Below are 65845 nucleotides of genomic sequence, written 5' to 3' on the forward strand. Positions count from 1 at the left end.
AAGGCCGAGCTACGCAGAGGATATTCAGTCACAGCGCTGCTGCTTCTATCCCTTCGTTTTTAATTTCTACCGTGGAATCACGTACTTATGAGACTGACCCGTGTTTTTTTTCCTTTCACAGGTGTACCAGGTGAAGTTCACATCAGTAATGTTTTCGAAGTGGCTCCTCAGATGTTTTCTGATATCATGGAGCAAAGACACTTGAAGAAGTGTGTCGAGTCTTGCATGACTTCCCAGCATGCTGACTGAAGATCTGGTCAAGACAAGGCCTTGAATAGCATAAAAGCCTCCAATGAATGTGTCTGTGCTCACTCTAAAAGCAAAATCATGTATGCTATTCTTTCTGATGCAAATGCAGGTAGAACAAAAAGCGACCTGAGTTTAGAACGGTTCCGTATCTTCATAAAATAGCCAGTTGGTTAGAGTATCAATGCAAGAGGCGAGGGATTGTGTTTAAAGCACTCTTACTTGAGGTTGGACTCCAGATAAAGAATGAGTTACTCTTGTTTCTGGGAATGGGCCCTATCCTGGTAATAGTGAAAATATTAATAAAGTTATGATCAAACATCTATCTCCAGTGTTTTACACAGCTTCTCTGTCACATATTTTCTCAGCAGAGTCCTGTATCTATTAAATATTAGTTAATTTGTTAGGTTTTTAGTGTTGTTTGAATTCCAACATCATCTGTGAGTCTTCAGAACCACTTTGCTGCCTTCAGTGTGGGAGTTGTGGACGGATAAAGCTCTGGGACTGAGCAGTGCTCTTTGGGTCCCACTTCCTTGTGCATCCTCGCCCCCCCCCCCTTACACTTCCACGCAATTTCTTTGTGTGTTGCTATTTGCTGTGTCCAGTGTTGCTTTGTCATGCTCAAGGCTTGTCCAATCTGTTCAGCTGCAGACCAGTTTGCCAAAGAGCTCTGTGTTCCAAGTTGGCATTTGGCAGCCTCGTTGTTCTCTGCAGCTGGAAATTGAGATGCAGGCTTGATGCTCGTTGATACTGCTTGCAAAGTAATGTTAGGTACAGCAAGTGTGAATTCTAGAACTCTCTGTAAAACCAAACACCCATTGCTGGATGTCCTGCTGAGCTGAAAGGCGACTCTTAAAATCGCTGCGCAGAGGTTGATAGGGAAGAAGGATTTAGCATCGACGCTGGGATTTGAGCTGCCATCTCACTTGATGTCAAGGGTAGTTGTGCTGTCTCAGACATCCAGGTTCATTGGTAAATAGGACAAGCACGCAGGTAGGAACTCAATGTCAGGCAAATAACTTCGTGCAGCACAGAAAAGGGGAAGGGCGACCTCCCCCCGATCTACTTTTTCTAATCATTACTGTTCATTACCATCAACTCCAGCAGTCAAGTGCTTACCTTGTCGTAGCCAACTAAAGGAGGAGCTGTTCAGAGATGGCGCTGATCCTACCAGGATTTTTTCATAAGCAAGAGTCCGGTAGTCTGACAAATGTTCGCCACAAAAATTAATTGTAATTCCTGATAGAAACTCCTGACCAGGGGCTTGTTTGCTACCATAAATGCTGTCCAGCGTCAGGATTGCTCCTTCCGGCAATGCACAAAGCTCCCTGCTGCAAGTCATGAGGCCTGATCTCTTTTTGTCCTGTGTCAAGGACATCTGGGACAAGACGAAGCGTCAGTTCTGACTGATGGAGAATGGAGGAACTGCTCTCCCTGTTTTCTTTTGACATGGTCTTGAGGTTCTTCCTGGACAAAGCAGCCATCACTGACTCACTTTCTCAAAACCACATTCTTTGCTGGATAAATCTGGTTTCATTTTCTGTGTCCATAGAGCTCTTGCTCTCCAGAAGGGCAGGGGTTCTCTGCAATACTTCAGTGGTTTTACAAAGTGTATTAAAAAGACACATTTGCTCCATGTAGACCATCTGGATCACAGTGTTTGTCCATGGGTGTCTCCCTTCCTCTGAGTATCTGACCCCATCTCAGATACATTCTCTGGCAACTTCAGATACATGCTTATTTCTAAGAAAACCACTTAACAGAACATACTGATTGTTACTCACACACTTAGTATGACTTCCAAGTCAGGTAACAAATTGGAACAAAATTTCAAGCTCTATTAGATACAGCTGAAATGTCACATTCTCCCATAGCCCGAGACATGGCTGCCGCTCACCTACAGCAAGACACATGATTTCAGCCCCTGGAAATACTATGGTGCTTAGAGTTATTATATAGGTTCAAGTTGACCTTTCTTCCCTGCTTTTCGCAGTTCTTTGCAGCTCCTAGGATAGTGAGGGTAACAGCTACCTCGTTGTAATATTGTGTGGGAATATGAAGAAGCACAGGATGCGTGTGTGACCTCTACTGACATTGCTTTCAAAGAAAAAAAAAAAAAAAGGTCATTCAGGTGTGGAGTCAACATTATGCTTGTAAGAGCCCAGAGGACCTCTAGCTCTAAGGCAACTCCTTTTTTCCTTTTTGCAGTTCCCTGGGAGGACGGTGACAAGACAGCAGCAATCTCAGATGTGTGTGGCAGGGTATGCATGGTGAAAAACAGCGAGGAGAGAAAGAAAGCTAACCAGAAGAAGCCTCAAGATGCCATTTTGTGTCTTATAAAATATAAATCCAACACTCGTGTTATTGCTACCTTGCCAGATTTTAGTCGAGCTGCCTGAAATATGTGACTACTGGGCATATGAGGGAAAGCAGCATAAACTGATATGACCTGACAATAGGTTAGTCAGGGGAGAAGACAGTCTCTTTTATTTACCCTTCCATATTCATTAGTAGGTTTTTTTGGTATCTTTTTTCTTAGCTGCTTTTTACTTCACTCACCCCAGTGTAAAGTCAGGCCAAGCTGTTAGACTCAAGTTACTAAATTACATTCTTGAAATCAGGAATATAAAATAAAATAAAATAAAAATAAAATTAAAAAAAAAAAAGCCATACTTCATGTTTGTGTTTTAGCAGGAGTTCCCTCATTGTCTACACGTTCGCAATAAAATGATCAATTTGCATGTTCCCTGTACTACCTTCCTTCAAGCTCTGATGAGAGTGGTGCGTGATTATCCATGTTACATTTCGATGGTAGATGGTGGTTAAGAAAGCAGGGGAAATGGATATAAAACACTTTTTTTTCCCTCCAAAATGCACACCAAAAGAATTTTCACTGTCTGTAAGAAATATATATATATATGTGCAGAAATAATTACTGAAACTAGAAAATGTTTAAGAGCAATTTCTTCATCAACATAGTGGTAAAGAATATCTGAAATAGCAGAAATACCTTACTTGGTCTTTAATAGGTTCCCAGTAACCGCTGTATGGGAGTAAAAGTTTCCTAATCTAGGAAGTGCATCATTATCACAAGGTATTGCTTCTTTACAAAAGTGTTTAAAGACTAGTAATTACAAAATGCTTTGGTTATAGAGCTTAGTCTTGTTCTATGTCACTGCTTGAGTCACACAATCACTTTTGTCTCTTGCCCTCTCATCCCCTTGGTCTGCTGGATTTTAAAAATCTGCGCTGCATCTGAAAGGCATAATGCTTGAATTCATCTAGCGCTCAAGTGGTAATTCACAGTCCCAAGGAACGTGTAGTTTTCAGGTACGTGGTGATTTCCATCACCGTACAGTATGTCAGCAGAAATCATAAATTTTCTCTGGAGCAGTAGAAATTGTTCCACATTTTAAAAGAATAAACAACATGCCAACAATTCCATCTAAACACAGAAAAGCATGAATTTGTATACATAACTGTAACTGTATCTTGAGCTGTTTCGTAAAATTCAGAGATCAGTTTTGCTGGGTGGATCCATAGCTTCTCCGTGGAAGGGCTGATGCTCTGCACCCCAGCTGGAAGAGATTTAGGTCTCTCTTACACTTGCTCAAGTCCTACCTGCGGAAGCAGCAACTTTTAGAACAGCTACCACTACCACTGTACCAGGTTTTTCATGCTCCGTAGCTCTCTGCTGTTATAATAACTGGCAATTTCTGCAAATAGTTGGAGAAATAAATAGTATTGAAAAACTAAACTCGTCTGGGAAGTGCTTCCTTTACTGTGCTTCTGCTAGTTGGCTCCCCCACCCCACCCTAGGAAATGTTGGCCATGTGTGTTGGCGTGTATTCCAGGCATGGGCTCGCTTTCATTTACGCCAGCAAATGTTTCAGAGGGCACATAGGTCGCTGTCAGAGCCCGCTCCCCCACCAAGAACTGGATTTGGCTGCCTGTGATGTTCCGCCTCCCCAAAAGTCACCTGTTTGACAGAAGATGATCACGGGGAAGTATCTCTGCTCTTCAGGAACAGTGTGAAGGAAGTGGGATCTTCTTGCGTCCATAACTATGCAGGAATTTAATGCAGTTTTCAAGAAGTTAATAATAAATATTGTGTTTATGTTGTCTTGTCTTCATTTTCAGATTCCCAGTTGTAGCTCCCCTGTAACTTTATATAGCTTGGTAAATGCTGTGAAGGAGGAAAAGAAGAAAAAAGCTTTGCTTTTCAATTGCTAGGTATTTAAATATATGTTGACTTAATATAAGATGCTAGGCTAATGTAGCCTGCTGGTTTTCTAGCGTGTAAGTAAAAAAATAAATAAATTAAGTAGCGCTTTTGAACAGCTCTGGAGTAAAGTTAATTTTGTGTGTGTGTAAATATTTGAAAGGAGCTGTTCATGTACCAGGCAAATGATGAATGGGTATCTTGTTTACTTTTGTAGATCCTGGAACAGAAAGCAATATTAGCCAAGATACGTTATTACCTGATACTTTTGTTTTTCTTCTAAAGCAGAGGATGTTACATGCTTTTACTGGATTTCATTTAGTGCTTTATTGACATTTTTTTTCCAGAAAGTATCTGAGAAATACTCACTTAAAAAGCCTCAACTGCTGTGTGTGTTGTTTTTTGCTAACATTCTCATGGATGTCTAAACAATAAAATCTCCAGGAACCAATCTCAAAAGCTATTTGATTGGCTGTGCTATCTGAGTCTTTGCTTTTTTACTACACCTGCTTGAGCAACTACTTTTAAAACCTGCTAATTTCCACAATTGATAGCAGATATTAAATCTTGCAGTCATGTACAGACAAACCTTCTGAAGGTGTAAATAGCAGAAAGCGCTTTGTGACATGATGTGTGTCTTGTTGGGAGTTACGGTGGTGGCTCAGAAGCTTCACCTTACACCTGTTAGACACAGACGGTGGCTGTTTTCCATCCTTGTTTTAGCACACATCAGGACTCCCTTAGAGCAACTCAGGCCTCAACAGAACTGAGAGCATCAGGAGAGCATGAGAAAGACAAATTGTTTCAGCTCTGAGCTCGAGGCTCACAAAACCGAAGGGTAACCCTGCCTTTGTGTATACATTTTCCCTTGCTTTCCCCACCTGCCACCTGCATTTCACTTGAGAACCTGTGAAACAGGAAATTGTTAGTTTAGGAACAGTTCAGAGAATTTCCCATCTTAAATTTTCTCAAGGTATGAGTTGGTTTCTGTTTGAATGTTTGCAGTCACGTGTATGTATAAATATACTCAGTACTGCTAAAGTCGGATTGTGAGCAGTTCTCTAGTCATTTCTTTTTCTTTGTCTGTAAATGAGCCCTGTGGTTGTTTGTTCTGGTGAAGAAGGTGTTTCTTTCCATGGGTATAAATTCCAGAAGGGAAAGCCAAGTGATCAGAAGGAAATTGCCATCGGTCTCAATGGGAGAGTAGACTCTGGGGAAAGAGGTAACAAAGGGCTGCTTCGCTAAGAAGGGACAATATTTTCAAAAACCTTCTTATGTTTAATTCAGTATTTTTTCTACACTTCATACAGGGCCATCAACATTTAGCGAGTAGCTTCCTAGTGTCAGTGAGAAGAAAGTCTTTCTTTAGTATTCTTCCCACAATTAAAAAAAATAAAATAAAATCACAGCTCTTATGCTCTTATGCTCTTATGGCATTCTTATGCTTATGTGTAAGCATCGCTTTACCACTTTACTACACCAGAGTCTCAACAGCTGCCTATATACCACAAAATACCGGTGCCATCAGCACTGTTTTAAAGACATCAAAGTTTTGAAAGTACATGGATATATTTCTTCTTTTCTTCTCATGGGTAGCCTATGTAAAAGTGGCAGGGGCATAATCCGAAGAAATTTGCATTATTCCTGCTTGTGTTGCATGTGTTCTCTGAACAAAAATGAGAATAAATATTTTATTACAAGATTCAAATATGGTTGTTGCCAATAATGTCATTGATTCCTTTTTTTAATAAGTGGTTGTGTTTGCTTTTATTACATACCCCTTTGATGCAGGCACAGCCGTCAGTGAATAATCCAATTGTAAAAACTAATGAAGAGTAATTTATTGGATTATTTCTAATGAATAATCCCACCTTGCGAAGGACCTGAAACTGCAAGTCAGAGAATACCAGCTAAAGAGACCTTCTGCTCAGCGCTTGGCAGGAGACGTTTTTAATGGAACGGCTCAGATAACCTTGTGAAGTTTGAAAGTTTATCAGAGCTCCTTTATCAGGAAATTGGGCCAGAAACTGTTTTCCTTGCAGATTCACTGTTACTCCTGGTTTCTGTCACCTCAGCCCATAATAAGGGAGATATCCTGCACTTTATTTGCTGTCTGTTTATAAAACCATGTTGGAAAGTGAGGCAATGTCATTGAAGTAACCTCAGTGCCAAAAAAAAAAAAAAAAAAAAAGCGATCAAAACTTCCAGAGGCGGGTGAAAGCCACTTTCAGACAACTTTTGTGATAATTATTCACATACAATGTTGCATAGCACGCTGAAAAATATTTAGGACTACCATTTTAATACAAAATCAAATGCCGTGGCAGACGGTACAGCAATTGTATTATTGTGTAGTATATCAAATTCAATTAAAACTTCTCTGGTTAATAAATCCTGCATTGTTGCTGGCTGCCACTGCTGTAAAGAATTCTGACATGCTTTTGTAAGGAGGTCCAGCCTCTTCATAGCACTGCCTCAGGAGCTGCTTGACTGATGCACAAAACAGTCAGGTGATTGCATCTTATCAGGCTGACTGGAGATCGCTATCAGAAGAGTAAAACACAAGTTAAAAATTACCAAAAAATAAAATAAAATAGAATCTCTAAAAGCTTATGAGCCATAAAAATGACCTACTACCAACTCCTTACTACCTCTAAACAATTGTTAATTTGGTTGCCAGTTTGTCAGATTGCTTGTTTAAGCCAGGAGAGTTGGACAAATTTCTATTGCTCTTTATCACGAGCTGTCTTTTGGTACTGTTCCTGCACTGATGTAGCAGCTGTTGCTGTGAATCAAAACCCACACACAAGCAGGAGTGGCTCTTTTTTCAAGATAACACTTTTGAGTGCTGTTACCTGCGCACACATCTCTTTCCTAATGAGGGATGGTCAAAAACGAGCACAATTCTGCACCGCTGGCAAGGCTGAAAAGGAAACAGCATCTACCAAATGATGCCGTTGGCAGATTATATAGGAAAATAAACCACACTGTTTTCAATTCTAAAGAAAACTCTTGCCTTTTTTTTTTCTTAAATTATTACATATTGTTTATATACTTTCCCAGTGTTGTGTTTTACAAATCATGTCATTATTTACAGAAAGTTTTAGGAAAGAACTTGTGTCTCCTAACATACATTAATTCTTAAATTCAGAACTGTTGAGATTATCTTATTGCACTAATCCCTTTTAAGACCAGCTTCGAAATGTTTCTATTATGCCTGTTCAAAAGCATAGGAGTCATAGCTAAGGTGTCAATTCTGCAAAGTGTTTAAATTAATGTTAAATATACAATAAGTACCATGAGGGCTAAAGGTTAAAAATTAAACTCTTAACTACTGTCTACTTCCTTTGAAGCCTTAATAAATGGGCTATGATTTCTGCTGTACATTAACATTCGGAAAGTTTTTCGCCATGAACATGTAATTGTTTGTATTAGAAGCTTAACTGTCGTATGTGAAATTAGAATCATGCCTATGGGTATTTCAAATGGAAGAATAATGCCAGCTAATGACTTCAGTGTAACTAGTAAAATTACATCAGGGAGAGTATTTCAGACTTCGCAGATTGGCCAAATTTATATTGATGAGAAATATATATGATTTGGCTCAGTGAAATTTAATGAAACCAAGCATATATTGAGGAAATAAAAGTGTACAGGCATATTTGTTGCAATGTGTGGAAATTGGTTAACTTCTCATATGAGAGAAAAACTAAGTTCTGCTTTATGGAAATTTCTGATTATTTTTCCAAAACATTGTTACTTCTTTTGATATAAACAGTTTTTTGCTCTTGCAGATAGGTTCCTTTAGTAAATTAAATTTATCAAACTTGCCGTTTCTTCACAAACAAACATATTTCTTTTCCAGGAGTGCACAGAGGCATATTTCTTTGCAGAAAGAACTGAATAACTTTGGAAAAATAGAAGGAAAGTGGAGTAGTTTCTCTTCAAAGTTTCCCAGTTATTTTCTAGAAAGAAATCCCTATTGCTTTTATGGCTGTCGTCAACTTTGTAACATCATCTCCAGCTCAAAGATAGAAACGCTTAGAGTAAAGAATAACCAACTCCTTATGTCGGGTAATATCATAAGGCTCTAGGCCCTGGCAAAATTCCTCTGCAGTCATCATCTGGTTTGCCATGTGAGCTACGATTTGTATCATAGATCACAGAATCACAGAATGGTTTGGGTTGGAAGGGACCTTCAAGATCATCTAATCTCAACCCCCCGCCATGGGCAGGGACACCTCCCACCAGACCAGGTTGCCCAAAGCCCCATCCAGCCTGGCCTTGAGCACCTCCAGGGATGGGGCACCCACAGCTTCTCTGGGCAGCCTGTGCCAGGGCCTCACCACCCTCTGAGTGAAGAATTTCCTCCTCGTATATACTCTAAACCTACCCTCGTTTAGTTTAAAACCATTCCTCCTTGTCCTGTCATAATCTGCGTGAGCAAAAAGATGCTCTCCATCTTTTTTAAAGCCCACTGTAAGTACTGAAAACTTGCAATGAGGTCACCCTGGAGCCTTCTCTTCTACAGGCTGAATAACCCCAGCTCTCCCAGCCTTTCTTGATAGGAGAGGTGTCATAGGTTCTGTATCAGTTACTCCAAAAAGTAAAACTGCTTTTCACCTTTATCCTCAATGTGTGGCATAACTGTATCCTTCAATTTCAGCAAAGTTTTGCTTAATCTAGATGGTAGGATGCTACAAAGAACTTTTGAGTGGTATGAGATTTAGCATTTTGGATCTTGATATTGATCACAGAAAACCAAGACATTCAAGGTGAAAATAAGATCAGTATTTTGGACTTTAACGTTAGAGAAGGCATGGAATTTGGAAAGATTAGAATATATTCATAGTTAGGGAATTTACAGAAAATTCTTGAGATTTGGAAAGTGTTAATAGAAAAGAGTGATGCAGATTCAAATATATCCATACTGTAATGAACCAGAAACAACTTTGGGGCAATCAGTGGATGCACGAGCGCTAAAATAGAATGAGATAAATCTCATCTTTAAAGTTAGATGGCTTATTCAGAGACTAAATCAAATTCAGAGGGTGGGTGGGTGTTCTACTAGCATAGAAGCAGTGTACGGAATGAACAAAAAGGTGAGCCTAATGATGTTATCCGTAGAACATCTGAAAGGAAGCAGAACAGAACAACATGTTTTAACTAAACAGCTCACAAAGTAATCCTCTGATATATCAAAGCTAATTAGGACAGAGTCCAACAATTACAAAAGATATTTAGTTGCAAAGAGATACCCAGCAATGTTTTATCTCTTAAGCCGATCATTAAAGGCTTCCTGTTACATTTCTTCATGACTTCTTTTCAGGAAAATCTATTACTTTCTCCTCAGGAGGAGATTGAGACCTACCAGAACAATTCATTTGGCCTACTCCCAGCCACCCTGTTTTTTTGAGATACAGTCGGGGAATAATAACAGGCTGAATGAATCGCTCTTGAGGTAGTAATCTGCTCTGATTGTTGTCTCTCCTCATTTTCCTCATCTTGCTACACAACAGAGGTTCAAAAGTTTGAGCCAGTCAGACGTGTTGCACTCGTGCAGGCCGACTTCTGCAAACATCAACGAGGCAAGTCATTACACCACAGAGCTGAGCCATGGGCTTTGCTTTAGCAGAAAGTTTGGGTACCACTGGTGTAGCAGCACATCCTCAAATTCCCAAGGAAAAGATAGAAATTAGCGGTTAATGTAGGGAGGGAAAGGGCTGGCACCATACGAGAAGTTTCTGAAAGTCATGATATCTGCACCATCTTTCGTCTTCATACAAAACATTTTTGTTTTTCTCCTGTGATAGTGGATTGATAGTCCAGGGCAGAATTCGTACACAAAATAACAGCAACTCTTTTTGTGGTTAAAGCCCGGATAGAATAGTTCTCCAACAGCTTATTGGGTGAGTCTTTCTTTGCCTTACGTGTGAGAAATGGGAGGAATAGAGATAATTTGCTAGCCTGTATCCCAGACTTATGCCTAAAGGTATCGTTTACTTTAAACATAGATACCCGCATTGAAAAGAATCCTTTCCAGCTGAACTTATTCTCCTGCTTGCAATTGGCACTTGTTCTTTTGTCCTTTCTCAGCCTTCTCCCACAGCCTTCTAATGGGAATGACTGCACAGCTCTAGTTCTCCGCTCAGCCCTGGGATCTCTACCTGAAATTTATCGTTCGTTTGGAATGGAAATATGTGTGCTATACAAATATGCACAAGTATGAAGTTTTTCGGGGCTTCACACTGCAAAGTGATGCAAAGCATATCCTGACGTTTTTCTAAGCAGAGGGAGAAATTGCATCATCTTTTCAAAACAGATGCTTCATTGCTACTTAACCTGTCTACAGTCCACTGTTCTTCAGTCCTATCCGTGGGAAGTCTTACTTTTTAGTGAAAAGGCGCTTGGTCTAGAAAAGAGCAGCTAAAGTCTATGTGTTTTTCCTGTTTTTGTTGTTGTTTTTGTTTTTGCTTTATTTCAATTTATGATGAATTCAATGATGAAGCAACTGAATATAATAAAAAAATATGTTCATTTTCTGAAATCAAGCAAACTTCATCCAAGCTCAAAATCCTGACAGTCAGTTCTAACATTTGCAAGTACACACTTGCAAAGAAGAAAAATATTTTGACATCTAGGCTGTCAGATAATCTGTCAGTAACAGTTATATCTTTCAGGGAGAGAAATGATAACTTCCAGAGTAATTTATTGGGAAAATAATACACTTACTTACTGCAGTGAAATACCCTACTGGATGCTAGAAAAGTTACTTGGTGTTTTTGCAGGGGACGTAGTTGGCTTCAGAACGTGGGTCGTTCTCTTCTGAGAAAAACTCAGAAAAAGAAATGCCAGAAATCATCAAAGAAGAAGTATTTGTACCTGCAAACAACAGCATGTTCAAATACACTTCAGAAGCATAAGGAACTTTGCACTGAAGGATGCAATGCAAAGAGAAAAGGAAAGGAGTGCTCAGAACCAGGCTCCGTACAGAAGAGCCTCCTGGGACATAAAGGGTCGTACACCAAATGCTTTTTGTTCTGTTTTGTGTTTTTGGAATAATTGCTCAAAGCTAGAGAGGCTCTGAGTGCTGTTTTGCTATGCTTGGAAAAACTGCAGTGTTTTTGGGCAGAGGTGTTTCCTGGCACGGTGCAATGACTGCTCTGTAGAGCTTTCACAGCTGTTGGTTTTACATCTCCCAGTTTTGCTTCGCTGACATTTTTTCATTTTTCTTTGCATTAAAAAGTAGTCTGTTCCTGTAAAGAAGTGCCTGAGCATTATGTGTAATGACAGTAGTAACAATTTCCAAAGTGCTCAGAGGACTAATGCCCAGGCGGTGTCAGCTTGCGTATTGCTGTTAGATGGTATCAGTCTGAGGCTACATGGTGTGCCTACTTTTAATCTGACATAATCTGTGTCCCACAGTGATTTATATGTAAAAATTAAGTAATAATTATGGCTTCCTGTAAATAAAGTAATTTTTTGTACGCTTCTTATCATGTCATTAACAATTAGCAAATTTGTTACTGTAATTGTTGCTACTGCTGGCAATGATGATGATAAAAGCTTTGATTTTGCAAGAATAAGCAAGACCGGGCCACACAGGAAGGCTTGCAACTTTAAAGATTATTCAGCACTTGAAGAGAGGTGCTTGTAACGTCGGCGGGCTCAGCTTTCAGGCTCGTCTTAGCTCTGCCCCTGTCTGATGAGTCAACCAAGTCTCACTGGAACTCAACTTTCCCTTGATGGTTAATGCCAGTAGCAATGCCCCATTAATCTTCTTCTACCAAAATCTTTTTTTTTCAGTGCTCTTCCTGACGCATGAAATGTCTTCCCTTTTCAGATAAGCCGAGCTATTAGATTCAGTTGATGAAATTTACTCTGAGCTTCATGAGTCCTGAGTCACTTGTTAGAAATTACAAAACAAAATGTGTAAGGCGTGAGCTTGGAGTGTTACACCTTACCACACCTACATCGACCTGTTATTCTTTTGTCATTTTTAGTGGAAAGGCACCCTAACAAATTATTGTGGAACTTCCTTGTCTTATTGTTTTCGTTTATCTTCAGTGAGACAAAAAAAAAAAAAAAAAAGAAAAAAAAAAGAAAAACGTACCATATTCATCCTCTTTATATGTTCTTCTCTATTTCTTCTTTTTCTAAGGCAAAACAGAATGGGGGGAAATCAAAGACTGATGGTCAAAGGAAGAAAGGAAAGGGTAGGAGAAAATAGAAGAAAAGGAGGAAAAAAAAGTTCTGATATTTTTTCATGGAAACTTTTAACTTGGAAAAATATTTAAAGGGTTTACAGTTACTCCATATGGAATAAAAATGGCTTTGTATCTTTTAAAAAGCAAATCTACCATTTCTAATATAAATCGGCATAGCTATACCAGGGTCAATTGAGGACAAGTTATGGTCTCTAGACCATTCTTAAAATGTTTTAAAATGCTTCATCTGAGTTGACAAGATGTGCATATGGTATCTGAGTTACCAGACTGAAGAGCCATAGCCTTTAGCCTTCCTCTCTCTATCTCCTCATTAGGGTTTTTCACTCACAATCTTACAGCGTCAGACTTACGTTATCAATCCTTTTTTTTTTGGTCACTATAGCATCCAGCATATTAAAATGTTCAGTACGAATTATAATCCTAAGTAATTTGAGCCCATTTCAACTAAAAAAAAAATGACACTTTTTCACAAAATCATAACCAATTTTAAAAATGAGTAGTTTCAGCTTTTTGAAATGTATTGTGGATGTACTCACGATTTATTTGCAGTCAGTTATTTTTGTATGTACTGAAGAAAACCTGACAAGTTGCAGTCTCGCATTTCATAAATCAGATTTTTGTGTCTGACGAAGCACATGCCAGAAATTAGTATCTAAACAACATGACAGTTGGCTTATCCATGTGGCAACTTGTAAACAAAAATATTTGGGGACTGTACATTTGTGACATGATGAAATGTAATGTGATGTACAGAAACCAGTTATTTAGAAGTATTCTCTATCCATACAATGAAAACAAAATGATAAAACAAGGTTTCATTGCTATATCTCAGCTCAGCCAGTTGTAGAGTCTGCACACACATGGAACTTCCCAAATTCAGATGTTGCTGTTGCTTTTTTCCAAATAGATATATTGAGAGGTTAAGTATTTTATCAGTGACCTGTCTTTGCATCGAAGTGATACGTCGAAGCTTACGTGTTATTTTGTACATTTGTCTTTCAACTGTTTGCAATATTTTTCCCATATTAATCGTGTTTGGATCAGAGAAGGATTGTGGTTGTATTGAAATCAGTGAAACATTTTCCATTAACTTCAGTGGATCAGGGATCAGCTGCCAGAGGACAGGGGAACTGCTGCCTGCTGAAGCTGATCTAAAACTCTGCTGTTGCCAAAAGAGGAAGTCATGTTCTTGCTTCCACCGGTGCACTCATAGCATCTTTCATGCTGGCCTAGCAATCGTGGCCATGTAGAAAGGAAGATCAGCTTGCTGATCCGCCTGAAGAGATCTGCAGAAAAGAAAAAAGAAAAAAAAAGGATTCATCTTGTGATAACTGCTAGGGCAAACAGTGTCAGTTATTGTTCACTTAGCATAGATTCCAAGCTGTGAGTCAACAACCACAAGATATTTAAATTCAATATGATAAGAACCGAGAACACAAAATGCAGTACTGCTAAGGTGTTTTATTTCATGAAAACCAAACAAACGAGCTGAGTCTTGCGGAGAAGATGTAACGGCACATCATTACAGTTTTCCGATATAAATGCAACTGGAAGATGCTAAAAATCATGTTCAAAATATAAAAGGCTGAGCAGGACATAGGAAGAAAACTAGAAACGAGTTAGATATAGTTTATATCCAGATGAATGGCTATTTAAGTAAGCATTGCAGTGCGCAGGCTTTCAAGTAGAGTTGAAGATCATCAACAGGCCAAGAATTCATCATAAAATACAGCACACAAAAATAATTTAAAACCCTCAAGCATTTTTATTATTACTTTGTCAAAGATTGAGATTCTTTTTTGATCCATTTTTTGTTGTTGTCAGGCCTGCTAATTTATTAAATGCTTATAGTATATAAAATTATTTCTTGTTCTTTTGCTACTATATCTAGTAAAATAGTCTCAGATCTCTGTTCAAGTGTCTTGTAATTTTTTACACCTTGTCTATTTTTGTGAAATCAATAAATACCGAATCAGAAAAAAAAAAAGAAAAAAAAATAATGAACTGTGTAAGAGGTGAGTAGCTTCCTGGTGTGGCAAATGGGGGAAAAAAAAAGCTGGTTTTATTTCCCTGATGTTCCTGTGAGTCAAAGTAGTCATGCAAATATCTCAACTTTACATCCTGAATTTGCTTTCTTCAGTTCCAATCCGTCTTGTTACTTCCAGCAAAACATAAAATAATAATGGTTCCAAATGCGTACAGCTTATTTAATTAAAAAAGTTCTTTCTGCTATCTCAACTAAGTGATAAAACGCAGATGCTGTAGGGTGAAGGCCAGACTCCAGATTCTGACGCTCCTGGAAATTCTTTATTTCAAGAATTTTAATAACTTCTTTATTGTTCTCTTCCTATTGCACCGACATGCTCCTTGGTGTTTCTCCTTACAATAGATGTACAGAACACCCAATTACTTTTCTGTCTAAGTTCTTTTTGTAGTTGAGATTTGTTTTGCTGCTGTTTTTAAGTCAGATTGTCTTCCTAGTTTCTTCCTGCGGACTTTGTTTAAGTCATGCATATTAAGTTTAATTGATAAATAGTTTTGCGTGCAATTTTGAATTCCCAGCTATGCATCCTTTCATTGCTAATTTTACACTTATTTCAAAAGGAGAAAAAATGCTCGAATAAACTCAGTAAACCTGTAAGCCTACCCTCAGTAAATCTCGGTACTGAACAGAGAATCACGGGATTAGTCAATGAAGCAAACATGGCAAACAAAACATAACCGGGTGGAACATTAGGCAATGCGTGGGTCGGTTCTGCATTGATCAGCTCTGGTTGCCAGCAGTGACGGCGCTGCCTGAAGCACAAGGTGATGGTGGATGCCTCAGGCTGGGAGGAGCACTGGGGGATGCGGAGCATGGTTCTGTCCTACCTGTTGTCTTGGGAAGTCGTGTAGAAAAGAAGGAAGGAAGCTGATTATTATTAGTGAGCATGAATTCTAACATGCAAACACCAGAGAGGAATGCGATAAAGCAAACGCAGGATTGAAAACAACAAATGACAGTAGTGTTGGCCAGGTGCGACCTTGTGCTGCTAAGGCAATGTGATGAAGCACAAAGCTGTCCCAGCGGAGAGACAAAACGCTGAATGAAACCTAGGAGCAGTGTCAAGCAAGTGTACACAGCGAAAGACCAATGCAGTTTTGAAAAGCAGAGATGCTGCCTAAGAGACCAGTACGCATTATCTCCTTTTCGCAAGACTTTTGCAATCACATTTGAAATCCTAATTTTAGTTCCATCTCAATAGCAGAAGAAATATTAAGAGGATTTATGAACGAGCAGAAAATTCACATGGAGATTAAAAGTTATCATTTAAAGAACAAGATGTAAAAAAATAAAAAAAAAATCTTTGGTTAACAGTGTCTTGAGTAGAGTTTTAAAGCTTCCTAAGGTTGGGATCCCAAGGCTTGGCTTTATGTGTTTACAGCTTCAGAGATAATAATTGTCACAAAAAAAAAAAGGGAATGTTGGCCATGTTTATTGTTCTTCCTGGTTATGCCAGCCCCTAAATTTAACAGATGCTTTTGTGTTCTTCTAAAACAGGTTTGAATACTCAGGATTGTTATGCAATCTGAACTACAGTGCAATTTAAATTTATTAAATAAAACTAAAGAAAGTAGATCAAATTTAAAAGTATAAAAACTTCTTGTTTTTATTGACACTAAAATTGAGGTTAAATATTAGCAAACATTTGGTTTCTCATACCCATCCAGCAGTATAAATCACTGCTTTGAACATTTAAAACTAGATAGGGAAAGACAGGGAAAAATTGGTGATTAATTCTGTATTGGTTGGATGTGGTAGGATAACTAATAAAATAGGTTTTCAGCATGTAAATTCTTCCACATCCAGGAAGTTGAAACTGCACATACATGCATGCAAGGGACTCCAAAATTTGACCCTATCATAGGTAAAATCCTCTGACAAAGGATTTGACAAAGCAATCCCAAAGTATTCTATGCTACATGAAAATGAAGATTATGAATGAGTCATGCATTTATTTTGGAATAAATCGGAAAGAGTAAATTTTCCGAGATACTTAAATTAAATTGCCATAAATCATTTTGAGTTACTGTGTCTGTCTTGTTTTTCAGTTCTGCCATCTATTTGAGTTCAGCTTCAAGTTTGCACATATGGAAAGGCTGCCCAGAAAATTTTGAATCTCTGGAAATCCAAATCTATAGGAAAGAGTTCTCTGGAGACTGAGCTTACCCCTCTACCTACAGGAAGAAGTGGTAGCCCATTTAATTAGGCATTGTCCCAATCAAAACTACATTCTGTTTATTAATTTGGGGTCTTTAGGATATTGATATACCTTTGTTTAAAGTTACATGTCGAGGATTCACTAGAAGGAAAGCAAATGTCAAGGGTCAAGATAACGTTGTACATAGTTTTGATGATGTGGAAGCAGGTAGCTCAGTCTGAGTTTACCCTGTTGTAAGAAGGGACCAAGAAGCACACAAACCTTGTCATAAATTAATATTTCTGCTGGGAGTGAACAGGGTGACTGGAGCAGAATTTCGGCTTTATAGTGTGTTTTCTATAAAAAGCTCCCTTTTGATGTCCCAGTTTCATTCTGCTCATTTTTTCATATCAAAGCTGAAACTTCCTTTCCCTGCAATTCCTCCATTTCACATCAGTTGGCAGCACAGTGAATTAACTCTTCCAAATCAGGAGTCGATAATGTATTGCTTCAGGAGGTGCCTAGTCCCTGTGATGAATTGTCCTAAAAAATCACAGACCTTTCCAGATCACATTTTCATTGGCAGCAAGTTGAAGCTGGGTTTAGCAAACATCTGCTTTGTACAAAAGTCAGGATTAGTCGTCTTATTTTTACATCAAGCATAATGTAGTTACTTTACATGGGGAGTTACGATAAAGCCAAACATCTCTGGATTATTGATCCGTTTGTCTGAGGGGAGGTTGTGGGTGAACAATGTTTTGCCTTGATGCTCTTAATTCAGTTGCCATTAGTGGAGAGGTTACTCCAGGATCACTGTGAAAGAAATTGATATAATGTCCACAGTGTCGGGGTTAAAAAAAAAAAAAAAGTTTCTTCCCCAAATAAAAATATATGGAAGTTAACATCGAAAAAATACAGTGTTTTGTAACTTAGAAACCATCATGTTTTACAGTACCAAGATCAATCAAAAGCTGCTATAAAGCATGGCTTAAGACCTTGTGGAACTGTACTTTAGACATAAACAGCCTAACTATAGTGTAATCAGGAATTATTACCCCATCTTCTAAAAGATTTTACACTTATTTATACTTTTCTTTGGCTGCCATCATAAAAAGCAGACTGGCTCAATTTTACATGTGGTATAAATACACTTTTTGGATTTCACAATATTTGCTTACGGTGGTTTAATTTGTCACAGTGGATGAGATCTTCCCTCATTCATGCTTCCAAAATCCTACTTAGTTGATATAACAGCAATGTAATTACAAAACTTAGCACAAGGTATGACGCATTAGCAATAAAACATATGATGCATTTGCAATAAAACATAGACCATAATTTTCCTTTATTTATACTCAAGTAATTGAGAGTGCTTTGTAGTAATTTCCAATGCACTTTTTCCTGTTTTTAGGAAAACAACTACATATCTTTTATAATAATGAATACGAAACTGCAAAAATCTTCCAGCTCAGTGCAGTTGGCTATAGCTTTTTGCCTTTCTCCTGATTTATTTTGTGCCAGTACACGTAAAGGACCAGTCATCTTTCCATGTGCACCTTTATGGTGGCCCAGCAGAAGCCCTTGAGCGATCTTGCCTCCTGGATTGCATCATGTTCCCTGTCATATTCCCTTTCTTGTTCTTCTGCTCTACTTTGCTGCCCATTTTTTATTTTTTATTTTTATTTTTTCTTACCTGAAGAGCAGAAGCAATTTGTCTTTCTAATTTGACTATGTTCTTAAAGAACGGAAGTTTCTGGGCAAATTTGGAAGCAACTGGGTGAGCAGAACTGAACCCGAAAGGGGTAGAGGTGCACTTCTACAGGCTGTGAGATGCGGAAGGGAGAGCAACCCACCTGATAATCATACCAGCCCCTCAACAAGTGGCACAGGAAAGGGTGAGTAAGAGGGGTCTGAGCAGATGTGGTAATCAGTGTTTAAGGAAAGAACCTCACAGAAATATGCACGTGTGTGTTTGGGGCGCCTTACCCTAAGCGCTTGGGTTATCTGCTACAGTCAAAGGAAGAACAGAGGACTTCGGGGCCATGGAAGGACCTTCTGAGATGGGGTGTTCACACCCTCCCATTTCCACACAGCAGACCTCTGTTGACATGACCACGATGGACAATCTGCAGTCTGTTCAAACTGTGATTAAATCTGTCAGCTGTTTTGAGCAGACCCTTGCTTGGGAACCATTTGTGTGTTTTACCTACATCTACATAATCCCCCACGTGAAATAATAACCCTTTGCTTCTCTGTGAAGTTCACCGGTGTGCTTTCATTCCTTATTTCAATATTGTTTTTGCCTGAGCATTTTTCACCAGTCAAGTGCTAGGTGCAGACCTCAGCACTGCACAGGAATTTCAGTATGAGTTAAGAATTTAAAGAGATTTTTAAAATACTATTCAACTTCTTGGGAAGTCAGCATAATAAATTAACATACAGAAGTGAAAAAGCATGATACTGTACGTTAAGACAATGTTTGTGCATGGCTGCCCTTCAGCGAATGCAGTTAGTGGTATGTGTTTGTAAAGCACCAAAGGACTATTTTTTATGGACTATGTTGGAAAGAAATAAAAATTCTTATCTCTTTTTTTTTATACTATGAAAGACTCCATTTATTTTGTAAACAGAAAGCAGCTGTTTGCAGCACTAGACATTAAACTAGGAATTCTTAAAAGATTTATGTTAACTGAGAGCATTTAATAAGTTCACAATGAGAGCACTAATGAATGAGTTGATTTTAATACGTATCATATTTCACTGTAGAAACATCATTATGTTTTGTCTACCCACAGTTTAATTTTATCCTTATTTGACATTCCCGGTAGGCAAGGCCAAAATAAACTGGGCTATCCAGTACTACAGACACAGATTAAAAAAAAAAAAGAGATAAACCTGAGTGATCTGAAGAAGAGTGGAGAAGACAGAGACGTCTGAACCCACAGCCCAGGTGGCAAGGACGAAGCCCTGTATCGCCCATCCCATCACAAAAGTGTGGAAGAAGGACCCCTGCTCACCGGGAACAAGCATGGTGGCTGAGAAAGAGAGACCTGGGAGCAAAAAGCAAGGAGGGAGAATGGGGCTCAGCTGCTCATCCCGTCTTATGGCCCCTTGTGTTTGTCAGCCAGGAGCATGTCCGCATCCTCCTGCTCTGCTTCGTTCACTGTCCCAGCCCACCTCTGTGCTGGGGACAAGCTCATGGGTGGACCAAGCTGGATTCTTAGGTCGTAGCACCCTAACTTTGCATTCACTGGATAATTAAAAGCAGGCAAACATGCACGCACCCATTAAAGTACAGCAGTCTACTTAAAAATGTAATTGAGCTGTGATTAATTCCTCACATTTCATTATAAGCTAATAAAAATCCATTACAGGGCAGTGACTGGATCCTGCCGATAGCAGGCCCTGTCTCCTGCTCTGCACAATCCGCAGCCACACGCGACTTTGCAAAGGATGGACCAGCGCTAAGATGGTGGTGTGATGGTGCCTCCTGCCTCCCCTGCGCATATTGGTGTGACACTGCAAGCTGTAGGAACGTTTTGTGTCAGAATATTAGCAGATCTTGTAAACCTTGTGTGCATACTTCCGGATACCTAATGGTATTTCTGCTGTTCTTGAGCTAAAGAGAAACTTGCTTTTCTCTCCTTTCCTTAGAAGCAGATCCTACAGGGACAGATGGATATTATCTTATTGCTGGTGACACGGAGGCAGAATCTCAGATACAGATTACCCCAGAGTTATCCTTCCTGACAAGCAGCTTGTGAAGCCATCGCTTAGTCTCTCGATAGCTTCCCTAGCAAAGAATCCCTAGCAAAATCTCTGTAACACGGACCATGGGCATGTATTTTCTTCAGGGTTTCTCAATCTGCTTGGTGCAAGATAAGTAACTGCATAGACTAAGCACAGTTAGAGGGCTCTATCTGTTCCTTGTTCGGTTAGCTCGGTTAAATACAGAGGCACCTGCCAACTATTTCACCAGAGCCACAACCCATCTGCGTGCAGCCCTAGCTAAGAAGTTCTTCTGAAATACCCTGCCTATGCCAAATGTACTGACTCCCTGATGGCGTCTTGCACCATTTGCTTCTCCCCCCAAATTCTTGCAACAGTAGCATCCTGTTTTGCTCCTCAGACATCTGGGGAGGCAGGGAAAGGCACAAAAAGGAAAAATATTAAAATGTATTTTTAGTTCCTCTTATTGCATTGCAGTACGATCGCTTTCTGGTTTCAGAGGAAATGCAACTTGAAACTTAATGTGGTTTTGGAATAAGGAAAATGTTAGATAAAAATTAACATTTTAAATCAGGGAAATGATCTGTGAATTAAAATACTTTCTTCTTGTGGCTTTGCAGAATCACCTTCCTGTTGCCTTTAGGGTACTCAGAACAATTTTCAGGCCAAACCAACTTTTGAATTCTTGTTCTTTCCAAAGAAAACTAGTGGGTAGGTTTCTGTCTAGGAGCCAGAACAGAGATTTTCCCTAGCGTTTAGCTGCGATTCAGCTCTGGGGAGGCCACCATCTTGTCCATCTTGCTGGTTTCCATCAATAATGGCACACGGTGTCACATAGCAGACACGGGGAGAGCTTTATACAAGAAGTGTCACAATGCCTCCTTTCCCACTGATCATGCTAGAAACATAGTCTGCAGCAAATACAACATCATTTTTTTACAGGAGTGATCCTGTGCTTCAGACTAACAACACTCGGCCACGTCTCCAATTGGCTGCTCTTACGAGTTCAACCCAAAAGGAAAACATTGGGAATATTCAACACGAGAATATCTTGTAACAAGCTTAGCATCGCTTTATTTTGTATTTTATTTTTTTAAGTTGCTAGCATTTTTACTATGACACAGCCACCTGAGGAAGAGCTTTCTGTCCTTTGGTCTGATTAACAAAGATGGACAACAACATTAAAGTCACTTTCAGTATTTTGGGCAGCAAAAGTTGGCCATGTAAGTGTGTTATACTAAGCTGAGCAAGGAAGGGGCAGAAATAGGGAGCTTGCACAGAAAGAGGCAAGAAACAAATGAAAATCTGGTCTCTTTTTGGTCCACAGCAAAACTCCCTGGTCCTCCCCAAAATTCCCAAACCTAATTTGGGTTGGTTTTGAGTTGTGAGCCTGGCAAAGTATGTGGCAGAGCTCAGGTTGTGAAGGCGTTGTTTTGCTGCAGGCCCGGAGCAGAGGCAGCGTGGGCCTGGCCCTGCTGGGGGTCTGCTCACACCACAGCCTGAGGGGCCTTGCCAGGCACTTCCCGGGGACTGCAAATGCAATGCACACAAATGCATTTGTCTCTTCTTGATACATCTTCTTTTGTGCTCCAATCCCTTCAGTGAGCTGCTGACGGTGTGGCAATGCAAACCGCAGCATTTGTGGGGGACCAAGATGGCTGGGACCAAGCTGCTGCTCCCGAAGGCAGGCACCACGCAGGCTGGCCCCTGCCAAAAGCACGGTGGTGGGAAGTGGTGTCCTGGGCTCCCTGCCTCCTCTCCCCGGTGGCACAAGGAATCCAGCCTTTGGAAACTACCAAACACTGGCACAGGCTGCCCAGAGAGCTGTGGGGGCTCCTCCTTGGGGATCTCCAAAAGCCGCCTGGGCACGGCCCTGGGCAGCCTGCGCTGGGTGGCCCTGCTTGGGCAGGGCTTGGAGCAGGTGGCCTCCAGGGGTCCCTGCCAACCTCAGCTATTCTGTGATTCTGCAAATCTGTTCCTCGTTAGATGTCTGCAGTGTCCTGTGGTGCTGGTGTCAGAACACGCCAATGCGGCCTAATACATTTTTTAAGTCTACTGCACTTCACGGTTACAAACCTGGATGAAAACCAATGCAAAACCAGGAATACAACTTCCTTTTTCCTCAGTCAGCATCCATAACAGACCTATTGTTTCGCATGGACTTCCAAACCCCATGCTAAGATCATGAGATATCCCAAAAGTCAATAATCAGCAAAAGACATTTCCGAAGGCCAGGAAGCATAGAGCAGGAAATCCTACAAAGTAATCCTTCAGAAAAAAATGCCCATTATTATTTTGTTCACCTAAGATATCTGGCTAGCCCTGCCCAGTACAGATTTGAGCTTTTCATTCTTTAAATTATTTATCCTCCCAAATTCTTTGTGAGATGTGTTGCAGATGGGGCATAGAGACCTTCACCTACGAAGATGTAGGAGGCCTAAGACAAAACAAGACCTGAACCCAACTACCAGGCTGGGTCTTTCGTCATCTTATCAACTTCCTTTATCATCTTGCTGAAGCATGTAGAAATCACCAATAATCTAATAATATAGATTTGGTATTACATACGTATGAACACAGACAGACACACAAAATAGAAATTGATATGAATTTATTTTCGGTAATATTTATAACCTAATGCCATTTATTTTATACACTGTTTATGTAAAATATAAATTATATATATATACACATGCTTTCAAACTGCATTGGTATGTCACTTGTACATGTTGTCATACAAGTGTATGACACTTGTACAACATGTTGCCTCTCACTGAAGAATTAATATTTTCTACTTTTTTCCCCCCTGTTCATTTCTCAATGCAATGCACAAGAAAGCAGCTTCATTAGTAACTTATTTTGGCTGACATGTACTTACGAATGTGTAGCATTTATCTGCAATATTGATCTCACAAAATGTTGCCATGATATTGCACTCCTTTGTTTGAAGTTCTCCTCTGAGCGGTTCTTTGCAAAGGCTGTGTAGGAGGCTTTGCAACTGGGAGTTTGGGATTGTTTTTCTGAAAATTATTCTGAAAAGTCTGTCCTTTTCAAGGTCTTGGCCAGGTGCACAGCTATTTTCCTCTTTTCATTTTCTTTAACTCTGTAGCACAGAATAATAGTCCCTACCTAATATTTTATATACAAAATACATTGCAGAATCTCTATCACATGCTACTCTTCTTTTGCCAGCCTATATTCAGTCCCTTAGGGACCAGCCATTTTAGGGACTGATACTACCACCACTACACTCACAGTACTTTCCTTACATCACATCCAGATCCCAGACGTCACTGGGTCTCTTGTATTCATGGCAAAAATTGATGTCATCCCTGACTAAATCTGCAGCGGTTGTCTCTTGCTCACCTGCAATGCCAAACGACCTCACAAGGTCAGTGTTTCCATGAACATTGACCAGCCAGCACCAGCACAGCTGCCAGTCTACCCAAGCAGAAAGCTCCCCCAAGGTTCGACTGCCAAGGGGAGGACAAGGAAAGCCTCCAGCACACTCCAGGGCATGGGTTCTGACACTAGGCCCATCACAACACAAAAGATGTGCTACAAGTTGACTTATAACCAATCCTTTTCACCCAATATCGTCACCTAGATGTGTCACTGGGCTGGCAGCTTGGTCCTAGCCCCTAACACACAGGAGCCAGAGGGCCCACCTGTGAAAATCCCGGTCTGCTTCAAAAGTTGCTGGTTCCTCTCCTGATGGATGCCACAAATATCAGCAATTTGGCCACGCTGGCTGTGGCACTTCTGCCAGGCTATTCCCAAAGGAAGCTCACCAATGTCCTTGCAAGATCAGTCCTAAGCTATGCCATGGCACAATGCCTTTCACATGAATAGAGAGGCAGCCTTGAGGTTTTTGCATACATTGAAAAAATGCATACATGAAAAAGCAGATACTTTACCTAGTCTCAGGGCACTTGGAATGTAAATCCATAGAGAACCTGAATAAACATAATTTCTTAGTGCGTTAAGGAGTTCAGACTGTGGAAAGAAGACATTTCTGAGAAACAGATTTTAGTCTTTGAAATAATTAGACTGAGCTGAACAGATTTTTGGCATTATTTGTAAGCCAGTCATTGTTCAGCCTTTGTACTTAGAAGAGCAATTATGACTCCTTTGGAAACATCCTTAGCTGAACTCTTAAAATAATAAAAACACTCCTCCATAAGACCACATTAACATATGGTTTTTGTAATGACAGCACAAACAAATCACCCACTCATCAAACACATTTAGGAAGAAGACAGGAACAAACAGAACAAACAAATTTTCTAAAGATTACTTACTGGTCCTGATCAATCAGGAAGAAAACAAAATAAAATAAAATAAACTCAGTTCAGGAACTGCCTATGGGATAAAGAATACACATAAAACATGCAACATAGCAATTACCAAACACATGAATACCACTGAACGTTGTAAAGCAAAGTTTGTAAATATTAAGCTCCGAAGCTGTATTTCAAAAATATTGAGCTGCTGATGCCCGGCATAACGATCCGCTCTCTGGTTTACTTTTTAACTTTGGTGATGCATCATGAGTAAGCAAGAAAAAGACAAAGTGTGCCTGCAGTGGTAATCGCTGTCGGAATATTCCCCACTGGGATCACCACCCCTGGTAACTTGCAGGCGAGTCCCAGAGGAACAAGAGCCTCCATCCACCACATACGCTGCTCCATCCTCACGAGCAGCAGCAGGCAGCCAGGGTGGCTCCCCACCAAAGAGAAGGCGACCACGTGCTGAAAACAGGAGACCGAACTATGGAAAAGGTATTCCAACAGCAAGGGTGGGCCTAATGACGTGGCCGGTGGGCAACATGCAGCTCCCTCTGGCATGATGCATGGTGACCGCACAGGTGCTACCCGGGTTGGGACGCACAGACCCCTGACACCTTCCTCTGGCTCCGGGCAGCTCGGCGTGGCCCTGCGGTGCAGACCCGCCATCTAGGAGCAATCCCAGGAGTGGAGTGCCTCTGGAGCCTGGCTCCGGCCACACAACTGCTCACACTCAGCAGGAGCCCAGTCCTGGGGCAGTCCTGAAGCAGAAATAGGGCTGCTGAGGTAAGCAGGCACGAAGCTGCTTTGAACGGCAGGCACGAAGCTGCTTTGAACGGCACGGCACTCCTGTTCTCACCTCACGTAATGCATAGAAATGTGCATGCACATACAGAACAACTGCGTTTTTCCATAGCTTCCATTTTCTCACATTTCTGAGCACCTGGCAGGTACCAGGTGCCTGGAAGCACTCCCCTTCTCCTCTGGATCACAAAGCCTGTCCCTCTGCATACCACATCTTTTTGTGCATGAGCTGGAGACCCTGCCCAAAGCCACCTGCCCATAACCCCTGCCAGGTGACAAGCAGACCAGCCCTGCTGCATGACCCAAGTCCTCGCAGAACATGCACATCTTCCTGGGGTTGCACGCTGGCAAACAACAGCAGTGGCCAGCACAGCCTCCATGCAGCTCCCCATGACAGCTTCTACCAGACCTCGGCGCGGAAGAAAACGGGAGCAAAACAGCTCCACGTTCAAAACAGGGTGTGCACACTGACAGGCCCCGGGAGAGAGCCCTCACTGTGAAACAATTCAAAAAAAAAGCATGAGCAGATTCCTCTAAGGAGTGTTTCTGCCTGCGTGTAGGTCCATTGTTTGTGCTTGCTGTCTTCCAAGTGCATCTATGCTTTGTCAATAGAAAAGTAGACAAGAAAACTATGCACTAATTTTGATTCCAGTTGGGAAAGGGACCGAGCAAATCTCCCACGCTTGTCATCCTCCCCTGAGTACCTCCAGACAAGACCGAGGAAGAGCATTAAAGAGTGAGCTCTTGTCACCACGTCCTCCCTCTTGCTGCGGTCTGCGGGACCGGGCAGATGGTAACAGCACCGGGAAATACGTGCAATAAAACTTGGGTAGATAGAGCCAGAGTGTCTTGAGCTAATGACATGAAGAGGAACGAGGTTTCCTCCTCTAATGACTAGCCATGCCATTTTCGGGTTTAAGCAAAATCAGCATTGCTGCCGCTACAAATATTTAACTCAGAATTATGTCCCAGACCGCTTCAGCCAGCAGCACTGCCCCTGTCCTGCCATTTGCTGAAGGCTCTGCACGGCAGCGCTTGGTCTCACTTAGGGGGGCATAGTGCTCACCCTGTGTTCTGCAAAAGTCACTGCCGAGTCCTTGAAGGCACCGTAAGTGCTTAGGATGATCAGCGCTGATGAGTCATGGCGGGGGGAATATTTCCACCCAAACAACGGAAATCAGGAGGAAAAGATTAACATTATCTGTCTTTGAACAGTTTTATCAGAGGCAATAGCTGCTTTCAATTTTTGTCCAGCTGTGTTACCACTTTATCGGAAATAAAGATCTGAGTATTCAGAAACTGGAAAAATTAACAGTGCTCCCAGAAACAATGCTGCGATATAGTCTACTCCATTATTATTGAGCTTCAAAAGGTAACTAAGTGGCAGCCTGATCCTGTGGGGATTTTCTCAAGAATTAATCTTTGTTATAAAGAAATTAGTTAAATTTTACTTGACGTTGCCGTTGTGAAGTTAAGGAAAGTCCTGGTGACAAAGTGCCATTGCTCTGCATGAGTGCCACAAGGAATGCATCTCTCATTTGTCAGCCTGTTTCCCCAGTTGCCAGGGGCCTCAATCTTTGCAAGAAAATTACCTTTGAAAAACAAATCCCTAATCGCAGGGCTGCTAAAGCAAGTTAGTCCTTTGACCTGAGAAATGGTGTTTTGATGTCTGCGTATAGGAAGTAGACACAGCCACTGGGAGCAGGGCAGTTGGCAGCGGTCCTGTGCTCCGGGACTCCCACGTTTGGCTGTGCTGGCTGCATGCATTTTTTGGTTATTGGGAGGAGATCCAGTTCGTGTTATTTCATCCGAAAACAGGAGCCACAGAAGAAGCTTCAGGAGGACTCTCCAGAAGCTCGAGGTGAGCAGAGAGCAGCCAGGTGTTTCAGTATCACCGAGGGCTCGCAGGGCAGTATCTGATCAGCAGCTTTCCTTGCCCGCAGAGATGACTCACATGAATTATCTTTGTATATTGTCTAGCGTTTACTCATTACAGTTCTGCATTGTTTTTCATTTCTTGCAAGAGAATGAAAAACATTATTACCACATTTCCCTTCAGTTTAGGATTTTTAACTTTTCCTTGGTGCAGGGTTGCATGGACAGAAAAGCCTGAAATTGTTCAGGCTCTTTGCCACTCAGATGGCATTTCTGGAGGGTCCTCAACTTTTTCATTGTGCATTGTTTCTAAATCTGCCCTGCCCTGTTATTATCCTATTAGTGTTAGCTGTGTAAAAAGCCATTCAAAAGAGTTTTATTTTTCTCTGAATTGTTTATGTGCACTTAAGCTACAGAAACTTAATAGGAACATCTGTTAACGGCGTAAGTGGTGTGTGTGATTGATTCATCATCAGAGATGCTCTAACGAAGTAACTCCTTACATTTTCTTCACCAGGAAGAAAATGCCGGGAAGGTCCTCTGTCAGCCCACGTTCTTGCTCTCCCCACTGCTTTGTCTGAGTTACTTGAGCAGCGCTGGTAGGTAACTCCTCAGTACCTGCCAGACATAGCAAGGGGATCAGACATCTGTCCCTGAAGGACAACTTCAAATTAAAATGTATCACTGAACTCATGATTAGCGCTGAGAGCTATTTAAATAATTTCTCTAAAAAAAATACAGCACCACAGTCAGCACCCTTTTCTCCTATTTTAAATTATGGATATACAGCCAACCAAAGGATACCTTCAGGAAGTTAAAAACCTTTTCTTTTTTACTTATAAGAAAGCTACAGATTAAGAACACAAACTTTGCAAAGAGACCTTAAAAATAATAAAATAAAAGACATTTTATATTTATTTTTGAGAAAAGGTTTTTTTTTTTTTAATAAACAACAATTTTATTTTATTTTAAATCGGGAACATGATAAGAACTGCATCTCATTGAGACCTATATAACATTAAAGACAACCTTCCAGTGCCTTTTAAGGCTTTCTGGAGGTGGCTCTGTTCCCCTGCACACCCTTTATTCGCCTCGGCAGTCACAGGAAGCCTCAGATTTAGCTCAACTCTCCAATCTTTATGAAGCATTTTGACTGTGCAAGATAAACCCTCATGAGTCACAGTAATCATCTACTTCTGCAGCCTGCTCCCACTGCTTCAGTATCAGCTGCCCTCCGGAGATATCCTAAAGCAGTAACGAGTTCGGCTTCACCAGATGCACACACCACTGCAGAAGCTAGCTCCCCTCTGGCCACATGCATGTCATATCGATGGCCCAAACACCTGGATGGGATTTTTACAGTAGCATGAAGTCACGGTCAAAGCTTTGTGTTTGTGAACAAGTCTGATAGCAGATCAGAGATGAGATCAAAAGCTTAATGGCTAATCAGCTTGCCTTATTAACAATGTAAATAAAACGAAAGTGGAAAGATCAATCTTCTCCCTTAACTGTCTATTTTTATTCCCTTACTTTTCTGGGCTAGGGTCATGGGAATGTATCCTGCTGCAGCCCTACCTGCCGCCTACCACTGGTTTTGTTTAATAATTAAATTGCAGGTGCTGTGGACTCAGCGCACGTTGCTTTGGAGATGCCTTTGGTTCTTACTTGTTTAAAAGCCTCTCACCACACGCTCTTTTGAAGGTTTCTGGTTTTGTACATGTTAATTTGATCTTTCAGCAAGGGACAATTTAAACTACTGCTACCTAATTTATACAACTGACAACCCTTTCTGCACCCTGCCCTCTTCTCCTTCTACATGGACTGTGGTGGGAATTTCTAACTGATATTTCATTAGTATCAGTATTAGTATCAATATTAGTATCAATAATCAAATTAAAAGGAAAGAAACCCTATAGAATTAGAGGATTACAAAATGGAAAAGCAGAATTTGTATGATGATACCAATACAGAAAAAAATCTCATAAGTAACATTTTACGAAGTTAAGAAAAGCGACAGGAAAAAGTGAAAAGGAGACAACTGACACAAAAAAGCACCATCAAGAGTCTCTGATGGAGACAGCACAAGACATAAGGACATGTATTTCTTAGCATAATACCTGCAGGGAAGAGAATTGTTATTTTAACCTCTCCCTAAGTGCATCACAGTTTGGATTACAGCACCGCTCTGCCAAGCAAGCACGAGCTGGGCTAACTCCTGACGGAAACTTTCACTCCTGCTCCAAAACCCAGCTGGCAGCTCTTGCAGAGGAGCCACCATCACCTCCTTCATCACCTGCCCCCAGCAGCCCCTGGCCAGGCCCTTGCAGCACCCAAGCCCCTTCCCACACCCGACAAAGCATTTCTCTGCCATGTGCTGGCGATCCAGCTTTGAATAGCAGCACGTCCAGTCACGTTTCTGGCAAGGAATCATCCCCTCCTTCCAAGTTGTTTACTGTCAGGAAATCCAAAAGTTGTTTACCAGGTTATATCTACAGAGAATTGAAGTTTCATTCACATCTACAGCCTAGCGAAGGTAGCTTCTGGCCTGCAGCACGTGTGGCCTTTATTTTTTGTAATTAACCACACAAGGTGGTTAAAAATTCAAGTGTATGTGTCCCAACTCGGAAGCCTGGCCAGCAACACAAAGGAGCTGTTAGGATTGGCATCACAGGGGTGTTTGAAGGCTGGGGGGCTCTCCTCTGCTTTTGCTCTTTGGGTTGGTTGTTGTGTTTTATTTTAATTGTTTGGAAGCCAAGCATCCCGTGCATGTTCTCTTGCAAGCTGTGACAGTGAACTTGCCTGTTACAGGCACATGGTCAAATGGTGGATACACAGGCTGAACTTCTAGCCAAGAACTATAAAGCAAAGAGAGCAACTTTTCTGTACAGTCCTGATGCTCCAGGATGCTCCCGATACTCTTTAGAAAGTGTTTGTTTCTAAAGAGCCCTTAAGGTTGAACTGAAAATGTGGCCATACATTTGTGTAAATTGTTTACCTTTCCTTGATTTTTTTTTCCCTGTGGATAGCTTGAAGAAGGCACCTATGTGCATTTAATTTGACTGGACTGGGGGGCTTTATATAGCTGCAGAGCTTGAATAATATGTGATCTCCTCAGTAAGGTCTAACACGATTATGCACACATCATGGTGGGGCTGGTCAAAAGCCCTCCAAAACACACAGAATTTCTGGAGCCACTAGGTTTGCTGCTGTCTTTGCACAGGTTGTGAAGTTCACAGGAGGAAAGAATAAACCTGAGGGCGTTTTCTGTGCTGGCATCACGCCGATCCCACAGGCAGTGCCAAAGACCCTGTGCAGCCATACAGCAGGCTCAGCAGCTGCCCTGCAGCAGCTGAGGACCTGGCTGAACAGACCACTCCGGACATGGTTGCCAGAGGCCCACCTCTCAAGCCTTCCCAGGTCCCTCTGGATGGCATCCCTTCCCTCCAGCGTGTCCACCGCACCACACAGCTTGGAGTCATCAGCAAACTTGCTGAGGGTGCACTTGGCTGTATCTCCACATCACAGCTGTCGATGTCTTGTGTATGGATGTGGATGCATCCTGACCCAAGAAGAGAGCTCCCAGAGACCCCCCAACCTGCCAAGAGGTCTTTCTCTAGCTGCTTCCCCAAATCCTTCCTTTCGGATTGTCATGCAACAAGAGCAGGGCAAAGGGAGGCAGGGCTGCCTGGTGCGCTTTTGTGGTACACGAGTGGGATCCAAAACAAATATGAGGAAGGTCTTGCCAAAAATGCTGCAAAGGCTTGTGAAATAGACAACCTGAATGCACTTGACATAACGTGTGGGTATCACAAGAGTACAGCACCATAGGGTACAGCTGAGAGAAGAGTGTAGCTGTGGTCATTATTACCAATGAGCAGGGCAAGCCCCAAGGTCAAAGGGACCTTCTGACAGTGGCATTGGGTCTGGTGTTGTACCTGCAAACTGCGTGTGAAATGCAGACGCAGTCTAACAGATAAATAACAAGACAACACTTAAACTTCAGACCAAACTCAGCATGCAGAAGTTTGTCAAGGCACATCGAAGTGCTCCAGACAAATTCAATTTAACAAGCAAATGACTGTTTTCTAGACTAGTTTCAGTCTCCAAGTTGATGCAAACAGAAGTTGCACTTAGAATGTAATGCAGTTACTAATATTAATCTCAAAAAAAGTATTGATCAAGTAAATCTGTCCATTCTGATGGGAAATTAATATAATTTTATGTACAAAAATGAGGAATATCATCTGCATGTTCATTTAAAAAGAGTGAAACTAAATATTAAAATACTGCACAGACTTAGGATTGTCTCTGTTAGGCACTGGTTAAGAAATGTCAAAGCATTGACTAAGAAACAAAACAAGGTTTAAAGCTGGCTGTGATGAGCATACTGAAAATCTTTTCTCTCATTTATCTCTTCTACAGCCTCATCTACACAATGAACAAGGGAAGTGAAAGGTTGCAGGAGCTCCACAGGGATGCACTGAGGCAGATGAGTAAATACTCGTAAAGATTTATCTTCTGGGATCTCCCTGAGAGAGAGAAATGGAGCCACGGAAAGCCAGTCATACAAACTGCTGTAGGTTTTCCAACTGCATCAACAGTTCTGAAGCTGAAAATAGCCAACGGGTCTAACTGTGTTAGTCGAAGCACCTTCTCTGTTCTCATTACCAGATCATCTGCTACAAGAACCAGCATCGTGCACGCATATACTCAGGTATAAACACAAATTGACAAGAATCAGGAAGACCTGAAATATCTAGATAAAGGAAGCCTTTTACAGAGATACAGTGGAAGAATTAGCTGGATTGTCTTTTGTCCACTCTTGGCTTTCTGAGAGGGTCTGGGAAGGCATCCTTTTTAGTCTTGTTAATATGCTAACTATAAGGACTGTGCAACACATTCCAAATTCTTTTCTTTCAACAACCTGCTAGTGTTAGAATAAAATCAAATCAAATCATTCATTTAGGAACAAAAGTCAGTAAGCTTTTCATTATTGATTGGGAATTCAATCGAATAACAACGACAAAAAATGTGTATGCTTAAACATGAAAGATCCAAAGATGTTATTTTTTTGTCAAAACAAATTGTTGAAGATATCTGTGTTCTGTATGAAAATAGATTTATTGAAAATCTTAAGTGGCATAGTTCCCCCATCTACCAAATGATGTTCTGTGGGGTTTTGTTTTGAGTACTGAGCAGTTGCATCAAAAACTTTTTCATTTGGGGAACTGTGACAGTTCTTTTTTAACTTCTGTTTACTGGTTCTCACAAATTCAAGAAAAAATATATACTACATAATTCTATCTTGGCATGCTACTATGTGACCATCATGATGGCAAATGTTTGTAATAAAATCAGTTAATAAGCAAGCCACTATTTTAGCCACCCTAATTTCAATCCCAGAGCTAGTTTAATAAGTATCTTCATGAAGAACATTTGTTTTTCTATTTTTTGCATGTCTGTTAAGGCTGGTATAATCAAGAGGTTAATTAGAATCTAAAATGCATAGTTCATATGTAGAGATTTGTCTCACTCTATAAAAAACGCTTTATGACATCGAAGAGTGTTTTTTATTATAATTGCCCATTTTGAAGAAAATGTCTTGTGTATTGGCAGCATGAGAGTCCAAATGAGAGACTATAAACATTTTAAAATAATAAGTTTCCAATTTTCTTTTATTATTTATAATACTTGAACTCTCTTGCTTTCTTGATGTTCACATTGCCACAAAGTTCCTGAAGCTATACTTATTGTGCCATCTACTATGTTGTGAGTATAAATATTGTACAGAACTGCACACAATAAAAAACTAATAAAGGCAGTAAAATAAAATGATGTGGCTTTTTGCTCACCAAAGCAACACCAACAGCACCCAACTTTGCAATGAAGGAGGGAGTAAACTGAGGTCAAGTGATTCTGAATTTCACTTCTGGTAAATGTTTGTTGACTCACATTTACTTTAGTTTTTAAGGGGACTGTGTTTTGTTTTCCAGTTATTAATTTTTACGGGAAGCCTAATACCTATGACAATACAATGAGAATTTTGAAGTGTGAGTTGTGTACAGAAGGCTAAAGCTGCATGTTGCCAGTTGTAATGACTATTGCCACAATTTTATTTCCAAACCACAATAAGAGTTATTCTGAGACTTACTGATGGCTACTTATATGATGACCTTAAACGTAACACCAAGGCAAGTAAGTCTTGCATATTTTCATTGCATGAGCAAAAAAGCCCAAGCCATTATCTAACTGGGCCAGAGCCACAGGAATCAACTGGAGACGCTTTAAATCTTCCTGGGCACGCTGCACATGGGATGCAACGGCTCCAAACCTAGTAACGTGAGGCACAGACACCAAGCTGGGGTTTTGGTCTGCCACATTAAATAACGTGTCTGTTATTTATCACACAAAGCGGCACACACAGGAGGGGCTCTGCCATGCTGCAATGCCACAGGGACCTTGCCCAAGCAGCAGACGTGGTAGAGAACAAGAAGAAGAAGGAGGCACTGCCATGGGGGTGGCACCATTTTGGCCACACGGTGACTGGGCAAGGCACCCAGGCCTCCATCTGCGCCGTGCTGTTTGATGTCTCCCGCACTGGGGGGTTGTCAGGCTCCGTACCACGGCGCTGAGTCCGCTCCCGACCTTTAAAAATGGGGGATGAGAGGACGGGCATGGATTGCTGAGAAACCAAGCCCCACACTACAGCAAGGCCCCATGCCACCCCCAAAATGGCGGCCCTCCCCAGGAACTACACCCCCCACAATCCTCCGGGAGCCCGAGCTGCCTCGGCCGCCCGTGACGTCACCGCGCGCTCCCCGGGGAGGGGGAGGCGGAGGGGGCGGGGCGCGGCGGGCGGACCATAGAGCGGGGCGGCCGCCGGCAGCGCAGAGCGGCCCCGGCTCGGCGGTGACCCGCAGCCAAGATGGCGGCGCGGAGGCCCCGCCGCGCCTCAGGTCAGTCAGCGCCCGGGGCGCCGGGCTCGTCGCCGTTAAACCGCCCTCCGAGGCGGCAGCGGGGGCGGGCGGGCGGCAACGGGGCTCGGGGCAACGGCCGGGGCAGCGGTGTGCCCGGCCTCCGTCCTAAAACACCGCGGCGGAGGTTTGGTCATGCACAGTTGCGTGCGTAAAGTGTAACGTTATCACACGAGGAAGGGCGTTCATTTAGTTATTTTATCAAAAAGATGCTCAAGCGGCGTTACTGGCCACGCAACGCATCATTTATGCGAGCTGTGATGTGCTTCTGCCCCTAAATTACTATAATTTAACATAATTCGCACTCTGTGGCTGATGATACATTATTCCCTTTCTAAATAAAATAAACAGACTGCTTGAAACCTCAAAGTTGAAGGGAACATTCACCTGCAACTTTTTATCATTATGGGTCTTGTTATTGGTGTTTCAGCACTTAAGTGATAGTAAAGGGAAAAAAAAATCATACCTACTTATGTATTTCCTCCATTCTTTAGCCTTTCACTCACACTTGTAATAAGAAGTTTAAAAAAAAGAAGTTGCTGACAGGAACAGAATGTTTACATCGCGACTCATTACAATTCTAGGTAGTAACAAAACTTTTCTCCTCTGCGGTGACCCAGCATCCCTGCTGAACTTACATCTCACCTTAAAGATATTAAACAGAAGGAGACTTTAATCCTGTGTGTGTGTATGCTGATATATGGCGTGCTTTTAGAATACTCCTTTTTGAAAGTAGGCCATCTCTTCCTTTGATGTTTGAGTATAAGTGGTATTTAGGATGTCTAATTTGGAGTTGTAGGAGAAGGCCTAGTTTGAAAACGTTGAGAGAATTGTGCTGAAATTATGGAACTTAATTGAAGTCCCAGCTTCATCTATTTTGTCTGTGGTGGAATGGGAACAGACGTGTCTGTTCTTGGCTTATTACCTTAACCTAATGTCCTGCCCTCTGAAGAAGATACAAAGCCAGGAATTCTTAAAAGAGAAGCATCTGCTTTCTCTTAAGTCAGGTGTGTTTCCCATTGCTGAAGATCATAAAAGTGATTGTGCAATGTCAGATGAAAGCCCAGCATCTTGTGTCTGAAAGCCATCAGCTGCAGGGTGAGCTAGGAAAGAATAACACGGTAAGCATGTAGCGATGCTTTCTCAGAATGTTTCTGATGATTTTATGCTCCAGACCTGGTGATAGCTGTTGGTGGATTTTTTTTTTTGGTGTTCCTTTATTTTTTTCTGTTGTTATTTGGAGTCCATATCAGCAGTTGGTGTCTACAGCATCCTACAGCAAGCTGCTCTACAGGTTAACCAGGGTCCCTCTCAGAGAGGGGCAGAGAAGGCTTCCCTTCTTTTTCCTTTTTTTTTTTTTGTTGTGTTAAACCAGCTGCCTGCTAGCTCCAAGGCCTTTTAGTTCCTCTCCTTGAACAGAGAGGAGATTACTGTTCACCTTTCCTGTTCCACATGTGGATTTTATAGGTAATAATCTTCCTGTAGTCTTGTCTTGAAGATTGTGGCATAAAATCTCAAAGGTTCTGTGAACCTCTGGACCGTAGGTAGCCCATATATGGCAACGTAAGCCATTGTATTAGCCAGCTAGTGCCAAATGCAGTTCTGTTAATGTTTGGGGTTTTGTTAGTGGATTTTTTTGATAGGTTGTTAGCTTACTGTGTAACAGAAAATAACTTTTTTTCTTCTTTGCTCTTTTTAAGAACGTGAAAGTGATGATGATTCCTATGAAGTGTTGGATCTAACAGAATATGCAAGGCGTCACCATTGGTGGAATCGTGTGTTTGGCCGCAATTCAGGACCAATTGTAGAAAAATATTCTGTGGCCACACAGATTGTGATGGGCGGAGTGACTGGCTGGTGAGACAACGTCGCTTTCATAACTGTGCTAGACCTTCTACTGTTCTTAGATCTTTTTCCAGGCTATTTGAAGCAGATACACTTATTTTCTCTAATAGCGTTTCCTTTATCGTTGATCAGAATTATGCATGCGTGAACAATTTCTTAACTCATTGCTCTGACTCATCATCCTAAAGTCGTTTTGTAATATTGGTAAAACGCACTAGTTATCTAAAGGAACCCATACCACTTATTGTGAAAAGGATTTGAAGAAACGGCAGAACTTTAAAAGTCTAAGGAGTAAATGGAAAATTACTGCATGCAATTTTTGTTTCTATGGAAAATCAGATTGACTTACTAATGGAGGTTTAGAGGCCTAGTTATGATATTATGGCTAAGATGCATTTTATAGGTAAAAGAAATTAAGAAAGCGATGTGTGGCAGAATGTATCTTTAAGAGCCCCATTTTATGAAGACATCTTTGTTTCTCTAAATTAAGCTGGAGCCATTTTGAACAGTTTAACAGTCTCTCTACAGATAACGTGAGAGCAGATACCATAAATTGTTTTAGCCTAACTATGCTGTGGTGATAGGTAGAAATTGGAAAGTGTGGTCACAGTCTTGGCAGCTATGTCAAGGTATTTGTTATTTGCCAAAGGTATTTGGCTAGTCCTTGTTTATTCCAGTATTCTAAAAAAATATCTAATAATTTCAGTGAAAAACAACATTATGGTAGCACAGGAACTTTAAAATGAAATTATACAAGATTTGGAACATGAAAGAGGCTAAAAATGAAATTGGTATTTACAGGCTCAGTACAGCTTTGGGGAATGTAGCCTTAGCTTTCAATCTGATTTTTGATTTGCTTCTGTAGCTTTAAAATAGCTTTGAAGAGTTAGGTGTGAATAGACAAACTCAGAAACCTGTAGGGAGTAGCTAGTGGGATCTGGCATCCAAGAAGTGGCTTACTGAACGATGTAGGAACTGTATTGCAGTGTCTGTGTCTATGTACATACATGTGTATGTGTGTGCATTCGTGCATATCAATAGGGTTTCACCCTTCATATGCAAGGGGAAAAAAAAAAAAACCACGTGCATGGGGCTGCGAGGGGGCAGGTCAGATGCCGGAGGAGGCACCCAGAGAAGTTTTGGGACCATCAGCCTGGGAAGCATCCTGCACCCACCCGAGCAGGGCACTGAGCCCTCAGGACTGATGGTGCAGTTTTGGGCAGGGGGCTGGGGCAGAAAACCTCCTGCCGCAGATCTTCTGTGATGCTGATACCCGTGTGCTTCTGTGTTTGATGCGGGAGCGTTTGGAGACTGCAGACAAGGTACTAAATCGCTGGTTGCCTTGGTCCACTAAAAACAGACCAAGGCGATGGCCCAGAGGAGTGCCCTTCCCTGCCCTGTCCCCCTCTCCCCTCCTTTTAGAGCTTTTAGCTCTTGTGGTAGGGATGTAACTTCTTTTTACCTGGGAATTAAGTTATAGGTCGTGTAGCTAATATAAATGATAGTGTAATATATTAACCTTCCATCTGGGAATAGTTTAAATGGCACTTTTGTGTTGCTCTACTGTGCTTTGTTAAAGTGCTGTATTTAATAGCCGCATGCAGCTTTTATGTATAGACAAAGCCCGCAGATCTCAAGCTTACTTTAAAGGGGCCATCAGTCATCAACTAGCAACCGTTGCTCATGTTGTTTTGTGTTAGACATTATTCATTAAACGTTGTTTGTGTTAAATATTCTTATCTAAAGACTTAAAAATGTGAATTTATACATTTGCTTTTGTTAAATGAACAGCTTAATAGTTGTAGTCAGGAATTTTAGAGTGTGGCATTGTTGAGCAGACAACTTCACTGGACTGGGTTTTTTGTTTTGTTCTCCTAAGGTGTGCGGGATTTTTGTTCCAGAAAGTCGGAAAGCTTGCAGCAACTGCAGTAGGTGGTGGCTTTCTTCTGCTTCAAGTATGTAGAATTTCATGCTTTATAAGTTGGCAAATGTTATTTACTTAAACTGTAGGCAAAATTCAGCCGCTGGGTTAAAAATTTAATTAGGAAGGCTTCTTACCTACTTCATCTTTTTAGTGTTATCAATCCAAAACTTAATTTCAGATGGAATATTGTGTGTAAAAGACATCTCTAAAAGAACAGTCCTAAATCGGAATCTATCCTGTAAAATAGTTTGTAATAAGCCAAAAGAAACCTTTGTGCAGAAACTGAGGTGCTGTATGGGATACATATTGCCAGATTAGAGGAACTACAAGTAAACTTATTAGAGAAATCAGGGCATTTAAGCTGTGCTTATTTTAAATAGGTTTGAGAATTTTTATCAGTGCTTTGAAAAAAATGGGCTGCTTTGGCAGTTGCTTGGAAGACATGCGCTGGTCCAATTATGAAGATACTCATTTCCCTTTTCTCCCCATGCTGTCTTTGCTAGTTATCTGTTGAACCTCTGAAGCTCTCCTGACTTCTGGTGGCTTCATTGCTTTCCTCTGTTCAACCAGATTTCAAGTCTAAAAAAAATATAATGGTGTTATCTAGCATGACCATTTAAATTTTTCGTTGGATATTGTGTTAGGGGAGGACAGATTTCCAAAAAACCTTCAAATAAATTAAAAGGCTTTAAGCAAAGGAGAATTTCACATATCCTTCTGAGATGTAAATGAATTAAAATTACTTTGCTAGCATTTTCCATGTCTTAATATTTGTGGGCTTGTCTTTTTTATTTTTTTCTTCAAATTACTCAGAGAAGTAGACTGGTGCCTGTTCAGGTTTGTTCAAATAATACACCACTTTATTTTATTTTTTTGAGACAAGGATAAAGATAGTTTCTTTTTATTATTGCCATCGTGGCCCTGGATGGTTTCTGAAAAAAACTTTCATTTGTTTCCTTGACGGTAATGGCTGTTACAGCCAACCATTGGTCAGGAAGGCTTGTGTAGTGCCTCTGGCTGCTGCTGTGTAATGCGTCCAGGTGGCAGTTGGGTGAAGTACTCTTACTTCCTTCATGATCCTCCTCTCTGCTGTTTTTTTTTTCTTTTTTAAATCTCCAAGCCCCTTGTTAAATATAAGCACTGTAGTTCGGTTACATGTGAGAATGTATGCTTTTCCAAAACTATTTGGTTTAACTTGTTTTCAACAAGTATAACACCTACCTTACTCTGAATTACTCAAAGGCAAGCATCAACAACAACGTAAAAAGTCAAGGAGAAATATTTTTCATGTGAATCTCCTGGAAAGCACTGGTTATTGGGCTCGTACCTAAACATTGGGATGGATTTTACAAATGTATTGAATCAGAAGTGGATTAGAATCATCCAGATGTAAATTTTTGGCAAAATGTGCAAAGCCACCAAATAAATCAATTTGAGAACACTGCAGTTCTGTAGCCCACAGTGTGTATTTCTGGATGATGAGGGAACATTTAAATCTTTACATAATATATATATATAGCTAGTGGATCTTTAAACTATTTGTCTTTAATTTAACCAGATGAGAAAGCATGACCAAAATCTCTCTTCTCATTTAGCGTAGTGTTGGTCTTAATTCACTAAATGACAATTTTTATCTAAATTTGGCTGTAGAGCCTGACAAACAGAGGCCTGGAATCCAGGGGCAGCAGGCAGAACATTGCCTGCAAGTCCCCGTTAGTGCTTCTTACCACACTAAGCTGAAAAGTTAAAACTAAAACCTGTAAATAGCATAGAATAGAAATTGCTTAAAAACATGTTACTTATGCAATATTTTTGCTTGTTGAGCTGTGAAGTTTGGGGAGCTTTCCTATATGTAAAATCGGTTTGCCATGTGATAGTGTGTCTGATTTCTTAGTTGATCTCGTTTACAGTGTATTTGAAAAGGAATATTATCCAAGAGAAAAAACGAGTTGCGTATTTTGATTGAGTTATCTGTATCGTTAATTAAGAAAGATCAGATTCTCTAGGAAGGGAATAAAGTAAATGCCTTGGTCTTTCATTTTAATTCAAAACGCTTTGCATTTTTAAAGCTGAGTCATAAATTCTGTAGTGTAATTACATTTCTGTAGTCTTTAATTTTTTCATTTAAAGATCACACATTATGTTTTTAATTTCCTTATGAATATATGTTCAACGCTTCCCCTGTGTGGGCAGAGGAACGTTTCAGCACGTGACTAGAAACTTCTTTTTTATCTGTAAATTTTCCTGAAATTGCAGATTTCATTCCAACTCCTGATTGCAATATTGATGTTGTAATTACCTGCTCAAACAAGAAAAAGAACTACAGAAGGCGAGATTCTTGGATAAAGCCCATTCACTGAAACATTTCAGTCCTGGAATTTAAAAAGTTCATTTTTTCTCTAGCATATGATGACTTCATCTGAAGAAATCTAGAAGGAAACAGAAAGCAATACGTTTTGGAGTGTCAGTTCGTACTAGAAGTGAAAAGATCTTTCAAATTATTGTAAATGATCTATAAATTTGTCAGTCTCAATGCAGATTAAATAAAAAGCAGTCTGAGGAGAATAACAATGACATGAAGGAATCTGCATTGTTCTTGAAAATTAAGACCTCTTTCTCACATCTCTGAGCTGGATATTTCAACAGCTTAATTTGATCAATTTTTTATTGAAAGAGTTGTGATTCTTCAGGTATGCTGGTATATGATCAATACCCATGCTCTATACCGAGAAAAATACAATTAATTTCTCCTGTTGGGTATCAGCTTAAGGGATTTCCCGTGTCAGGCTTACAGGTTATACAGCACACAGCTTAGTGAGATCCCGAAGAGCAGGGAAGTGTGAACTTGGTGTGTTTCTGCTATAGTAGGTTACTTAAAACAATTGTTCTTAATGAGTGCCTGTTCTCAGTGTTTTTTAAATTCCTGTATCTTTAGTAATGGTCTCATTACATTTTGCTCTGCAGTCAACATATAAATTGTGGCTTTTTCCATTTTGTGTTGACTACTATTTAATCATAAAATGGTGTATTTGTGCGGTTATTTGTGCTTTCAGTAATAAATTTTGCCTCATTCCATTAACATGCCATTGATAGATTCAACTCCTCATTAAAATACCTTCTACCTTGAGAAAAAGCTTTGAAAACGATTCAAGAAGCAAGATAAACCCTAAGACAGCCTCAGCTGCGTGTTGTGCAGAGGTCTGGTTGGTGCCACGGTGATGCTGTGGGATCTCAGCGGAGTGGTGAGAGAGCAGCATGCTTCTGGGGTAGGGACTTGTACAGAAGGAGAGTTGCATTTGGTTTTGCGCTGGATACCTCACTTGGCAGATGATTTGTGCAGATTTAGAGGGACTATTCAGTGGAAGAGCCAAAGCAAACAGTATCTGGAAGTTTGCCTTATAAAGAAATGCCCTGCTTCTGGCAGGTGTTTACATGAAGTGGAGGGGCATCGTTCTTCTGCTTTTGTAAACTGGAGGAGTTTTATGGTCGCAGGGAAGCTGTGCCAGTAGATGGTGGCTGAAGATACAGCCTCTGGAGTTCAGCTCTTAAAAACAAAACAAAACAACACTGTATCATTTCTCAGTCCCTCCTTATCTCTGTATATTGAAGTTAGAGGCTTGTCAGGTCTGTCCTGGTCAGGGGCAGAGAGGGTTGCTGCCTAGGTAAATACCAGGAAATACCAAGAAGTTCACATTGCTTCTGTATGCTGAGCATGGGGAGCTTGCGTGCAGTTTCTGGGCTTGGTTAGGCCTTTTTAGTATGAGAGAAATTCTGCTTTTGAGGGAATTACAACCGCCATCTCGCTGTCCCATCTTCCTGTATGCATTTTTTTGCTCTTGTGCATCATTTGCTCATTACCCTTAATGATGCTTCATAATAACAAAGTGCTCGTGTGCCTATCCAACAGCACCCCCAAAATGAGGCCTTCCCTTTAAATTCTCTTCTCATTTTGGTTAATCATGCATTAATGTATTATTCATGCATTAATGAATAATAATCATGCATTAATGTATTTTTTAATTGCATTTTTAGAAAATATCTTATTTTTTAATAGGTCTGGAAGATCTTGAACAAATATCTGACATTAATAAGCTATACATGTATGTACACATCTGTATGATGCATTAAGAAAATATATATATATATAGGGAGTTGATAATGGAATATTAATGTTTTATCTCCATTATCATAGGGACTGGCTTTAAAAATGCTACTGAACTTTAAGAATTTGTATTTATATAAATTTACTATAGGAACCTTGACCATAAACTAATAGTTAAGATTTATTTTTTTTTAAGATTAATTAGGATTTAAAAATTGAAGTCTGTCTCACCAACGTAAGACTTCAGTGGGATTTTTTTTCTGTAGTTAGACAAAGTTACGTATTTTGTAGGACTGCAGCCAAAGCAGGTATGACGCAAGCTCTGACTATCACTGCAGTGAAGTACAAGATATCTTTTTCCTCCATTACACTTTTTATATCCAAAACATTGTCTATTGTTTATTTCATAGCTGTATACTAAAATTTGAAAGCAGAACTTAAGATCTCTGCTACTAAGTTCAGGGAGAAATGTATAACTTCTGTGGTTAGAAGCTTAATTAAAAACAGCTTAATTAAAAACTTCTGCCTCATACCTGTACTGTATGGATAACTGAGCTAATTGAACTAGTCTTAATCTTGTTTCTCTTAAAGTCCATTTTATATTTTATTAATGTATTTGCTTACTTAAAAGTTGTATTTCTAATATTGTGTTGGACTTAATATCTTAAATCCATACTTAGTTTTTAGGTTTGTGAGTCAGAAGGCACCAGTTCAACACTAAGGCCTCTTTGAAATTCTTGTGGTAATGTTAACTCCATAAAATGAAAATTAGCCCAATGCCTAATTGTTTTTTCTCTTGGCGTGTCATCCAGTGACTGGATGCACAACCACTACAGTTTAAAAGTTGTTTTATGTCTTTACAGTATACAGGCAGTCCTTAATTACCTATCTCTGCCTAACACCAGCACCTGTCTGCGTAAATGGTTTACATTAGACAGGCAAGGTCAATGGATTCATTGTATCCCAAACCTAATAAATCCTGTGTTTAAATATCTACTGCACAGAACTTCATTATCTGTGAGTTTTATTTACAAGCTATACCGTTTGCATAGAACGCACTTACGTAAGTTACATGAATTTGCCAAATGTAACTTTAAGAAGGATCTGAGAAATCTCACTCTTCACAAAGATTTTTGTTTTGGTATAAATCATTTAAAGCTAGCGGTCTATATTTGTCTGTCTTAGCAGTTAAAATGAGCAATAATCCTTAGTTTTGATTTTCTTCTTTTTACAACTGATGAGGTTTTTTCCCTTAACTATTATCTGGAGAATACAGTAATTACTTTTTTTAGTCTATTATCTTACAAACATTTAAATATGTATTTCTTTTGTGAGTTGGTGGGACTGCCAATGTTGTTGAGTAAATAAACGTCCCTTTTCCAGGATCAAATCTGAGTTAGAGAAATAAGGGAAAGGGTTGGGATGATGGTTAAATGTGCTAAAAATCCCATGAATGATAATTAAGCATTTGTGAGTTTGAGTGGAAGTTGGTATGAACGGCTACCCGAAATATTCTGCTTATGTCGCAGTACTTGTGCTGTACGTGAGCCATGTTATTTTTCTATTTACTGGGTTTTTCTAGAAGGTACGAGAATTCTGTTTTCGTATACTTTTTGTTGGATAGTTTAAATGACATAAGATAGAATAAAAGTTGTCAGTATTTCCAAGGATGATTCTTATTAGCCCCAAATGTCCTGTCACAAGTCAGAATTCCACAATTTTGAAAGAAGCTAAAACAGAACAGTTTTTTCATTGTCATTCTGTGAATGTACTTTTCTTCCCTTGCAATTACAGTTACAGTAAATTCTGAAGGAAAAAAATGTTTTAAATTAAAACTTTTTTAACTAAGCAATAGAAAAGTGGTAAAATTACCAAGAGTCTACTGAACTTTGCAATTCATTGTTCTATTTCACATCACTGTTACTGCAGGGAAAATGTAGTGTTTGAAGCAGAGTAAGTGTTGTAATTGGAGCAATGTCTTTTCCTGTATCTGTAATACAAAGAAGAAACAACATTTAAACAAAAGATAATTTGTAGGCACTAATATATTGCAGTTTGACTCATAAAATGTTAACTACAACTGTACTAAATTTACTTTATTTTCCTAGATTGCTAGTCATAGTGGATACGTACAAGTTGATTGGAAGAGAGTGGAAAAAGATGTAAACAAAGCAAAAAAACAGTTAAAAAAGCGTGCAAATAAGGCAGCACCTGAAATCAATACTCTAATCGAAGAGGTAAGTCTAAGCAGATAAACTTTTCTACCAGCCACCTTTTCTTACTTTCCACCTTACGTGGTGCTTAGTTGAAAATGTGGTGCAAAACTGAGCACTAATTCTGATTATAATGGGTAGGCATCAGAAATATTCTGGCTGTATGTTTTATTAAACGTTACCGGTTATTAAAAGTTATTTAACTTGGTGTTTCGCTCGCTCTTGCAGGATCACACACGGGCTTTGGTTGTAGAAAAGCATTAACTTTGATGTGGCCTAGGCACTGCCATGGGCTTTGTCAGTTAGTCTGTGCACCTTCTTGGCTAGCAAGAGAGCTGATATGCTGATGGCTTGGTTTAAAAAAAAAAAGGGGGGGGGGGGGGGGAGTTGTGGTTAAAACATGGTAGGTCAAAGACCCAAAAAGGTTAGTCTGCTGATCACAATATTATTTGATTAGGAAAGATTAACCTCTTTCTGGAGAAAAGCGATAACCACTTTGGAACTAGAGATGCATATTTTTTAAATCTAATTTTTACACGTGAAGAGTATGTCTACAGACTCTGTTACATGCTATGTTAAAAAGACTCATACTGATCAGAGTGTCAGAGGCCGTTTAGTTCTGACATTTGAAGACCTTTTTTTATCATTTTATCTTTCAAAAAAAGGCATGTTTGGCATGTTTTAACACACTTTTAAAATGTCATGTAGGCCCTATAAGTTTCTTTCTGTGCAACTGTGAATCCTGACTGGGAATGTACTGCAGACCAAGTGTTACAGCAGCCACACTGGTGCTTTGTAATAAAGAGTTCTGACATCTCATACTTAACCTGATGGAATTATAGTTAAGTTGCTAAAAATTGCCTTATGTTTTAAAGTGAATTTAAAGTGGAAAGCTAAGAGAGAGGGTTTTCTACCTTCTTCTCTACCCCAAATAGCTTAACCTGTCCTTCTGCATTCTGCTGCAGAAACAGATGGGACAGGAAGTTTTTTGTTTTCCTTTTTTCAAATTACGTTTTTTTTTTTTTTTTTTACTAATTGTGTCCTAATAGCTAATCTGAAGTGTTCAAAGTAAAGGATTTATGAAATGGCGTGTTGGATGCATATTATACTCAGTGATAATATTTCATGAAATATTATATACAAAAGTTGTGATATTTAAGAGGTTTTTTTTTTTTGTAGGATCAAGTTACTAGGAAAATGGCTCACAAAAGAGGGAACTGTATTTTTTCCAGTGCCCTAGTCTTCTCCCCAAAAGATATTTCTTTACAACTTTTTTTTTGTGTGTGTGTGATTAAAATTGAAATGATTGTACTACCCTCACCTTTTTTTGGTCAAGAGAGTTTGTAAAACACCCATCTGTTTTTAATCCAAAAAAGTAGTATTTGGCATGGAATTACTATGACAATTCCTCTGTATTTTGACTCAAAATGCTGACTGTATTGCAAACACATTGTTGAAGACAGTTGAGAGATGTGTTTCACTCCATTGGTGCCAGCCGTTGCCACCTAACTTTGTTGGTTTTCAGATGGATTACTACCACCTCCCCAATTCCAGTATACTTGTTTCCAGGCAATTGTGATAAGAGTATTAAATGTTATTGTCAGACACGGTTGACTCAGTTCTTTACGCATACTCTTTTTCTTCTCAGTCAACAGAATTTATCAAACAGAACATCGTGGTCTCAAGTGGATTTGTTGGAGGCTTTTTGTTAGGCCTTGCATCGTAAGGACCTGAATCATCTCTTCCTGATGGCATTCGTGTCAAAGAACAGTTGTGGTGACACACTGTCAGAAAGCAGTGTGGGTCACCGTGCCCTCCAGAGCAAGACGAGTGGAATAGATAGAAAACTTGGAAGCTTTCACATTTTAGGCTTTTGCCTCTTGAAGCTTGGCAAAACTAGAATTTGCTGAAAAACCGCAGTGTGCTCATTATAGCATTTCTGGGCAAAACTGGTTCATCTTCATCATGACTCTTTTTATCTATGACCTTTCAAGATCTAGCATTTTTAAAATGTTATTCTTGGAATATAGATATGTAAGAAAGCTCCATTTCTATGTTTTCAAGTAAATACTGTTAATTTTAAAAGTATTTTTCTTCATGCTGTAGTAGATAGTATTAATGACTACATACTGTACATGATACTGTAGTTTCAGCCTCGTGGCTGCCTGTGTTCTTCAGAAGTCACTGCAATAATCTATAAATCTGTAATACCTTTTTACAGAGTATTAAATAACAAAGAATCATCAGCTCATTAAAAGTGAAAATTGACTTTGACTCTGGCCTCTGTATACATAGAGAATAAGTCTCATTTTCATATCCTGCAGGCATCTGGTACAAATATTTGTGCACACAAGTTTGTGTGCTAAGTGAATGTGTATGTTAACTTTTCCCAGATGTGTAGACATGCATAAATTCATTGATAAAACTGTAGTACACAGATAATTGTGGCAAGGATCATTGTTTTACTCTCAGTGAGCCATGGAGTCCCTTTCAGACTTCAGTAGATGGTGAAATGAAGCAGTGAGACTTCTGCCTGAGCACTTTGCGAGGGCTCATACTTTGTGTGGCTTGATGCCATGGTAGTATGATGTACCTTGGATCGACTGAAGGCTTCTCTGGTAGTCCATTTTAGCTGGAAACTATGAGGTAATGCTCACTTTCATATTCACCTCTATTGCCACTATGTTCAGCCCAACTTAGCCTTTAAATAAGAAAAAAACAGTTGTCACTTAATTTAACTTTCCCTGTCTAGGATGTCAGCTATGGAAAAACTAGGGTACAGATCGGCTTCAGTCAGCTTATTGGAAGAGCGCCTGTTGCCTCTGACGTCTGGGAAAGCAAATGAGACTTAATCTGTGGGATGTGGTTGCTGCCTCCATCTTTGACAAATCAAAGCCAGAGGCAGATCCTAAAGGAGATTGGAGGTATAATTTTCCAGCCTATCTTCAGCTAATTCTGAAGCAGGGTTTTAAGGTGGCTTTGGTCATTTCTTACTAAATTATTCTCAAGAAGTTGGGAATCCAAATGCATGCTTTGTACACTTTTCTGTTTTTCAAACTTGTGAACCTTTTACCTAAGAAAATGGGATGTTTGCTCTGCTCTCCTTTCCCTGCTTTAATTCTGTACCCCTAAGTTAATGTGAAACCGAGCCTGCCTAATGCAGGTTCTGTTGGGTTCTCGTTCCCACGCCTGAACAGCAGTAATGATGCATCAGCATCCCATGGCTGAATGTGAACTTCTGATGTGTAGCACATGTGATGAACCTCCATCAGATGGACTGTACGTGAAAGGCCTTCGACATCATAACCTAGTATATATTTAGATGGGGCATCTGTGAACTCCAGAGGCCCTAACATGTTGTTGGTTAACTTCATCTGGCTGGGGTAAGTCATGAAGCACATTGTGCATGCCTGCCAGGTTTATGTGAAGGTTTAGTCAAGCTAAAACCCATTTAGAAATTTGGATATCAAAACTTAAAAAAAAAAATTAAAAGAAAAAAAGCAACAAGGAAAACATATTGCATGTTATCATCCTAAGGTTTTGGGTTTTTCTAAAAAGGTGAATTTCTAAAGCTATGTAAAATCAATTGTTGCAGTTCATTGGAAATGGGAAGCCAAGGAAGGGGTTGGGTCATCTGGAATTAACAACGTTGAATGAAACATTGTATGAAAGTTTCTTTTCCTTAGTATTCTGTCTAAATGGTACTGGGAAGGTAACCACTATGTTCTTTTCTGCTGGTGAAGCTAACGGGATTTTGGCATAAGATTTACCATAGCCAAATGCTACAAGTCACGCACGCACATGGGTGAACTCAAATGTTCGAAGGTCTCTGGGAGTGAAGTGAGCACCTCGATAATGTGAACCCATAAACTTGCATCTAAAAAGGAGTCTACTCTGTGAAAGGGTTCCAAGGGAGCACACTATAGTGGCCTTTCTAAAAGGGCTGCTGTGAGCGAGAAATATGCTTCATAGTTAAAAGTAGAATTTAAAATAACTTTTATAGCAGTCTGCAAGCCCAATTTCTGCAGAGGAAAGTTGTTCTGCTGTCCTGTTACTGTTACCTGGGATACTCAGTAAGATGATCAATAAAGAACTGATCAAACTAAATACATATTTTATTAGTTTATTTTTTTTCAAAGGCTTTGGAACAAGAAGCATAATGCTGTGTGAGAGACAAAAATAAGGAGAAATGATATAACTGAAAAGGTGAGCACTGGTTGTTGGTGTGAGGATTGGCTTTAATTCATGCATTAATGACTTGAGGATCGGCTGCTGGCATAGGGTGGTGGGTGTTTGCAGAGTTCTTTGAAGCTGTTCCTTGGGTCCTGGTTAGCTCTGGGGGGTGCTGCAGCTGCAGGCAGAACTGGCGGGGTGAGCAGATGATGGAGCAGCAGACTTTGGTAAACACAAAGTACTGAGATGTGTAACTGAAGCTTTTCTTGCAAATACCTGAGTTTTTATTTGTGTGAGCTCAGACTGGGGACTTGCATATCCCTGTACACAAAGAAATGCTTTGTAACGTTACGGTCAGAAGAAATGACAGCATCATCAGAAATGGAGTGGAGCTTAACAGCAGCATGATGTTTCTGGTGGTAAGGTCTCCTCTGGAATGCCTCCAAAGTTACTGTCATCCCCTCTGCCAAAAAATAATGGAGGCTAAGAAGATCCAGAGGAGGGTGAAATAAAGACTGAAGAAAATTTTATTTTGAAGACCATTTGGTGGGAAAAAGAGCATCAATTTTAGGAGGCAGATGATTAAGAAGCAATGTGTTAGAAATACGTGGATTAATGAAAGCCTGAACTGGCATTTCTGTGCTTTTCATTGTGTCACTGAAGAACTTCAAGAAAACAAAAGTGGTCAACTTGAACCTAGCAGAGAGAGACGCCCTTTCAGAAGCGAGTGGAACTTGTTTGCACTGCGTGCTACTGAAACAACGGAACAGACTCCACTCAAAGAAAGAGGGGGCAACATGCGTGTCCATCACAGGAGTGCTCAGTTATGTTTAAAGATGCAAGAAAAACAACTTTATGTTTCTTTGGCCATAGCTAATACTGCTTGGCGACGTTCATGATAAAATCATCCCAGTGGTAAGTTCGTCTACCTTTGCTTTCTGCAGGCTTGTGTGTTTTTTTCCCCTCAAGCAGTTGTTATCAGTCACTTCAAAATTGAATGCGAAGCAAAGTGATTCACTAAGGCATGCCATATAACCCTCTGTAATGTAGCGAACATCTGTTGAAAGTTTACTGAATAATGAGTTCTGGAAGAGCCTGCTAATAAATCATCTATTCATTTTGCATTATCTCAATGGGATAATCCAATTTTAAAAAATTATTTAGTTAAAGCAGCATCAGGTTTTAATTTAAAGTGAGATGGCTGGTTGGCCAAAATCAGTGTGATTTTATTGCAGAACTTTAAGAGGCCAGAATTTGGTTAAATCCTTGAAGGCTGTTTCTGTTGTAGCAGCCAGACTGAAAATGAAAATACTGCAGTTAATGATGGAGCAGTGTTCTAGGTTCAGGGCATTTGTCAGGAGGTCTTAAAAGGCAGGATGCATGCAGAACAAAGTGCAGAATTCAAACCTATAATTCAAAATTAGTGCCTCAGTGATTGTTCATGTGAATGTTTCATAATAGCATGCAGGAATGCGGAGAAGCATCAGTAACACCTCCTCGTAACCTTTTAAAAACTGCTCCAAATCTGTTCCAAAGGAAGGACTTCAGCATCAGACTTCTGTAGTTTGCAGCTGCCTGCGTGGGGTCAGTATGGGCTGGTGGAAAAACATAAAGCTTGTCCAAACTCAGCACGATGAGATCCAGATGACATTTTGGAAAGATCATAAGAAAATGTGGGGTTTTGGTCACCCTAAGGCTGGGTGGGCAGGTGGTAGGGGAGAAGGATTAAAGTCATAAATCTGTCAGGAGTAGTAGATGCCATCCTCGCTTGTCTTTTGTATTATAGTTCAAAAATTAGACAGGAACGATCAGCTTTGATCTTTGTCCTACCAGGAAGCAGGCCTGATGCAGGGTGGGGATCTCCTGGTACTGAGACGTAAGGGAAGCAAGGTGTGGGTTGTTAGCCACTGGGAGAGCTGACCTTCACCAGGACCTGGGAGGCCTGAAGCCAATTTTAACAGGTAATTGTGGGGAGGGTCTGTGAAGGGTTATCAGGTCTGTCAGAGGACCGCCTGAATGCTCTATCAGGTTCGGCCCCACATTCCAGCAGGGAGGCCATCTAAATCCTGGTGTGCTGAGGAGCGTGGTGCAGGGCTGTGATACGGGCTTTTGTGCTCGCATACCAGGCTGGGAACAGCAGAGCAAACCCTGTAACAAGCAGTGCCATGCTTAAAACCTTGCTGGACCCAAGCTGGCTCCATCTTATAGCTTGGCTAAACCAATGCGTTGTAACACTTGTGATTAGGTTCAGGACCTGGAGATCCTCTGCCTCCATCACCTCTTGCCTTGCCCCCTGACTGCTGTGACCCCAGGATTTCAGTGCACTGCTCGTTCCCGTTTCCCTTCTTTTGTTTTTCCCATCTTCCTTCTTTTTTCACAGCTGTCCAGAACAGAGTATCATGGCATAGTGCCGCTGATCTGTGAAAAAGAGGGAATGCGGTGCCTGAAGTTGCTGTGAAGTTGGGGAATAAACCCCACGAGCCAATTCCGCTGTTGGACGGCCTGCCAGCTAACAGCTCAGGGGCAGAGAGCTCAAGGAAACTGGAGACCACATTCAGTTACCTCTTCCAGAGAAACTTCTCCCACTTCCCAGAGCAGTACCCGACCCGCCGAACCAGAAGGTGTTTTGGCATGAGCTGTTCCGGGTCTCTCCTGCTGACGCATTCTGTTCTGTGGACATACCTCAGCATTCGTGGGAGTGGGGATAGAAACTGCAGTCTTGTCTCCTCAAAGTTTACCATAAATCATCGTAAAATAGTTAAATGCACTTCTTGCAGTGGAAATGCTCTAGCAGGAAGGAAGACAGGAGTTATAGTCAGGGTATTTTGCTGCCTCTTTGGTAGAAGGCTTATCTGCAAGCTGTAACGTATCTAATCCTTGATAGAAGGCTTTTGGCTTCTCTGTCAAAACCCCATAAAATCAATTGCTCACATAGCCTTAAAAAAATAATAAAAAAATCACCTTTCTGCATATCTGCACTGTATATTTTAAAAATATTTAATAGAATATGCTAACATCCACAAAGGAAATTAATGAGCATTGAACCATACAATTCCTATTTAACATATATACTTTGAAATTTCATCTCAACAAGAGGTTATCTAACATACACTTCCAAATATGCACTCATGGGACCTAGAGAATTAACAAACAATATATCTAGTATGATTTTTAATTAAACATCTTAGTTCCTTGAAATATAAATTGTGACGTTAAGGTTAGATTGTTTTTTTCATGTGTTTAACAGACAACAAACTCATACTGCAGCCAAATACACAGTTTTTATTTTCAGATTTCAAATTCTCTCCAGTGAACCAGTTTTGATAGTTAGATGCTTCTCAGACATAAACACAAGCCAGAATACATCTGAACAAAACTGTTGATGTAAGAAAAACCTACAGATGCATGAAAGAGATGTATGAAAATCAAGTGTTGCCAACTATTGTTTCAGAAGCCACTTGGGAAAATAAAGAGCAGTGAATCTTAACAGCAGTAAGGAACTCCATTTTCTTAATGCTCCTGTAACAATGTATGATTAAGGTTAAAAAATATTGAGAAATTTTGTTTCTAAAATGTTAATATATATTTTTAATATTTCTATAGCATTAAAATAAGATACTTATTTTCCAAACTTAAAAGCTTCTCGTGCCAGATAGGCAAATTGTGTGCTGGCTCCTGTAGGAGCTTTGTTTTGAGACTGCTTGTGCTTGTGCAAGCTACACGTATGCTTGACTGCCTAATTGGTTTGTATATGAATGAAAGCAAAGGTAGAGCAAACACTGCAAGTGATAATACCAGGGCTATACATTTTCTTCTCTTTCATGGTGTTGCAGGAATCTCTGGCTAGGCCTTGACTACTACAGGTAGTCTGCAGAAAACCATGCACTGCACAATATATAGGAGCTAAAAGTAGAGACACAAAGTGGAATTTGTCCAAGTATGAATGTCAGGCTAGCTACCCTATGGTCTGCTTGTGTAAATGAAAGGAAGTGGACATTCCTGTGGCAATTTTACCTTGGTCTAAAAGTGACATCCAGGGTAGCTCGGATGAATCTGACCTAAAAGTGCCCACTTTTCCCCATGGTTTTTAAGGCAGTGCAGAGGACGACCTGCTCACCTGTAGGTACTGAAGGTTGGGTGAGATGAAGCTCAGGAAGTAGTTTGAACTTCCAAGCTCACGAAGGATGAGAAGGTAACTTACCAAGGGCAAAGCATGCTTGACCAGCCTGATTGCCTTCTCTGATGAAGTGCCTGGCTATAGGGAGGAGGGGAGAAAGGGTGATACCATGATTTTTATAAATCTCGTGACATCATTGCCCCACAGAATGCCACCAGTGGGTGCGGGACCTGCAGGCTGGGGGAGTGGGATCTCAGGGTGGCTGAAAACTGCCCGAACTTGCAGGCTCTGAGGGTAGCGGTCAACACCTCCTTGGTGTCTGCCAGGTAGTGGTAACAGGCAGGGCACATCAGGCACTGCTGCTTCTTGAATATTGTTCAATGTCTTCAATGCAACCCCATAACAAATCTGTGGATGACACCAAATTAGGAGTGGTATTTGGCACGCTAAACTGTAGAGCTTAAATTCAAAGGCAAACTTGGGGAAGCTGAATATTGCACCAAGAGGAATCTCACACAGTTCAAGAAGCAGCAAGTTCTGTGTCTGCGGCAGATTAACCCCATACACAGCCAGTAGCGCTGCTGGAAAGGGCATGGAGGTTATGGTGGACCCCAAGCTGAATTTAAACCCTACATTCTCACTGCAAATAAAGGAAATCGCATGCTGAAGTAGTTGATGAGGAGCATGGGCATCAATTATGGATAGCTATGAACCATCTTGGCTGTGCTCAGTACTGGTGAGACCACACGTGGAATACTGTGTCCATTTTTGGGCCCTCCACTTCAAGAGGGATGTGGAGAGGCCTAAGGCTTAATTCCTACAAGGGAAGCTGAAGTTGTTTAGACTGGAGAAGAGGAGGCCAAAGGGCACTCTGAGGCTGCCTACAACTACTTGAAGGGGAACAACAAAGATGATGAAGCCAAATCCCCCCTCAACAAGAAGCCACAAGTGGTGGTTTGGAAGGTTCACGCTGGACATTAGGAAAAACACTTTCAACAGGAGTTTGGTGCAGCGCTGGACAGGTCACCCAGGGAGGGTGTGGGTGCTCCGTCCTCAGGCATTTTCAGGGTTGGGCTGAGCAGAGTCACAGGTGACCTGCTCCAGTGCCGGAGAACAACCTGCTGTAACCAGAAGGCTCCAGTGGTCCCATCCAAGCAGCACGTCAATGGGATACTGAAATTCAGGTTTTATCACACTTAGCTCCTCTGTCTTTTTCCTGGGTTTAGCCTTGTGTTCCAGTACTTCTGAGCACATGTAATAAATGCTCTCCTTTGGCTGGTCTCTTCTTACTATTCACATCGAGCAGGAAAAATAGATGCTAAGGATATATGGTACTGCAATTAATTTCAGCTTTCTGCTTAAAAACAACAACAAAAAAGTGAATTTCTTAATTGATTGGCTTGGAGTTCATATGTGAAACAGCCAGAAAAATGCATCATATATTTTTTTTTTTCTTTAATAGGTACTCCTACACTAATATAAAAATAGTAAAAACTGAAGCAAGGTATCACAGAGCCTGATGTGAAAAAGCACATTGATAGAAAAAAAAAAAAGGAATGGAATATGTGATGAACATTGACATGACAAATAAAAAACAAAAGAAAAAAATATGGAAATACATGAAATAACGGAGGATGCAAAGCAGTGAGGGGGAACTGAGAGTAGGGACTGGGAAGCTGGTGACAGATGAGGCTGATAAGGCAAATGGCCTAGAGAAATTCTTCGCCCCAGTAATCACAGAGGCAGCAGAAGGTAATGTCCCAGGAACCAGGATTTGTTTTCCTCAGGGAAGGAAGTAAAATGTCAAAAGGTTTTACTCTTGCACTGGAGTGGATAATAAGGCAATTAGTACTCTTAAAAGTTGTCAGATCACCTGGACTGCAATGATAAATCACATCCTACGATAGTAAAGGGAGTGGGAGATGTTGGAAAGCTTTTGTCAAATGGTTGTGATAACTTTCCAAGGACAGGATTACTGAGAGCTGGTGGGCACTTCCTGAAGATTACACTGAATACCAAGGAGGAGCACTGGTGACTGGCATTAATAAGTTTATAAGCTTCACATCACCTCCACAAGAGAAACTAAACACTGGTGGATCCTGACCGTGTACACCTGTAAATGGCAACAGAAACATATTATTAAAAATGTTCTAACACACATGCTGCAGAGGAAGTGTATACAATACAAATGGCTTGGAGTCTGTTGCATGAAAGATTTATGCAAATAATCTCCATTAATAGGATTTATCAGTGCAAATCCTTTGTTGTCAATGTAAGAAGAGGTCTTGGCAATGTTACAGTCATGGTTTACCTTCCCAAAGGGTTTCAGATGTTTCTACAGTTCCAAATGCTTTTTTCCCCCTACATTACTGGATATTATAGAGGAGGTAACTGTTAATCTTTCACAAAGGTCTGTAAATATGTGAACTATGCACAGTTTATCATCTGCAGGTTTAATGAATGTTCTGTGTCCACACAACTTCCAGGTTTGGCCTCCACACCTTTTCATTATTTCATCTATTTTAGACAGGAATGTGATTCTTTAATGAAATAGTTTAACTGATACTGATCCCCATGTGGTTACAGCTACGGTAACACAAAGGAATAGTATAGCAGCATGCAGTATTTTTCTTTTCACATAACAAAAATACCCTGCAAGGATATGCTGGAGTAAGTTTCCCTGCACAGTCATGTCCACACCATTCTTTAAGGAGACAGACGTGATTTAAAGCAACATGGCATTAGGGAATTTAAGACCTACATGTAGAGCATCTGCATTTTCAGACATGGAGGGGTCTGGGTTTTTCAGATGTTCTGCACAAGGTTTCCACAGCACCCCGCACCAGCTCTCACTGGGCTGGCAGAGCAAAACCAGTGAGGCGGGAGCCGTGGGAGCAACGCAAGATGTTAGAGTAACCCACACCACCGGGAAAATCACAGAATCACAAAATGGTTTGGGTTGGAAGGGACCTTAAAGATCATCCAGTTCTGCACCCGCTGCCATGGGCAGGGCCGCCACCCGCTAGATCAGGTTGCACAGGCCCTCATCTATCCTGGCCTTGAGCACCTCCAGGGATGGGGCAATGAGGGAAGAGTTAAGGGATACTATGGCATCCTTCAGATCCTCCCCATCTACAGCAACCGCCATGCCCAGCACACTTTTGTAGTACCCACCATGAGGGCTTCCTGCTCCAGGACTTGCGCAGGCCCAAATCCTAAACTGCACTCGGTCCCTGGGACATGTCCGCCATCACGGGGTGGCCGACGGACCCTCGTTAGCCACCTGCTGTTCCTGCGTGATTCAGGCACGTGCAGGAGGCCAAGCAACCTCACAGGGCCACCATGCAGCTGCGCTGCTGAGGCCAAGGAGCTGCGGAGGACAGCTGTGCTGGGACACCTGGGGCACGGCCCAGCCTCCATCTGCTGAGCGGGGCCAGGACCTCAGGTGGTCCCCATTGCCTACTCCTCGCTGAAGGCCCTCCCCAGGGTTTATGTCAGCCCTGGTCCACCACTAACAATCGTCATTTTCTTGCATTTAGGGTGACCTCCCTGGGTGATGCCACCCTGGGATATTGTGAATGGGATTGTTGTATTGCCAGCCTCTCTTTGGGGCAGTCTGTTTACACATCTTCAACCGGGTACAAAAAGACTGTAAGAAGGCCATACGCAGCCTTAAAGCTTTAAGAAATTGTTGTTTGCCTATCACACACAAAAGACAGACAGGATTTAACAAGCTCAGAGGCATCAGCATCCCCCTGACCCTACCAGGCACCTGAAGAGCCTTTGCTGGGCCCTGGGTTCTCCATGAAGAGGCAGCCGAGCTTCATGGGGGACGTCACTGCCATACGGTACAGCACTGCACTGCTGGCAGTATGGTGTGGGTATCTGGGGAGTGACAACCAAGCCTACAAAATCATGCCTTACTCCTCGGGTCATATAATGGATGGGCATTGCCCCCAGTTCCTATGGACTTTGGGGTTACAAGGCACTGCTACCCCTCACTTTTGTTCCTCCCTGCTATTGTGTCACACCACCCAGGAACTATACAACATGGAAAAATGGCATTTTCTGAGTCAAACTTGAACACAAGTACTTCTACCAACTGCTAAAGGTGATGCCCTCCCCGTATAACACCTCTTATTCTTCATTTTGTGTTTGAGTTTCTTCCAGACCACTGCACCCTGGAGAGCAAGTGAGGGGGCTGCTTCCAACCATTTGGTTTCTGCTGGAAATGCCCCACCAGCCACAGCAATGGAGCTGCAGCTCTTGCTTACCAGCTGTGCTACTGAAGAGCCCAGCTCTTTTCCCACAAAACTTAGAAAAAGACGAAGGTGGCCTGCCCAGCATCAGAAGACACACAGCCTCGCATGCTGCTGCCTTCTTCCTCAAATCGACCCTCTTCAGGACAACTGGCAGGGATGGCCTCGGTCTGCCAGCTCAATAACCTGAGTGAGAATGGGGGTGTCGGAAACCCACGGGTTTGGTGTTCCCTTCTCAAGGCTGTCAGTGCTTCTCATGGGTGCACGGTGGCAGTGCCAACGTCTTCTAGATTTCAGACAGGTCCTCTGTTCTTTGTCAAACATGTTTCATTTTTTCAGAAGAGGCAAATCAAGTTTTGTGCAAGAGGTTTCTTTCTGAGATGAGGAGGACAGACACCCTTCCCTGCACATGGGTACGCACAGCCCGGGCTTCATACCAGGAGCCATACAGGCAGAGTTGAAGTGGCAGCATCAGCAAGAAAACACTCCTGAGTGACTTCTCAGATCAGCGTATTTTGATTGTGCTGATTATCTGTGCTGCCTTTCCTAATCTCCAGCTTTGTAAGAAGTGGGAAGTCTATTGTGTTAATATCCAGATTACCTAATATAGCTTCCCTTGGCTCAGCAACCAGTCACATAGGCCACTGCAAGTTCAATAAGGGATCAGAGGCACCAGTCAGTTAAATTCTCCAAACATTTTTGTTGGAGCAAAATTGCAAACATTTATCTCACTAGAAGGATTTACAGATTACACATGGCACTGATAAATAGAGTATCAGTTTAATGTCTGACAGGTCACCTCTCATAGGACTAAAACTTGCGTTTGCAGAGGGATAGAGATGGTTATCAAATGATCTTGCCTGTCTCTCTCTTTTATGAAAGCTGCCTATTTTGTGGTGAAGTGGAACAAAAGCAAAATAATTTGTAAGAGTTATTTTGAAGCCAAAAACAAGTTCTCAGAAAATCTGTCTCCTAGATTTCTAGTACATATGAGGTTGTTGTAAAGAGGATTATGATCAACCACTCATCATGTCCACCAAAGGAAGGACAAGAAGGAATCAGCTTAAACTGAAGTAAAGAAGATTTAGGCTGGGCAATAGAGAAACTTCATAATGACAGGAGCCATGTGGCACTGGGAGACATAACCAAGGGAGGTTTTTTTCATCTTTTCAAAGAGAAGATTAAGCAAACACCTAGCATGGATGGTTCAGAAATGTTCAACCCTGTCTCAGTGCATGAGGCAGTGCAGGGTGGGAGGGTGTCCCTCCCAGCGGTGAATTCCTGTGACTCTCAATGTGCTAATCTAACACAGTGAGAGGCTTTGCTGGTAGCCTAGTGCTGCTGAGGGATTCATAGAAGAGTAAATAAGTCCTTCAGACATTTTGCTGTCTTAAGCATCCTAAATTTCCTCCTGTTGGACCTCCTTTGTAACAAGTACTTCCCTGCATGCATGCAATTATTTGTCCAGGATATTGTAGATCTGGGTGCCACCTAACCTCTGGTGGGGCAGCAGAGGAAGCAGACTCAGGTGCCTGAACAGTGGGCTCCACTGCCCTTGGGATGTCCCAGGATACCTGAGCCATCCATACGGGGCTTTGTGTCACCTCTACCAGCCTTCTGGGGATGACTCAGATATTGTAGGGTGTTTCACGTGGGCCTGGGTGCCTCTGTTTAGACAACAGAATCATAGCCCTGAGAGATCCAGCTTGTCTCTGCAGCTGGGAGTCTCACCCTCACCTCTGCACAGCTCCTGTTCGAAAGCATGCTACAAATGCCTGAACTATCTCCCTCCCCAAATGCAAAACTGCTGAGCTGGAAATGAATTTTAAAAAGTGGGTTGGGTTGTTTTTCCAAATATTGTCATAGTTACTCAAACCTCCTGTAAATAATCTGCAGCAAAATAGCACAAATGTTGCACCCCAAAGGATTCTCTCAGCTGGGAGAAGAATCATGGCCAGAACAACTGTGCTCCAAATGAAATGATGCTACTTCCCCTTCCCAGGACCTTGAGTTGATCTGATCTGATCCGAAGGGCAGGGCTTTCTGTGCCCAGCTCTTGCTGGCAGCTTGGCCCTTCAGACATCTTCTTGCTTTAAATTACCGGTGCCACCATAGAAATCTTTGCCTTGGCTGACCAAGTACTGAAAATGTGGAAAACTGTGGTCAGTGACAGCAGAGGACTGAACGCAACATGGTTTTTTTTGGTAATGGGCTGACACCAGGCTTTGCGTGACTTGTCACTTGATGTGCAGGCTGCAAAGTTGTGATTAATGTTATATAAAAACCACCTCCCCTCACCTTCATGTTCTCACTTAAGAGAGAAACTTGACAAAAATTGGAAAATGTGATTGTACAGCTTTATAAATTAGCAGAGGGATCCCAGGATCTGTTAGTTCCTGAATTTATTTAGAATTATTTTTTTAACTGCCTAATTTCAGCTTGATGGGCCCCGTTGAGAACTAAGCAGGTCATGTAGCTAAACTAGGCAAGAGCTTGTCTTCTTTATGAACTGCTTGTGAGTCATGTTTATACTCAAAGGGAATAGTGTCATGCATTAATTGAGTCTCACTGGTTTAATTTTCGATTGACAACTAAATAGGTCTGGTTCTTAAAAAATTATGCAACAGAAAAACCTCTCAGTAATACTCTGATGACAAATCTTCCCAGGTACATTTTTTGTTTTGTTTTGTTTTGTTTTCAGATCAGTACAAATTGCAAATGCAGTTGAGGTTACGTCATTCTGTTTCAATAGATGTTATTATAGTTCATTGTATTAATCTGATTATACTGAATTTTGGCTCTTAGTTACAGTTAAATTATTTTTACTTATTTAATACAGCTGCGTGTTTAACACTTAATAAATTGCTAATTGTTTTAGTGAATCTGATTTTGTCCCAAAGCAAAATCAGAACAGTTTCAGTCGGAAGGGACCTACAAAGGTGACGGAGTTCAAAATCATGGAAATCTTCCAAACTGCTGGATCCAGAAAAAGGCAATAGGGACATAGCTTAAGGCTCAGTCCTTCCCAGCTGTTTACAGATGTAAAAGAGACTTTAGGATTCTTGATCTATAACCAGGGAACAAGAAAGCAGGAGTGCTTGCTTTCCTGATTATAAAGATTAGCCTTTTTTTTTTTTTTTTTTTTTTTTTTTCCAGTTTTGAGATCATGCTAGGGTGAGGAAACCCTGGTGGGAAGACTGGAGGTAAAAGGAGAGAGATTGTGTTTGGGGTTGTCTGTGTATTGATGTCAACCCATCACCCAAACCGTGTGATGCCCATGATGCTTCTGCCTCAGATACTTGCTTCCAATCAGGAGACTTCCCAGCAGAGGAGAAATGTGTGAGATGGAAATAGCCTGAAAACAGAATTTTGTTAGAAGCCTGGGAGGAAGTGAACTTAAGGAACAAGGATATGTGCAGAGGGAAGGGCACCTCTGTTGGGGTGTTAGCTCTGGAGGTCTGCGTGCTGGGAGAGGAAGACTCCTTCCATCTCCACCGCCCCATCCCCTGCCCACCACAGCTGAGAGAAGACCAATGGACAGTGGTGGACATATCCGCAGCTGGAACACTGAAAGCTCTGCCCAAATAAACCCCCTGCTAGCAAGCATGGGGTCCTATCTGTGTGTATGCCCAACTGGCTGTTACTTGATTTCTGTATGACATGGCATCTAGCAAAAAGACTGCTTAATTAATTCTGAATTTATATGTGAGCATGGGAGTCTCACTGACTCTTATCAATTCCCTGTTTGAATAAAATGGGAAGTGGCAATGTTTACAGTGCACAAATTACTGTTTCTTGACATTTGCCTGTCCAGCTGGAGACAGCTGATGAAGAGGGAAGCTTTGGAGGGATTTAGCAGTCACCTTTGCACATCTACAGGGAGGTCACTGAGATGAGAGAGACAGGCTCTTCACAGGGGCATACAGCAGGATGGCGAGAGCCAGCAGATATATGATGGGACAAGGTTCAGGGCGGACATAAGGAGGAACTTCTTCCCCACAAGGACAAGCCAGAAGCAGAGCAGGTTGCATGGAAATTTTGGGCAGGCTCTGTTCATGGAGGTTTTCCAACTACTGACTGTAGCCATGAGCAACTTGGGTTGATCTCAGAGCTGATCCTGCACTGAGCAGGAGACTACAGACCTCCCTAGGCCCTTTCCACCTTGAGTTACCCAGTGGTCCTATGTTTATTTTAACACCCTCTGCTGGCAAAGGATCTCCCACAAGTGGGATCTCTGCCCCTGAGCCCCCCTCTCTGCTGCCTGTTCTCCACTGGCTAGGTCACTTCAAAGGGTCCCTGGTGTTGTGTCTCTGTGGGTTGCTGTTGCAAGGTTGCAATAAAAAGGTAGGGTTCTCAAACAAGATATGGGACAAGATATGAAAGGGGAAAAACCTAGGACAGGCTAAATCTGAGCCTTCTGAATTCAACACTGTAATTTCCCCCTTCAGTAAAACACACAAATCTGCTTCTTCTTGTGTGTTATGTGCCACATTATGGGGCACATTTTGCAGGTCATCTGTGGAGGTAATTCCCTCGTGTCAGTAGAGTCACACTACTGAATATATAGCAGAACTGCTTCTGCAGAAATAGGAGAACTGATTATTAGCAAAAATAGCCTTTGATTAGGATTAGTAATTTATTTCAGAGTAGCAATGGGAGTCTTGATACCATTTAGGACTACATAATATTTATCTCCAATTGACTGTGTTTTCACACCTCGTTTTTCTTGAACAGCAGATGATCAAAAAAAAAAGAATCCTTTCCTAGAAGGTACACGTTTCTGAAATATTTTGTTTCACACAGAGCATGCATTTTTATCATTTTAATTTACTAAACATTATGGATCGTCTTCTTGAAATTGTTCAAAACTGTCCAGTATCTGGGATGATCATAGTATGTGATGGGTACCAAGAACTCCAAATGTTTACATTTTTAAATTATGACTATGATGAGGCAGGCACAGAATATAATTAATATGTTCCTACTTTATTAAAGAAGTCAGTTTCAGCTATCTAAACATGTCCTAAATGAAAATGTCTTCGAAAGATGGCCTCTCTCCTCTTTTCTTCAAAACAAACAGAAATAAAAGTAAGGTTGAGACAATCTTCTACTACATCTCAAAATCCGTTTCATGTTGTCTGTCCTGCTAGCATCAGTCAGAAATGGTGCTGTACTTTCCCTGTGCCCATGTAGTGATAGTACATTTACCCAGAGACCGCATCCTTGGCCAGAAAAAAATACTCCACCTAGTCCAGAATCTATATTGCCTCTTGAATAAGAAGGGGCTCTCTAAATAATAGTCTGTATACCCATGGCTAAGGCCTGCTTTGCTGAGCAGAGGGAGTTGGATCACAACTACAGAGGAAGTCTTAATTCTGGCTTTCCATATCTTAATTCTGATATATATATATACATATTTAAATCCCTTATTCACGTTAATATGCCAATGAATTGTATAACATGATGAGTGGATTTGCGTCGCTTTTTTGTGACCTAGAAAAGAGGTAGGGGTAGTGAGATTTGAAGGTAACACAAAGTTATTTAGGTTAGGTAGAACCAGTGAAGAGAAAATGCCCAAGCACTCTCTCCTGCCCAAGTGTGTAGGCAGTGGGGTGATAAAGCTATGCTGGTGCTCACAAAAGCAAGTTATGTTCAGCAGATGAAAAAGCCTGAAGCACTCGGCACAGTGTTTGGTCCCGAACTGCCACCACCAAAGTCAAGGCAAGACTGGGATGTTCACTTGGAAGCTGAGTGTAAACCAAGTCACATCACCAACAAGATGCTGGGGACATAAGGAATGGGATGGAAAATATACACAGAATTATGATATTACTGTGCCATTGCAATGCAGTGATACACCTGGAATATTGCATTTGTTTGGGGTCAGCATAACACTGCAAAGATGTATTCAGAAAGGCTGATTTAGTTTAAGGAGCTTACCCTTCCTAAGATCCCTCTGCAGAAATGAGCGGGCCTGGGGCTCTCCTCAGAGGCATTTCAAGCATCTAGCAGGTGGCTAGTGTTCTCCATACTTCAGAATAATCTCGTTTTCTCCATTAAATCTGAGGCCAATGTTAGCCCGTTCTCTATCAAGACACACAGAAATGCAAAGCGCAGTTAATGAAAATCATTAGGGAAGCTGAGAAAAAAAAATAAGTTTGAGGAAGTTGTTTGATTTACATAGGGATCAGAAGAGTACAAGTTAAGGAAGTCAAGAGCAGGTAGATCTGGCACTTCTGACTTTTTTATAACATGACAGCAAAACCTATCGGTGACATTGAGAGAAAGGTTGAGGAAGTCTGCTCCACCCAGCGTGGGGATGAAACTTCATTGCCTGAGAGCTTTGCAGGATTAAAAAAATGTCACGCACCCTGCAAGGGATGAGAACATGAACAACTATGCTAGAAAGGGTTAAAATGCAAGCATTCTCAGCACTTGTGTAGCTGTGCTTCAGATTACAACTTCATGAAAAGCTGGATTCTCATATTTGCACTTTGTCCAGCGATGAGCAGTTTGTTCACCGTTTGCCCGCTCATAATAGTTTTGCTTTTCTCCGTGAGGTGTCTGGCACAGCTCTCCTGGAGACGAAGCGTCCCACCAGCCGGTTCAGCCTCGTGATCTCCCAAGCCATTCCGAGTGAGCGCACCGTGGCAAGGAGCCAGGAGCCAGACTGCTGTGAGTGAAAGCCCACCCATTCCCTCACCTTTCCAGTGGGGCTCCTGCCAGGCAGATTGCAGATAAGCATCAGAATATCCTGAAAAACGGTGGTGAAATGAGACTGCTCAAATGCATTTACAACATCCCAGCAACCCAGGGGTGGATAAGCTAGACCCAAGCCGCACCTAGCAGAAATCTGTCTAACATGTTGTTACAAGCTCTGGAATATGAGGATGCTCTGCTCAGCAGGGGTGTGCCATCCTTCTCCTTCACCATTCTTGCCACTAGAACATTTTTCTACTGTAACTGGATTGCTTCTTGCATTGTCGTATCCACTATGGCCATAAAACAAAACAAACAAAAAAAACCAAACATAGCTCCAGAGAGGTACTATGAGCCTTGGGCTTTTTTATGTGTAGTCTTTTCCCCACATTTGGTGATCTCCTTCAGGCAATGCCTCAAGCATCCGAGATGCACAAACTCAGAGGCATGCTGTCAGCCCTGGGAAGGTTTGGCTTCTTCTTCCAAAAGCAAGGTTTTCGGAGTCTTCTCCTTGGCCACATCTTTTCCTGCCATTCAGCTCAGAAGCCAGGGATGCTCAAAGCTACACAGCAAATGGCTGCACCAGCCAGCAAGAGCTCCCTGTGTCCTCCCATCCTTGCCAAGCATCCTCTTTTTAAAATGCACCACAACTCCCCTCAGATGCAAAAGCACTGCAAGAGTGCACCCACCACTCACATCTCTCTCTCCTGTCTCCTTTCAGATCTGCTGCTCACTTTTTACAGCTCTTACTGACCATGCAATCTTGTGGCTAGGCGGCTGCATAAGCACAGGTAGCAGGAACCAGAGGGGATCTCACATTTTGCCTCCAAGTGCATTTGTGGTAGGTCTTTCCAGCCCCCCACTCACGCCTAGCACATACACACACCCCACTCCCCCGTGTATAGCCCATATTGTTTCTCTTATACCTACAACACTGATTTACTTGTCATAAAAGGAAATTTGGTGGATTTGCTAAATGGCAAATCACACCAAGCCATATCTCACTTTATGGAGTTATAAATCACCCGACTATTTGTTTTAGTCCTTTCTCAGGAATTAAGGAAATGGTGATTATTTCTAATTTCCTGCCTCCACAGTTCCCTGCCCCTACTTTTAACAGTGTGTTTGTTCTAGTCTTCTTCAAAAAAGGCACCAGGCTCTCTGAGCTTCTCAGCATCATCTGCCAAATTCCTTATCCATGGGTTAATTCTTCCCTCAGTTTCCCTTTTCATTACTATCACAAATACTCTTAAAATGTCATATTAGTATAAAAATAGCAAAGTATTTTATTTTGTGCCTTAGACTTCCTGATTTTGTCCCTGTATGCTTGTGCTGAGTTTTTTTTATTTTTTAACATTCATTTTCAGATATTTGACCTAGTTTCTGTGTTCTGCACACTCCCTTCTTGCACTTGAGATCATTGAAGAGCTTGTGATTTCACAGAAATTTCTTATTGCATTTTCTACCCTTTCTATACGCTGGGATATTTTGTAATTTTGCTCCTAGTGACTTTATTTTTTATTTTTATTTTTATTTTTATTTTTTAACCAACCATCAACTCTTTCTGGAGCTCTTTTCTTCCACAGAATAGATTCCCAGAGAGTTTACCTGCTAGTATCCTCTGTTCATGAAAGCCTGCTGTCTTCAAGTCCTTCGCCTTCAGGTGTATGTTTTCCTTCCTTTACCCCCTGAGGCTTACAAACCCTGTAACTCTTTCCCCAGCGCTGTCCGCCACCTCCACGCTCCCCAGCAGTTCCTCTCTCTTGGCTGGAGCTGACAGTAGAAATGCCACCGGGAAGCTGCTTTCTCTACTGCTACATGAGAAAATGCTGGTGCCACACTCGCCGAGCATGCTGTGCCCTGGTTATTCACTTTCTTCAAAACTGCTGGAGTAGCTAAAGACCCCCCAAACCAATCAGCCCTGTTTTTTTAAAAGCATTCTGCTAGCTGCTCACAAAAGAGCATCAT

At 41.1% G+C, this 65845-nt stretch overlaps 1 protein-coding gene and 2 long non-coding RNA genes across 3 annotated transcripts in view; all 3 read left to right on the plus strand.

Annotated features, from left to right (window-relative positions):
* The window catches only part of LOC308186168, a 3496-nt gene extending 746 nt beyond the window's left edge, over nt 1-2750 (plus strand). The window contains exon 2 of the long non-coding RNA XR_013943939.1: nt 122-2750. This is a non-coding gene — a long non-coding RNA (uncharacterized lncRNA). The remainder of the gene's footprint in view (nt 1-121) is intronic.
* Nucleotides 2751-27426: 24676 nt separating this feature from the next.
* On the plus strand, nt 27427-28808 carry LOC308193992. The gene is made up of 3 exons (XR_013950155.1): nt 27427-27557; nt 28089-28170; nt 28774-28808. It is a non-coding gene; the product is annotated as an uncharacterized lncRNA (long non-coding RNA).
* A 5564-nt stretch (nt 28809-34372) lies between these two features.
* Nucleotides 34373-48736, plus strand: FUNDC1 (FUN14 domain containing 1). Its single transcript, XM_080589206.1, has 5 exons — nt 34373-34527; nt 36246-36402; nt 38270-38345; nt 44525-44653; nt 46278-48736. The coding sequence occupies exons 1-5, from the start codon at nt 34497-34499 to the stop codon at nt 46353-46355; spliced, it is 471 nt and encodes a 156-aa protein (XP_080445332.1). The 5' UTR covers nt 34373-34496; the 3' UTR covers nt 46356-48736.
* Nucleotides 48737-65845: the final 17109 nt, after the last annotated feature.

Source organism: Anser brachyrhynchus (assembly GCF_964034855.1).
Source record: "Anser brachyrhynchus genome assembly, chromosome: 1".
In the NCBI taxonomy this organism is placed as follows: Eukaryota; Metazoa; Chordata; class Aves; order Anseriformes; family Anatidae; genus Anser; species Anser brachyrhynchus.

Bases quoted from the DNA above. Each gene is read 5' to 3' on its own strand.
- FUNDC1 (XM_080589206.1), top strand. From the start codon at position 34,497: ATGGCGGCGCGGAGGCCCCGCCGCGCCTCAG. The intron at 34,528-36,245 runs GTCAGTCAGCGC...GCTCTTTTTAAG, and splicing joins GAGGCCCCGCCGCGCCTCAG to AACGTGAAAGTGATGATGAT. The intron at 44,654-46,277 runs GTAAGTCTAAGC...TTTTCTTCTCAG, and splicing joins TCAATACTCTAATCGAAGAG to TCAACAGAATTTATCAAACA.